Genomic DNA, 71,310 nt, shown 5'->3' with positions numbered 1-71,310 from the left:
ATTTCTGTGCTCTGAAGAAGCCGTGTTATATGGCAGTATAGGGTTTGCACAAATGGGACGCAAGTGGCGCTGTGGGTTAAACCACAGAGCCTAGACTTGCCGATCAGAAGGTTGGCGGTTCGAATCCCCGCGACGGGGTGAGCTCCCGTTGCTCGGTCCCTGCTCCTGCCCACCTAGCAGTTCAAAAGCACGTCACAGTGCAAGTAGACAAATAGGTTAGCGGAGTCTGTAACCTGACGCGTCTGTAACCTGAAATGTCTGTGACCCGAGGTACCGCTGTATTTGCAAAGTCTACCTCTCTGCCGATACATGCTGCTTTTATCTACTCACAGAACATCTGCTTGCAGAGTGAGGAGTTACAGTTGCACACATTGTACATCGACACCCTTTTCTCTCTCAGATGCTCTCTGGTGAGTGTCAGGTGCTCAGCCTACACTCGAGTAGGACCCTGGCAGAGACACATGCCTGACTGGCATGTTCTCTCCCTCCTGGTCGATCATTCAGGAGCTTCAAAAGCTTTATTCAGCCCGAACATCACAATGACCGATGCCAACAGACATCGGCAGACTTAGGGTTTGCCCAGTTGCGTAACAGACCTCAGCAACTCAGCATTTTGGCTAATCTACTTTATTTAGATATAAACACTTATGGAGCACTACAACATAGCTCCCTCTCTCTTTAGCATCTGACAGCAAAGAGAAAAAAAACAAAGGACAATAGTTCCACTTCACGGAACACAGTAACACAAACATCCTGTCTCCGTCACTTCCAACTCTGTGGAGTCAAAATATATACCGTCATGTGATAGACAGCAATCCCATGACTGCAATCACGGAACAGGAATTCTAACAGTGAGCCGGAGGGTACCCAGAAGTGCCAACAACTATAGCTTGCATCCAGCCGGCGTGGGGGCAAAATAGGGGCCTGGTTCAGATGTGACCTTTATCCTAGCCCATAGCGCCGAGTGCAACAAGGACTTGTTATGTGTCCTCTAAATTTGCCCCCCTTCGCAGGTGGCACATTTTGGGGGGACAGAGTTGATTTTGGAGGGGGTGAGCGTTTAGGAGGCTATCTGTATTGCACACACAAACATTTTATTGGACCGGCTTTTGTCTGCCAGGCCATGGCCAGAACTGTGCATTAGCCCCCACCTAGGTATCCTTGCATCCATAAAACGTCTGTGGGTTTGGGCTCACCTTGGTGGATGATCACAAGGTGGGTCGAGCTTGCCACAGTGCTTTCAGATTTTAAAATAAAATAAAATTGTGCAGATAAATCCCATGAAGTTCCTTTTTCAGGAGAGAGACTTCATACCAGAGAAGGAATCACAGATCTTAGAGGTGCCCCCACACGAGCAGGGAAAGCTGTTTGACAAGTTTGCTTTTAACCCAACCAGTGCATGCTGGGTTATTTTATGCCTGTGCCATTTTAGTGCATTGAAATTCTACGGAGCTGTTCCTAGCTCTTCAAAGGCAGCTTTTGGAAAACCTTGAGGGGAAGAAGAGATGGCTGAGCAGCATTTCTTTCTTTCTTTCTTTCTTTCTTTCTTTCTTTCTTTCTTTCTTTCTTTCTTTCTTTCTTTCCTTCCTTCCTTCCTTCCTTCCTTCCTTCCTTCCTTCTTTCTTTCTTTCTTTCTTTCTTTAGTTGAGAGATTATTTAGTTCAATTGAAACTCTTTGGGTGCCGAAGAATTACCGTATTTTTCGCTCTATAAGACACACTTTTTCCCTCCTAAAAAGTAAGGGGAAATGTGTGTGCGTCTTATGGAGCGAGTGCAAGCTGCACAGCTATCCCAGAAGCCAGAACAGCGAGAGTGAGCGCTGCGCAGCGCTCCCTCTCACTGTTCTAGCTTCTGGCTTAGTCGCGCTCTGTCCCTTCCCCCACCTCCCGCAAAAGCCCCCAAGAGCCGCGCTCCCTTTAAAGAGCGCACGGCTCTTACTGCCTTTGCATGAGGTGGGGGAAGGGACAGAGCGTGCGGCTCCCGCCTCTTCGCTCAAGAGACCTTTGCGTTGCTTTTGCTGAAGCCAGAAGAGTAAGAGGGATCGGTGCGCACCGATTTTCTGGCTTCAGGGATAGCCTTGCAAAGCCTCTTGAGCGCAGCCGGAGCGCTCCTGCCTCTTCACTCAAGAGGCTTTGCATTGCTTTCTTGTTTCTTGTTTTCCTCCTCTAAAAACTAGGTGTGTCTTATGGTCGGGTGCATCTTATAGAGCGAAAAATACGGTATGTGTGCCAACTTCCGGGGGTCAAATTGTCACTGGCCATTTTCTCTTGAGCAAAACTAGATGCAGCAGTTTGCTATCGTTTCATTCTCCTCCTCCCAGAATAAATCAGAGAACTTATGCATATCATAGCAAATACAGTGGTACCTTGGGTTACATACGCTTCAGGTTACAGACTCCACTAATCCAGAAATAGTACCTCAGGTTAAGAACTTTGCTTCAGGTTGAGAACAGAAATCGGGCTCTGGCGGCGTGGCAGCAGCCGGAGGCCCCATTAGCTAAAGTGGTGCTTCAGGTTAAGAACAGTTTCAGGTTAAGAACGGACCTCCGGAACTAATTAAGTACTTAACCCGAGGTACCACTGTAAAGTATTTGCAAATGTGTATACGTAACCTGTTTATTGTCTACATCTGTATCTTGTGCTGTTTTTTGGCGCAGTGGTTAGAGTGCTGGACAAATGCCCACGCAGCCAAGGAGCTGACCTCAGACCAATCACTGTCTCTCAACCTACCCTACCCTACAGGGCTGTTGTTGGGATCTAATGGAGGGAGGGAGAACGGCGTACACAATCTGGAGCTCCTTGAAGAAAACTTGTGCTGTCAGTGCAGTGAATCGACAAGCAAGCAAGCATTTGAGCCTAGCCAAATAATGGACATTTCTGCGGGAATTTTAGTCTTGAGTCTCTTTCCAAGTGTTAACTTCCAAGATAAGTAACAATATTGGATGCATTAAGGACATCTCACAATGGGGCAGCAATAGACAAAGAGGAAACACCCCATTTCTGTGCCACTAAAAAATGGCATCTATTAAATGTTGGTCTTTTGCCAGCTGGTGCATCCACAAGACTTTTAGTAGCCACAGAGGAGCCATCGTCCTTCCACCTTGCAGCGGCTGCATTTATGTGACCAGGCCCAGTTCAGTGTTTACTGCCTCTCTGTATGCACGGCTGCTTGGACTCTGAGAGTACCTGGGCTGGGGATTGCCAGCAAATATTGGCTTTTTTGGGGGTGCGCCATATTTCAAAAAGTAAAAACCAGGACACCCCGAAAGTTGTTGAGCTTTAATTCTGGCTTAGGTCCATGCTGTCGGTATTATGTTGTTTTATGTATGCCAATCTATGTATATTGTGTGTTTGTGTGTTTATATTGTATTATGTTGTATTATGTACAGAATTCCAACCTAGCAGTTCGAAAGCACGTCAGAATACAAGTAGATAAATAGGTACCACTCCAGCAGGAAGGTAAACTGCATTTCTGTGCACTGCTCTGGTTCGCCGGAAGCAGCTTAGTCATGCTGGCCACATGACCCGGAAGCTGTACGCCAGCTCACTCGACCAGTAAAGCGAGATGAGCGCCGCAAACCCAGAGTCGTCCGCGACTGGACCTAACGGTCAGGGGTCCCTTTACCTTTACCTTTAGGTTCATGCGTCTGTATTGTATTGTTTTGATGCTGCAGTATTTACATTGTAATGTATGAATCTGATTTCAACTGATTGTAGATTATAGATTATATTATTTTACTATCATTGTGCACCTTTGGTGAAAAGTGTTTTATAAATTCTATAAAATAATAAAAAACACACATGCTGGCTTCCAGTTCATTTCCAGACCCAACCAAGTTCTGTTTGTGACTTTTAGGGCTCTCCACAGCTTAGGAGTGGGATCCTTGCTGTTTTTGAAAAGCAAATCCATTTCCTTCTCTTGAGCGTCTACCAATGCATATGTAACTTTAAACCGCATGGGAGCACTTGCTTGTAGCCTATCTGTCTAAGTTAATTCCACCTCTAAAAGTTGAGCCATTTTTGTTTCTCTCTCTCTCCCAACAGGTTGAGAAAAGATGTCTGCTGCTTACTCTCTCTTATTCCCACTCATCCCTGTACTTAGTTCCTTCATGAATAAAGCCTTTGAACTCCAGAAACTGTAAGAGATCGTTTCAATCTAATTCACCCAAGCGACAAGCTTTCCTAACACTTGTCAAGATACCTGTCTTCATATTCTTTAAGTTAGGGAGCCTTCTGTGGGTTCCCTGTTGTTACCTGTTGAGGCTACCAGAGAAAGAGCTCTTGTTAATATCCTAGTTGTGGAATTAGTCTCTCCAGAGAGATTTGCCTAGTGCCTATTTTATTGTCTTTTGGGTTTCAGGCGAACACTTTTTAATTTTCCCAATCTTACTGTGTTTACACCGCTTGTGTGAATTTATGATCTAGAAATTATTATGGGCTTTCTTTCGTACTTACATTTAAGTTATTTCTTGTAACCTGTCTATGGATATGATTGAAGGGGGGCATAAAGATACTTAGAGAAGCTTTTTAAAAATAGCAAGATTCTGTGAGATCAAGTATTATTATCCCAGGGGAAGGGCATGTGCCCACAGGCTTCTGACTGTCTCCTGGGAGTCAAGGCTAAGAGGGTTGCAAATGTTTCCACGCTACATGCTACAGAGATTATCGTGAACCTTCCTTCCCTTTATAGAGCATCTCCATGGCAACTACATGGAGATTTATTAGTCCTCTATTGACATGCTCACTGGGTCACTTTCTGCTTCAGCTCACTTTCTATCTCTAGTCCTCCACTGCATTCATAGAATCATAGAATAATATAATGGTGCAGCTGGAAGGGACCCCAGAGGTCATCTAGTCCAACGCCTGCAATGCAGGAACCTCAACTAAAGCAGCCATGACATATGACCATCCATCCAACTGCTGCTTGAAAACCTCCAAGGAAGGAGAGTCTACCACAGGCTTCCTCAACCTCGGCCCTCCAGATCTTCTGAGACTACAATTCCCATCATCTCTCATGGTCCTGCTAGCTAGGGATCATGGGAGTTGTAGGCCAAAAACATGGAGGGTCGTTCCGTTGCCAAACAGCTTTTACTATCAGAAAGTTCCCCCCGAACTTTATTCAGAATCTCATTTCTCACAACTTGAATTCATTGGTTTGGAATCTACCCTCCAGAGAAGGAGAAAATAAACTTTCTCCAGCTTCCATGTGGCAGCCCTTTTGATATGTGAAGATGGCTATCCGATCTCCTCTCAGTCTCCTCTTTTCCAGGCTAAACATACCCAGCTCCTTCAAGCGTTCCTCATAAGGCTTAGTTTCCAGACCCTTGATCATCTTGGTTGCCCTCCTCTGCACACATTCTGACTCGTCAACATCCTTCTTAAACTGTGGCGCCCAGAACTGGACACAGGATTCCAGATGTGGTCTGACCATGGCAGAATAGAATGGTACTGTTACTTCCATTGACCTGGACACTATACTTCTGTTAATTCAGCCTAGAATAGCATTAGCTTTTTTTGCTGCTGCATCACACTGTTGACTCATGTTAGGCTTGTGATCTACTAAGACCCCTAAAGCTCATAATCTCTCTCTCTCTCTCTCTCTCTCTCTCTCTCTCTCTCTCACACACACACACACACACAAACACACACACACACACACACACACACACACACACACACACACACACACTTCTGGCAAGCCAGGTCTCCCCTGTCTTATATTGATGCAGCTAGTTATTCCTGCTTAAGTATAGAACCTTACATTTTGTCTCTACTGAAATAATAATAATAATAATAATAATAATAATAATAATAATAATAATAATAATTTATTTATTATTTATACCCCGCCCATCTGGCTGAGTTTCCCCAGGCACTCTGGGCGGCTCCCAATCAAGTGTTAAAAACAGTACAGCATTAAATATTAAAAACTTCCCTGAACAGGTATGCCTTCAGATGTCTTTTAAAGATAGGATAGCTGCTTATTTCCTTCACATCTGAAGGGAGGGTGTTCCACAGGGTGGGTGCCACTACCAAGAAGGCCCTCTGTCTGGTTCCCTGTAACCTCACTTCTTGCAATGAGGGAACTGCCAGAAGGCCCTCGGCGCTGGATCTCAGTGTCCGGGCTGAATGATGGGGGTGGAGACGCTCCTTCAGGTATACAGGACCGAGGCCGTTTAGGGCTTTAAAAGTCAGCACCAACACTTTGAACTGTGCTCGGAAACGTACTGGGAGCCAATGCAGATCTCTCAGGACCGGTGTTATGTGGTCCCGGCGGCCACTCCCAGTCACCAGTCTAGCTGCCACATTCTGGATTAATTGCAGTTTCCGGGTCACCTTCAAAGGTAGCTCCACATAGAGCGTATTGCAGTAGTCCAAGCAAGAGTTAACTAGAGCATGCACCACTCTAGTGAGACAGTCCATGGGCAGGTAGGGTCTCAGCCTGCGTACCAGGTGGAGCTGGTAGACAGCTGCCCTGGATACTGAATTGACCTGTGCCTCCATGGACAGCTGTGAGTCCAAAATGACTCCCAGGCTGCGCACCTAGTCCTTCAGGGGCACAGTTACCCCATTCAGGACCAGGGAATACATTCATCTAGTTTTGAATTTCAATAGGGACAAATGTATGGTTACCACAATCAATAAGGCAGGGCTTGTCCTCGCGCCCAGCAATGTTTGGACCTCGTAACATACAGACGCACTCACACCTTGCTGTGTTTTCCCATGGCCTTATGGGTAAACTGGTATTTTTCTACAGCTATGTTCAAATATGGGGCAACATTTGAAGTGATATAGCTGGCAGCTAAGGAGCCCTGATATTAATATTTTTTTTTGTTAGGGTCTTCCCAGCGGCGTAGCGTGAGTTGTCAGCACCCGGGGCAAGGCAAGTAATTTGCGCCCCCTAACCCGGGGCAAGGCAAGTAATTTGCGCCCCCCCCTAACCCCAACCTGCCGCGTCAGGTGATCTGAGGCGAGTTGCCGCTGGCGCTGCCGCCCAAACGACGCCGCTTGCCCGGAGGAGGAGGGGGGCAGAGAGGCGAGGAAAATGCAACATGGCCCAGCATCTGCCCCGCTCCTCCTCCGGGCAAGCAACGTCGTTTGGGCGGCAGCGCCAGCGGCAACTCGCCTCAGATCACCTGATGCGGCGGAGGCGGGGCTGTGAGGAGGGGCTGCCTGGCGCGTCCTCCGCGGCACTGACACGCAAGGACCGCGACGAGCGCTGAGAGCTGCTGCCTGCCGGACGCCTTCAGCCCGGACGCACGCACAGCTCGTCGGTTCCGCGAGACATGCGGCTCTGCTACAGCCTGCGCCCGAGGCTCTTCGGCGACTCCGGAGGCAGCGAGCGCGCCCCCCCCAGATGTTGCGCCCGGTGCGGCCGGCCCCCCTTGCACCCCCCACGCTACGCCACTGGGTCTTCCACCCTAAACATGCTCATCTTGAAAGTTTAACGAGCCAAAAGTTTTCCTTTACACAATTATGTGCTTTTTTAGAATGCTTGGAAGGTTTCTGACTAAGTTAGATATTGTTAACGGGTTCCCTTAAATTTTGCCATAAATTGTGATTAGAAATTGTTTTCTATTTAGCAAATGGTTGTTTGGTTCGATTTTATGCTGTATCATCATCAGCTTTCAAAATGTTATTATAATTAAATTTCTTGAATTTGTGAATCCTTCTGTTTATGGAATGACTTCTACAATCATGATTAAATCTAATACTAGTACTTTTTTCTGTTGAGGTATCAAGTCATGCAAATATAAAGTAGATGAATAAATGAACAAATAAGTTCATTTGGATATGCAGGAAATATTTAAAATAAATTTAAGGAAAAATGCCTTATGTGCTTTTACCTTGCCATACCATAAATATGCATGCCACCCAAATATGTTATCATACCCTTCAAGGTCCAAAACATCTGTGTTCATTTTAGTGCATTGAAATTCTCAAGAAATAGCCATTCCTTCAGCCAGCAAAAGGCTGCTGACTCATAATAAAGTTTAAAATCTGGCAGGGCAAACCCCCCTGGCAGGGCAAACCATATTGTCAGGAAAGCATTGTTTAATGTCTGGATAACGTACAAAGACTTTACGGAGAGTAAAACTCCAAGGTGGCTATTACCTATGGAAGCGAAAGCTTTGAAAAAACTCAACATGGAGGCTAAATGGCCAAAATATTGGGAAATTTTAGAACAGGAAGGTGACAAATTGAAATTGCAGAGTTATGACAAACTTAAAGAGAAGGTGCGAGACTGGTTACACTACTTTCAAATAAGAGAAGTTTATAACTTGGATAAAAAGATTGGTTTTCAGGTGGAAAAAATCAAAGTTAGAAACAGAATTGTTAGAACCCAATGCTAAGACACTTTCAAGAATGTACAATTTGCTGTTGAAATGGAATACTGAGGAAGAAACGGTAAAATCTGCAATGATAAAATGGGCACAAGATATAGGCCATAACATCATGTTTGCTGACTGGGAGAAGTTATGGACCACCAGGATTAAATTTACGGCATGTAATGCCCTAAGAGAGAATATTATGAAAATGATGTACATGACCCCAGTCAAGCTCTCAAAAATATATCATTTGCCCGATAACAAATGTTGGAAATGTAAAGAAATTGAAGGTACATTCTTTCACCTTTGGTGGACGTGCCCAAGGATTAAGGCTTTCTGGGAAATGATATATAATGAACTGAAAAAGGTATTTAAATATACTTTCCCGAAGAAACCAGAGGCCTTCCTCCTAGGCATTGTTGGCCAATCGGTGTCAAAGAAGGATAGAATTTTCTTTATGTACGCTACAGCAGCAGCAAGAATTCTCATCGCAAAGCATTGGAAGACACAAGACCTACCCACCTTGGAAGAATGGCAGATGCAACTAATAGACTATATGGAGATGGCGGAAATGACTGGCAGAATCTGAGACCAGGGAGAAGAGTTGGTGGAAGAAGATTGGAGGAAATTTAAAATTTATTTGCAGAAACATTGTAAAATTTTTGAATGTTGATGACATTGAAATGAATTGAAGGGGCTCTAGCAACAAGGCAAAAAGTATGAGGGGATTAATAATAGATAAACTAATAGAATATGAATTTGCTGAACCAAATTTAAAAGGGATACAAAAATGGGAGACGTGAGGAAGTCAGGAAAATAAGTTAACTAAAGTGGAGAGATTAAGAAAGAGGGAAATTTTGTTTTTCTTTTATATGTATTTTTTCTTTTTTTTCTTTTTTGTGTTTAATGTTTGTATTTTTGTATTTTGTATTTTTGTACTCTTGTATTTTGTATCTGTTTTGCTTTTGTTTTTTGTTTTTTCTAAACTTTTCTACTGATAAAATCTAATAAAATATTATATAAAAAATAAAATAAAATAAAATAAATTTAAGGAAGCACAGAAAGAGGGGGACGGAAGTCCAGTTCTGAAATGTTAAAATGAATGTAAAATTATTGAAATGTATAAACCTAAAAATTATAAATTATATATATATAGTCATGCAAATATGCAAATAGCAGCTTTAATGGTGTTTATGGTAACTCAGGCTCTTAATAGTTTTAGCTACCTCCTTCCAAAACCACAGAATCCTACCACATGCAAACAGCATCTGCTTATAATACAACACGTCTTCAACCCAAATGCCTCCCAGAATTATTTGTTTTACTTATTTTTAAAGGACTCAAATACCAGTTTAAATGATTTCTGATCAATGCTGCTGAACGGAAAAATTCATTCACAAATATTGTTCTGTACTGTATACAGGTTTTCATTCATCTCTGTCTCACCATCATTTTGTGTTCAAGAAGTGAACTTTCATTTTTCTTCCTTCCTCCATCCACCAAGCCCTAAATAGCACCCTTTGAGTGTCTTGTAACTGTGCTAACACTTTTTTCAAAACATAGCTCCACATGCAGCACATTTAAAGTTGAACCAATTTAACAACCATGGCTTTCTCCAAAGAATTCCAAAGGGAGCTGGGAGATTTTAGGAGATCCCCTGTTCCCTTCACTGAGCTAAAGTTCCCAGTATGGCTTAGCATCTAATCCCTCTTCCTGGGGAACTCTGGGAATTGTAGTTCTGCCAGAGGAATTCGTGCCTCCTAACAACTCCCAGGATCCTTAGCAAACTACAGCTCCCAGGATTCTCGGGAGCCACGACTGTTTAAAGTGGTATAAATGTGCTTTATGCTGTGGATGTGGTCCAAGTTGAATTCTGGTGTAGTAAATTGTTTTATAAATGGAATCCAATAAATAAATAAGGAGGAATTTCATGCAGTCCTGTGACAATTGTTCCATCAGTGCATGCAGTAACGTGTGACCTTGAAAATGACTTGGTAACTCACTTTCCAAAGGACTCCCTGGCACATTAAAATACATGAATAAAAAGAAAAGATGAATGCAAGTACCGGTAAATCAGACTCCACACATCAGATATATATTTATAAATAGATAGATAGATAGATAGATAGATGATAGATATAATTGTATAGTTGTACTTGCATACTGAACTGTATTCCTGTATTGAAGCGACAGCATATTATCTATCTCAGGCAGTGTTTTTAACATAAATGTCACCAATTCAAGGTGGACCTTATAGCATTATATTTCATACAGAAATGCTGGCAGATCAAATTTCTCATTCAAGTCACTAGGTGTAACTCTAAAATCTCACATACTTCCCCTTAAGAAAGTCAAGTAATCGGGGGCCACCAGGTGGCGCATTGGAAGATGGCCGACAATAACATCTCTCTGACCCATACGAGGTAATTAAGAGGCTGCTATGGGAAGTATGCAGTCTTCCTACCCCCCCAAGGAGGTGGGGGGCTGCCTTGCCAGCGGTGTCCACAATGCACCCCCGGCAGGAGCCCTCGATGGGTCAGCTCTTCCTGACGCCGATTCCAATCTGCGCGTGCTGGTTAGCTTCAGCTCGGAATTATAATTGGAAACATATGATTGGAATGAAGCTGAAGCAACATCAAGCAACGCTCGAGAGATAAGACTGCTGATTAATGGATCTCTGTGACCGGGAGTGACGGATGGATAAGTAAATCTTCTGATGAACCACCATTATGAGACTGTATGTTTGGAATGAAGGGGGGGGGGTGGAGGAAAAAACATTTTTTTCCTTTGTACTATGTGATATTAATAACCCTTCACCCCAGAAAGAAACAAGATTGTTGCGTTTTACTAATCACAAGCAGGAATTCAAGAACTGTGTGGGATAGATTTTAGCTAAAGAAAGGATTGGTAAACAATGAGAACGGAGGAAAATTTTATGACGCAGTTAAAAAATGGCGTCTCGCCAAGACAGGCTTGCCGGAGAAAGAAGGACAGGGGGAGGAGAATCAGGACCATTGGAATGAGAAGGATTGTTGGAATGTAATCTTGACCTGACAGAGCCTCCTGATATACTTGGCAAGTCTGAGAAAAGTAAAGGACAGAGCGAAGATTTATTTTTTTATGGAAGCGTGGAACAGCGGCTGTCCCTGAGCGATATGATCTTTGGAGAGTACAAAACCCACACAGAGGATACCTGTTTCCAATCTGCTTGTGAAAATTATCAGAGATCGCAAAGAAAGGAATATACGATAACAACAAGAAGATGAAGAAAGTAATAAAAGACTATCTGGATTGAATTGGATAGAACTGTTTAATTAAGGCAGCAATATAAGTGATGTTTGGACTCGTTCGAAGCTTGATGTATGGGTACCCCCAACAAAATTTAAAATTCGGCTGTATAATTTGGAACTAATGTGATTTGGATAATGTGATGTGATTGGCCTGTTAATAAAAATTATTTTAAAAAAAGAAAAGAAAGTCAAGTAATCAGTATATACTGTATTTTCCCGTGTAGAACACGCCCCCTATTTTGGGGAACTCCAAATTAAGAAAATGGGGGGAAATGCCCAAAATTGTTGAGCTTTTTTGGAGGGGAGAAGGTCGATCACCAGAGTTGTTGAGCTTTTTTTAGGGGGTATGCCAAAAATCGCCCACCCGCCTGAACTACGCTCCCACTCGCATGTGTTAAAAATGCCACCAATCCACTGTCCACCTGCCTCATTGCTGCACCAATGGCCAATCAAGCTCAGCCCTTGCTGCAGCCACCAATAACACACCCAATAGCAAAGGACAGTCTCTGGCTCCCGAAAGCAACATATAACATGTCCCCCAGATGCACTAAGGGTAAAGGGACCCCTGGCCATTAGGTCCAGTCGTGGACAACTCTGGGGTTGCAGCGCTAATCTTGCTTTATTGGCTGAAGGAGCCAGCGTACAGCTTCCGGGTCATGTGGCCAGCATGACTAAGCCGCTTCTGGAGAACCAGAGCAGCGCATGGAAACGCCGTTTACCTTCCCACTGGAGCGGTACCTATTTATCTACTTGCACTTTGAGGTGCTTTCGAACTGCTAGGTTGGCAGCAGCTGGGACCGAGCAACGGGAGCTCATCCCATCGCGGGGATTTGAACTGCCAACCTTCTGATTGGCAAGCCCTAGGCTCTGTGGTTTAGACCACAGTACCACCCGCGTGTATAAAACGAGCCCCAAAATTTAACATGCTATTTTAATTTTTAAAAACCTCATCTTACACACAGAAAAATACGGTATTTGATATTGTTTTGAATTGTGCAGGCAGCACCACCAAAGCATGCATTTGTGCCTGTGTTTATAAGTAACTTTACCATAGATTAAGCTGTCTGCCAGGATTAGCTAGGTCACAACTGCTCACCTTGCAAGGAAGGGCTACCAAACTCCTTGTTGTCTCTTTTTCCACCATGTGACCAGCAAGGATGTCTACGCTGGATGCTCCAAGCTTAGACTGTGTGGCTTTAACAAGCCACCTCCATGTTTCTATACAAATATTTAGAAACACCAGTTTTGAAAACTAAGTTGTACTGCTTGTCTTTTCTTGTTGCTGTATGGAGAAGCACATGAATCTGACCTTTGAATCATTTGTAAGTAAACCATCTTTAACTTACCAAACATGTGGTATCTTTCTATGCTAAAGGAAGCTTTGTAAAAAAAACAAGAACTTAGAAGGGGATATATTAAAGTTCTTACATCCCATATTTCCACGCTTTTGTTTTGTGATTTAAAATGTTTGCTGGGGCTCCCTCACCAACAAGGTACTGTACTTGCTTCAAACCTGAATCTAGGCATTCAGGAAATTCTGCTTTTATTTTTTATAACTATGACCATTCTGAATATGCCTGTGTACTTGGTGCAAGTGGCAGTAAAAAGTTTTTTTTAAAAAAGTGGCAGTATCTCCAGCTAGCTGAGGCTGGGAGAGCAAATCAACTATTCATTGTGGAGCATCCTGAATCATTCTAGTTTCCTGTCAATTTCCCCAAGTAATAAAGAAGTAATTAAATTTGTCAGGCTATCCGGCATGAAAGCCCACCCAGTGTCAACAGTGCCTTGAGTATCCGAAGCTCCTGAGAGCAAGCACAGGTCCCCTAATTAAATATGTTTACTGGTTTCATGCACTCTCATTTACTACAAGGGCCATAATGAATTTCGGAATTAATTGTCTGCCCATATAAAGTGGGGATCCTTCTGAATTCCACCTCGGTCCCCAAGGCCTCGGAGTAATTTAATATTCTAGTGAGAAAGATAATTGATAGTAATTGGAAAATCAATTTTTCATTGTTTAATTCTCCTTTCCACAGGGTATGTGGGAAACAAGTCACCTCCTGGGCTGGGTATTCCTGTGACCATCAAAGCATCGCTTTGCCTGTCACGGTAAAAGCTCAATTGCCAGGTTGCCGCTGTGGGTTGGCTGTCTTTTCTGGAGGGTTTGAAAACATGTGGTAAGAAGCACTTGCCATATCCTTCCTGTGCGATGTGAATCCTTTTCAAATGTCGCAGAAAAAGATGCTGTTAAACCACGGTGGACACATAGGGCTCTTTGTGGTTTCCCCCCTGTACTGTGATGGCCTGGGACTTGGGCTCGGACTCAGAACCAGAGGAGACTCGGTCTGCACTGGATCCTTTGCCTCAGGCATCATCTGAACCAAGCCTGTATTGGCAAAACCTATTTGGTGTTTCGCAACTTACTGACTAGTTGCAGGACCTTAGCCAGACCTAGCAGAGTAAACGCAGAATCCACGGAAGCAATTGGCAACTTGGCTGCAGACAGGATAGACGAAGCAGGAACCAGGAACTTGGAGTTAGGTGTTTATTATATACAGTGGACTATTTACAGGAACAGAACACGGATCTTTTGCTAGCTCTCTCTGACACAACTCTCAACACCCACACTGACACAGAACTCTGAACTCAAACACTGAAGTACCAGTTAGTAGGCTATATCACTCCTTTGAGAGAGCTTGACCAATCAGGGAGCGGTCTCCATGTCTCTGTTATCACCAGGCAGACTTACTCCTTCAGATTGCCTTCTGGCTGTCTGCCAAACCTTAATTGACTCTGTGTGAGTAGCTGCACGTACACAGTTTCCCAACAGTCTGGGGCTTGATCCTGAAGAGTCCCAGTCTGCACAGGTTCCCCGGCAACAAACACCAGCTGGGCTGAGTCAGGGGCCTGAGCCTGCCCTGGCTCCAGACACGGGAATGACCTCGTTGCCTTCAGCTGGGCCATCACTTACAGCTGCTCCACTACCAGTTGGGTCAGGGGAGGCTGAGGCAGCCCCTGGGTCTAGTAACCCACCAATGTCTCCTGACTGCAGAGACTAAGGTCTGAGAGAAGGAGAGACCTGAGTATTCGCAGGAGGAGTGCTTGCCTTCAGGCAAAACAGGGAGGTGAGTCACCGGGGGATCAGCACTGGCCCTTACCCTGACAAAGATAAAAGGCTGTCGGACCCTGCCCCAGGTTGCGGGAGCAATGTTGCTGTATGCTAGATGCTGCCCCTGTCCTTGCCTGGTTTCACGGCAAGATATAATTGAAAAGCAAATATATATATGGCAGTCAGGAGGTGATGGAATTCCCGGGCAGGTATGCTGAGTATAACCAACACAGGACTTAGCCGATTCTTCCAAACCTTGATGGTCTGAAGGCTTCTTCGCTTACAAAAACAGTGACGCCATCAGGAAAAGTCTGATCCATTCCTGGAAGTTGCTCGTAAGACTGCAGGGAGAGAACCGTTTGCGTGTTCAGACCCAGAAACCTCCCCCCTAAATAAATTCACACTTGACTCAAAATTTTGGTTTGGTTTTTGGCAGAATTTAGGCCATAACTTTATTGATTACAGAAAGTGACTGGTTGCATAGGCTCTGGTTCGACTAGCTCCCTGCCATACAGGTAGCGCTGACCCAGGGCACTAGCATAGGTCAGCCAAGGGTGAACACCTGGATAAGCGGAAAGCTGGGAACAGGCTAACCCCGCCACCCAAATGTCCCCCTGGACTCAGGCATGGGCATAACCCCCTCTCAGGGGTTGACCAAACCATCAAGTCCCTGGATTCCTTTAATGGAATACCCTTCTCATAGGGATGGCGAGAATGTTCTCCCATCCCTATCACCTGAACCAGAGCCTATCCGCAACCTTACAAGTTGTGACAATTTACTATGCGGCAGGCGAAACCCAAATGCCAACAGCCAATCAGCCAAGTGGGGAAAGTTCCTGCCTTGTCCCTGTCCCAACTACAGATGACACACAACAGCATAGCAAGGTCAAGCGCAAAGCCCTAAAAGGAGGGAGAGGTGGGCAGGTGTTCCGAATGCACGTGCTGAAAGAAGCAGCTCTGGGTCACGTGCATGGGCATAAATAGGTCCCTCGAACCGTTTGGACTGCGTCCCATTGGCCAGATTGCACCCTGATACGAGGGACCTACCAATCTGGTGTTGTGGCCAACCAATCGTACCCACCCACAACACAGGGTGTTGGTTGTCCAGGTCTCACCACAATACGTGCCCTCTTTAAAGGAGGACCTGATTTACCAACAGAGAACCCTTCTCCAGCTGGACCATTGTCTTAAAGTAGGTCTCTTGTCTGGGATTGCTTGGGGCATGGGCACTATTACAGACCTTTCTTGGACTAGTTTTCTAAAGACATGTAGTGAACATCCTCTTCTTATCACAGAGATAGATCATGCGCACTGATGGTTTTAGTGATGGGTGCCTGCAGCTGAGTTGAGAACCTCTTGTTTTTTGTTTTTGTTTTAATATAATATTTTATTAGGTTTTATCAATAGAAAAGTTTAGAGAACACAAAAGACAAATGCATAACAAATAAAAAAAATACAAAAGCACAAAAATACAAAATACAAAATTACAAACATTAAACACAAAAAGAAGAAACACATATAAAAGCAAAACAAAATTTCTCTCTTTCTTGAGAACCTCTTGAAAATTACTGTGCAACCCTATGTTAGTAAATACCAGTTCTCAAGATGTGTCCTAAGCATTCAGAATAGAGTAACCCCAAAGGAGCCCTGGGTTTTTCTATTCTGACTTGGTGGAAACAACAACTGGGCAAGTGAGGAGGGAGGCAGAGTTGAGCAAAACACTAATACTCAAATATGCAAAAACAATAATACAAACACATTTGTGCTATTTATGTTCACTTACAACCTATCAAAGAATGTGGCAATCTTTTACTCACTTACCTGGGAGCAAGCCCTATTGAACTCAATGAGACTTCCTTCTGAGGAGATATGTATAGGGCTGGGCTGTTAATTTCCTTAGAAATATGTTCAGCTGCATCAATAATCAATAAAGGTTGAAATAATAATAGAAACAGGTCACTATCTTTAGATGTGCTTATCCACTTATCCAAATGGATCGGTGCTACAGATATAGTGTGTGTTTTATTGTTTTGTTCGATTTTGATAATTTAAATGCATTTTGATAATGTTGCCATTTTTATTTTTTAAAAGTGAGCATGGACTCGAAGTGCAAACCTATACTCAGAAGTAAGTCCTAGTTAAGTAGGTAGAGGGGTCAAGCCAGAAACAAAAATTTCCACAAGATGACATCAATGAATCAGGCCTTCGTCTCACGGCCAGTGTGCTGCTTTCGTGTTCATTTTGATGGGCCTATATTTTTTGCCTATTGAATCCGAATAAGTGAAGTCACCTGAACTTTAATGGAAAAACTTTGTTTCCTGGCACACATTTCCTAAAGATGCACAACAGCTAGAAGGTATAATTACCTACAAGGCTGCACATTAATCTAAATACAGCCTCCTATCCCATTCCTTACCTTTCCCATTATTTATATTGATTTAGTACTCTCCTCACCACCTTCAATGTTTCGCTTGGTCTTGGTGTAAATCTGCTCTAAATTTAGGAACTGGTGCAGTAAATAAATACTAGAATAACAACTGTGAGGTTTTGTAATAGATCCTCTGCTTCACTAGTTCCTCCTCCTCCTCCTCCTTTCACGATCACTAGTAGCCGAGTAAGATTGTCTTCCATAAACACAGTTTTAACAATGAGTCCATAAGTGACTGTGGAGGCTAATTCTGGATCCACATGTCCTTCCACAGTGGGGACGTTGGTTTCTGGGCAGGAGCTGATAACGGTATCGATTTGGCAAGAGCGCTTTCCTCTTAGCATGTTTCTCCCTTTCGTCCTGAGTTTGAGCATCTTCAAAGCCCATGACACCTTTGGTAAAGGCTGTTCCCCAATCGGAGCACTCGCAGGCCAGTGTTTCCCAATTGGTGGTGTTTATACTGTTAGGATATTTTCGTTCCACCTTAAAAGGGAGCAGGCTTTGAGAGTCACAGAGTCTGCGTATTTCCTGTTCACAGGATGTTTATGTTTGCTGTTGCTTTCGTTACTCTCTCGGTGCCTGAAACACTGAAGCAGGCAGTCATGTTTTTCTCTGTTCTGACTAACGCAGAATAAACTTATAAACAATGCTCTCTTGCGTGCATCTTTCGCTGTGCATTATCTGCTGATAAGAGCGTGCATCAGCCCTGGAACGTGGCAAGCTATTTCTGGAGCTCGTGTCGCTAATTGCCGATACTGCGTGTCTACGGGAGATCGATGGACGTCTGGAGGTGACGTGGGGCCATGATGGACTGTGTCTCCCTGGCAGTATCCCAACATATACTGCATTTTTTTAGATTTGCCTTGAGACAGTCTTTAAACCTTTTCTGTTGACCACTAGTTCCACCTCCTGGCTGACACCAACCACCACCCAAACCATATTGCGTGGACAGGCGGAGTCCCCTAAACCCTGGGCAGCCCCCGTGTGGACTAATAAGACAACGTGCTATGGGATTAAATTTGGCCACAACTTTATTATGTTTCAGATGTGGGTAGACCTTGGCTCAGGCACTGGGCGTTTATCTCTCCCAGTCCCCCGCCGGGGATTTGGGGAACATCAGGGCTATCCAGAATGTGGGGGGTGGGGGTGGGCTGGCTCTGGAAAACATCTGTTCAAGCAAAGAGAGCCCGCCCCCGTTACACCGCCATCGCAGGGGAGAGCAATGTCAACCTCTTGGTGTACGGCCAAAGCCTCCCTTCAAAACAACCCCTTTAATGGGGAACCCTGGTATCGCCGCCACAAAGAGGAGGGGTGGGTGGGTCACCGCTACATGCCCACCCCTATTTAGGGAAGATAGACTAAAAGATTCTGCCCAAGGTCTGATACCGCCAAAGTTGTGACGGCAAACCTGCCAATGCAGGAGAATTCCTTTCCGGCCCTTCAACAGCGACCTTGACATAGCAGCGCCTGCATACCTGTGGAGAAAAGGTTAACATGCAAAAGAAGTCTTAGCTGAGGGTGGGTAGGGTGGGAGAAGCTCTGGAGCCAACTGACGATTCCCAGGTAAGATCCTCCCCCTATTGTGTGGGCAGGTGGTCCCTCCCCCTACCTGGCCTGATCACCTTGGCAACGCCTCCCCAGGCGGGATTGGGCAACTGGCTGAGGTAGGCGGAGACCTCCAGGTATCCCACCTGGGGATGGCGAAGCCAAGCCTGTGCTAATGGTGCCGCAGAGGGTCCAGGAGGCTGTGCGCAACCATGCAAAGGGCGTCCCCCATTTAATGTGGGGAGCGGTCATTCTGTAAGCCCTGTTGAGTAGCAGAATTGAACAGGAGGAGTTCACAGCCACGGTCACTCTGCAATGCAGCACACAGCACACCCCGAAGTCAGGTCGGTCAGTGTTATGCACGCTAGAAGCAAGGAGAGGCATGTGGAGGTCAGGTTCAAGATTGATTGGCGCAGCTACTTTGGGCACCGGGAGTTTCACATCTTCCGAGCCCAGCAATGTCTTCTGAGTCCGGCGCTCATGGCTAGGCTTGTCATCATCTGTCAGACAGTCACAGGCCACCCTGACAGCTTCATCTGCATTCTCCACAAGGCAAATTCTTGTAAAATGGAGATTAAGACACTCTTTTCCCACTTAACCTGCTGCCCACACACTGACGAGGCTCTGCTTTGCGTCCCACTAATCACCAGAAGCGAGGCTGGCTGGGACACAGAACAAGCCCTTTTCGGTTATTCTGACCCTTGCTCTCTCCAGAGACCCATTAGCCCCCACTTTACAGGCATTTTTAACTGCACTGTGCTGTCATGTACTCAGTTGTGAAGTTTTGCCTTTCCTTGGGTCTAATCTGTTTCCATGCTTCTTATTTTCTGCGGCTAGCTTGATTTTACACTGGTCGGATTTTGAAATTATTATTTTTTCATATTTATTAGTGTTTGTTATTTTATGTTCTTTGTTTCAATAACATCTATACAGTGGTACCTCAGGTTAAGTACTTAATTTGTTCCGGAGGTCCGTACTTAACCTGAAACTGTTCTTAACCCGAAGCACCACTTTAGCTAATGGGGCCTCCTGCTACTGCTGCCGTGCCACTGCTGCACGATTTCTGTTCTCATCCTGAAGCAAAGTTCTTAACTTGAAGCACAATTTCTGGGTTAGCGCAGTCTGTAACCTGAAGCATATGTAACCTGAGGTACCACTGTAATAACATTATTATTTCCATTTTCCATGCTCAAATCCTAAGCTAAATGAATGGGAGAGTGTTTCCCATCCCGCGCCCCAAAGGGTCAGGAGTCATCCTGAACAGTGTGGCAGACTGGTCAAAATTGAGCCAAGGCCCACTTGATCAGGGGTGAATCCCCTCCCTCCAGCAGCCCCCCCCAAACTCTTCCAGAGGGCCCTCAACTCCCTGTAGAGGATTTTCAGGCAGGCTCAGGAACTAGGGAGGGAAACTTTCCTCCCATGAACATCTTTCAGTTCTTTTACCTTAGTATGCAAGGGCGGTGCTGTGGTCTAAGCCACTGAGCCTCTTGGGCTTGCCGATCAGAAGGTCGGTGGTTCAAATCTCGTGACGGAGTGAGCTCCTGTTGCTCTGTCCCAGCTCCTGCCAACCTAGCAGTTTGAAAGCACATCAAAGTGCAAGTAGATAAATAGGTACCGCTGTGGTAGGAAGGTAAAAGGCGTTTCTGTGCGCTCTGGCTTTCATCACAGTGTCCCGTTGCGACAGAAGCCGTTTAGTCCTGCTGGCCACATGACCCAGAAAGCTGTCTGTGGACAAACGCCGGCTCCCTCAGCCTGAAAGCGAGATGAGCGCCGCAACCCCATAGTCACCTTTGACAGGACTTAACCGTCCAGGGGTCCTTTAACTCTTAGTCCTAAGCAGGATGCCTAGTTAGGGAAGCTGCCCAAGAAGAAAGCAATTCATTACCAGGCGGAACAGGTAACAACAAGGCAAGACTTGGAACAACCCTGCCAGCTGATTCTTGCCCCAGAGGTACATGTGGAGGCCCAGATCTGAACCTAATGGGGACCACCTTCATCCCAGTGTGGGCTTCTTGATTTGTGTTTATGAAAGGCTCTTCACTGAAAATCAATCTACTTAATTTCTTTCTTCTTTCTTTCTTTTTCCCTTGCAACTCTCTCTGACCACTGAGATACCTTCTTGCCAATTTAGCTTAAAATGGTACCTTTACCTTTTCAGGTTTAAATCTAAATACGAACTGGTACCAGCCAGCAAAAGATTATGCTTGAAGCCCATGAGCCCCCCCCCCCCGAGTATGAAATCTTCCCCAACAGGCTCAGAAGCAGGAGGTCTGAGCAGCAAGGTGGACCAGAGCAGGCTGGTTAACCATAGCTTATCAAAACCAACACAGTACGGAGATCCGTTTCCCATTATGCCAGCTCTGCAAAATACCGTATTTTCCATTCTATAGGACACACTTTTCCCCCTCCAAAAATTAAGGGGAAATGTGTGTGCGTCCTATGGAGCAAATACAGGCTCCTTGGCTTCAGCGATAGCAACGCGAAGCCTCCGAAGCGCAGAGGGAGCGCTCCCTCCGCGCTCCGGAGGCTTCACATTGCTTTCCCTGAAGCCTGGAGAGCGAGAGGGGTCGGTGCACACTGACCCCTCTCGCTCTCCAGGCTTCAGGGATAGCTGTCTGAAGCCTCCGGAGCGCAGCAGGACCTCGCGCTGCGCTCCAAAGGCTTTGGGTTCCTTTCGCTGAAGCTGGGAGAGCAAGACTCTCCTGGCTTCAGCAGAGAGGGAGAGCTGCGCAGCGCCCCTTCAGCCAAGCGGGAGGAGAAATGGAAGGGGCTCCGTTTCTCCTGCCGCTTCGCTGAAGGGGCGCTGAGCAGAGAGGGGGAGAATTTTTTTTCTTGTTCTCCCCCTCTAAAACAAGGTGCGTCCTATGGTCGGGTGCGTCCTATAGAGCGAAAAATACGGTATTTATTTTGTGCAAATTAAATTCAGAAGAACTTCAGGTCCTCCTCTTTTGCAATAGTCTGTTCTCCATCCGACCTCCACGCTCCCTGTAAGATTTGTAGAGTCATTTGTTCCTCCCTGTTTTCTTAGGTTAGCAAAAGGTGCCCTCCTGGGCAAACATGCAAGAGGGGCGTATTTCAGTCGTGGGGCTCACTTTAGGCAATGCACGCTTGGAAAGTCACTTGGCTCCATCTTTGTTTTTTGTTTTATTAATTATTATTATTCTTTATAATCACACTTTCCTCCAGGGACGTTGAATAACTTACAAAAAAACCATTCAGTCGAAAATCTAACTATAACATACATCAAAATCCTCCTTCTATTAGTTATGCATAACAGTATATTCTTTTGTCCCTACTCATTTATCCTAATTTCCCCCCCTTCCTCCCTCCCCTTTAACCCAAAATTGTTCTCTCTTCAATTTTTTAACCATGTGCACCGATTACTCATTCTAATTTGGATGCTTGGGTTGGCTCCCCCCCCCCCCCCGTGCTATCCAATTCCTATAACTTGTCCATTTATTCAAAATCTTTTGACATTTGTTTTCCCATGTATCTTCCGTCATTACCTGTTCAGATATATCAGATTGCATATATTAAAAAACATTAGGGACCCCTGACCATTAGGTCCAGTCGTGACCGACTCTGGGGTTGCGGCGCTCATCTCGCTTTATTGGCCGAGGGAGCCGGCGTACAGCTTCCGGGTCATGTGGCCAGCATGATTAAGCTGCTTCTGGCGAACCAGAGCAGCACACGGAAACGCCGTTTACCTTCCCACCACAGCAGTACCTATTTATCTACTTGCACTTTGACGTGCTTTCGAACTGCTAGGTTGGCAGGAGCTGGGACCGAGCAACGGGAGCTCACCCCGTTGTGGGGATTCGAACCACCGACCTTCTGATCGGCAATTCCTAGGCTCTGTGGTTTAACCCACTGCGCCACCTGCGTCCCTCCATTCAAAAACATAGTCGTTCCATTTTTCCATTGTCCAATTATCCTTTTCTTTCCATCCTGATGCAATAACAAGCATACCAGCTAAGGTCATAATTTTTTACCAATCTTGCTCTTTTCTTTCTATTTTACTATTCCCCAGTATTCCTGAGATAAGCCTTTCTCTATTGACTTGTATCTTAACCTGAAATTCATCAGAAATAACTTTTATAATCTTTTGCCAATATTCCTTTACACAAATACACCACATATGTGCATATACCCCTAACTCTTCACCGCAATGCCAGCACTCAGGACACCATCTTTGTTGTCATTCTGTCGGCAAGCTCTTCAAAACCTGTTTCCTTTTGACTGGCATATTTTGTAATCGTAACTCCAGCTGGCTTTTCAGGGTTTTTTTGGTTTTTTAGAGTTGATTTTACACATTAACGTTCTATGAATTTTGTTTGCTACTCTGTGTTGGGGAGGAATGATTCATAAATGCCTGAAGTGAGTAAGGGAATAAATGACAGGAGTCGCGCAGAGAAGCTCAGCAAAACGAATGAATGAAAAGGAATTTAAATAATGCGTATCAACTTTTTAAAATACTGTAGAATGACAGAAAGCAAAGCAAAATGAATATAAGGCAGCTTAACTAAATCTTCATTTAGCATTATGTTATTTGCTTAAGCCAGATGCAGAATGTCGGAGACATCCCATTTAGAGACAGAAAGGATGAGCTACTTCCCTTTCCCATTTTAAACAAAGACTATTCAGCCTCAGTGAGGGCCAGTTGGGATAACATTTCTATTCTAACCAGTTTCAACCTTAGAAAAGGAAGAACTGTGGACACACTGCCAAAGAAAGAGAAATCTCACAGCCAACATCTTTACTGCTATAGCTTCCAACGGTGAGAGCCAAAATGGTGTTTTTACCTCTTATAGATTTTTGTATTTATCCCGTAATCTATACAATTTTTTCCTAATTATATGATTTGCAAATCCTTGGTGTACTTTCACCTTTTCATACCATAAATAAGCATGCCAGCTGAAAATATTACCCTGACCTTCTAAGTCTAGAATATGTGAATTCTCTAATGCCATCCATTCCTTCAACCAACAAAGACAAAATGCTTCGTAGTATAGTCTCATATCAGGGAGGGAAAAACCTTCTCTCTCTTTTGCATCTATCAGTATTTTATATTTTATTCTTGGTTTTCCCCCCCTTGCCAAATATATTTAGAAATGTCTTTTTGCCATGTGTTGAAACAATCTGTCTTGCCAATCACCGGAATCAATTGAAACAGAAATAACATTCTAGGCAATACATTCATGTTTATAGTTGACACTTTGCCTAATAGTTAAAGATTTGTTCTGTTCCAAATTCGCAAATTTCTTTTAATACCTTCCTGGGTTTTTAAATAATTATCTTTATACAAATTTATATTGTTTGTTTTCACCCATACACCTAAATACTGAAACCTTTCTTTCGATCTTTAATCCAGATACATCTTGTGATTTGCTCTTACTCTCGTCATTCATGTTTTTAACCGAGAGTTTGGTTTTATCTTTATGAATCTTAAGACCTGCTACCTCACCAGAAAAAAATCTCTCTTGTAATACTGTCAGGATTGACTATTGGTTCTTCTACAGACCAGGTAAAGGTAAAGGTAAAGGGACTCCTGACCATTAGGTCCAGTCGTGGCCGACTCTGGGGTTGCGGCGCTCATCTTGCTTTATTGGCCGAGGGAGCCAGCGTACAGCTTCCGGGTCATGTGGCCAGCATGACTAAGCCGCTTCTGGCAAACCAGAGCAGTGCACAGAAACACCGTTTACCTTCCCGCCAGAGCAGTACCTATTTATCTACTTGCACTTTGATGTGCTTTCAAACTGCTAGGTTGGCAAGAGCAGGGACCCAGCAATGGGAGCTCACCCAGTCAGGGGGATTCAAACCGCTGACCTTCTGATCAGCAAGTCCTAGGCTCTGTGGTTTAACCCACAGCGCGTCCCTGTACAGACCAACCCAAAGGCTTTTCTTAATTTGTTGAGGGGAGATTTGAGCCCTTTCCAAAGTGTTTGCAACTTGGCAAATTTGCCAAGTAAGGTGGGGGGGGGGAGTTCAGTGGAAGGCAACTGTGTGAAGAAGGAGGCCTGTTTTATTTGTGGAGCACAGAACACTCATCCCCACTGGCCTCCCTCAGGTGATAACTTAACCCCTTTTCAGATGCTCACCATCTGGTGAATTCTTTTCTAGCACATGGTCCCCTCGGATGTATCTTGTGCGATTCGCTTTACTTGCTCCTTATTTTAGAAAAAGACTTGCCTTTGCTCCTTTCAGACTCAAAAGTGAGCTGACTTTACTTAGCACTGGGAATCTTAACACTGGGCTAGCTGGGAACGGCTGTTATAAGAATTTTAAGGTCTCAAATATAGAATATTCATAAATGCACACATATCTAAATATATAAACCATGTGTCTGAAATTGTACAGGAGAGCAATCCTGAAGCCATTTTAACTCTCCCAATGACCTCAAATATTCCTCTGCCTTCTAATTGTATTTTTGCTTGCATATTTGTGTATCTGTGGGTTAAACCACAGAGCCTAGGATTTGCAGATCAGAAGGTCGGCGGTTCGAATCCCTATGACGGGGTGAGCTCCTGTTGCTCGGTCCCTGCTCCTGCCAACCTAGCAGTTCAAAAGCACGTCAAAGTGCAAGTAGATAACTAGGTACCGCTCTGGCAGGAAGGTAAATGGCGTTTCCGTGCGCTGCTGCAACAAAAAAATAAAGATCTGCCTTGCTTTCCACCGGATCCTGCCTCCATCCATTCTTCTCTGACCGATCATGGACTTAGGAGACCCATGGGGAGTTGGGCAGCAAAAGCCAAATCCCAATTTTTACACCACGGCCAAGAGGCACTCTAAGACAGGTGGTTCAGAGCGGTGACATTCCCTTGAGCTGGGTTTTTGATTTTGGTTCCCACTATGCTTGCTGCAGCTTTTAATTCCACTCATATACAAAGGTCCGTATAGTTAAAGCCATGGTTTTCCCAGTAGTGATGTATGGAAGTGAGAGCTGGACCACAAAGAAGGCTGATCGCCAAAGAATTGATGCTTTTGAATTATGGTGCTCGAGGAGACTCTTGAGAGTCCCATGGACTGCAAGAAGATCAAACATATCCATTCTGAAGGAAATCAGCCCTGAGTGCTCACTGGAAGGACAGATCATGAAGCTGAGGCTCCAATACTTTGGCCACTTCATGAGAAGAGAAGACTCCCCGGAAAAGACCCTGATGTTGGGAAAGATGGAGGGCACAAGGAGAAGGGGACGACAGAGGAAGAGATGGTTGGACACTGTTCTCGAAGTTACCAACATGAGTTTGGCCAAACTGCAGGAGGCAGTGGAAGACAGGAGTGCCTGGCGTGCTCTGGTCCAGGGGGTCACAAAGAGTCGGACACGACTAAACGACTAAACAACAACAACAATGTATGTGTGGGCACGAACTCTTGGAAGCAGGATTCTGCCTGTTGGCCCCTGCCCCAGCCTCTATTCATGTGCATGCACCTAGGCTACATTCAGAGCCCCAGATGAACCTGCGCTAAGGTTAGGGTAGGGCTAGGAGTCATGGTCTCACGTATCCTTGGATCTGTTGCACGAACAGAGATTCCTTGTGGCCTTAACGGAGTAGCTGCTCTCAGCCTCTCTTCTCCAGCTGCAAAGTGAGAGCGAATTTCAAGCAGGGACACTGTCCGGGTAAATAAGCAAAGGACTGCAAAGCAGTTTGGAACTCAAAGGGCTAAATGGCTATCAAACAGAGGATGTGCCTACTCTTGCGGGTGTGTCAGCCTCGCAATCTACTAGCCCATTCTGGGGATGCTCAAAAGCGCCAGGACTCTCATTTTCCTCTCTGCACTTCCTCTCCTCGGCTTCTGCCGGCTGTTGCCATGGCGATGGCTATAACGTTGCAGATGTGCTACAGCCATTTATAAATGACTAATTGTTCTAGGTTTTAAATGGCAGGCTAAATGCCCAAGAAGCCCAAAATAGACTATTATATCCAACAAATAAAAAGCAGCTGGATTTTTTTATTTTTTAAAAAAATCTCATTTCACACTTTTCAGTATTTATTGTTGAAGGGGCGGACTGGCTCTGCATCTACTGGGGCATTGGTGCTGTTGATCTTTGCTGTTTCCCAGCAAAGGCTGCTGCTAGCACCTGCTCCCCTGCCCTGCCACTTGGATGGGCTGCTCAGGTCACTGGGAGCCTCATTGACCAGCAAAGAAAGGGGCAACGGGAAGGAAAGGGAAGAGAAAGGACATGGGGAGGTTTGCAAGATCTTAGACGTTCCTTTGTGAGGAACTGGGTTTAAATAATTGCTTTCTCTAGCAACAAATACAGTGGTACCCCAGGTTACATACGCTTCAGCTTACAGACTCCGCTAACCCAGAAATAGTGCTTCAGGTTAAGAACTTTGCTTCAGGATGAGAACAGAAATCGTGTTCCGGCGGCGCGGCGGCAGTAGGAGGCCCCATTAGCTTAAGTGGTGCTTCAGGTTAAGAACAGTTTCAGGTTAAGAACGGACCTCCAGAACGAATTAAGTACTTAACCCGAGGTACCACTGTACATGTTTCCATGTCATTGTATATCTCAGTCCAACGAAGTTGAGGTCATGTTGTGCGGATGCCTGATTATAGTCTTCCAAAGCAACTACTCCATTCCAAACTTAAAAATGGAAAGCGTAATGGCAGTGGTCAACAAATGAGGTTCAAAGACTCTCTCAAGCCAAATCTTAAAAAATGTAGCATAAACACTGACAACTGGGAAACACTGGCCTGAGAGCGCCCCAATTGGAGAACAACCTTTATCAAAGGTGTCATGGGCTTTGAAGACGCTCGAACTCAGGACGAAAGGGAGAAATGTGCTAAGAGGAAGGCACGCTTGGCAAATCCTCACCGTGATCAACTCCTACCCCAGACACCTATGTCCCCACTGTGGAAGGATGTGTGGATCCAGAATTGGCCTCCAGAGTCACTCATGGACTCACTGTAAAACCATGTTCATGGAAGACAATCTTACTCGGCTACGAGTGATCGCCAAAGGTATTTCAGTGGTCAGAGAGAGTTGCAAGGGGAAAAAAGAAAGAAGGAAAGAAATTAAGCAGATTGATTTTCAGTGAAGAGCCTTTCATAAACACAAATCAAGAAGCCCACACTGGGATGAAGGTGGTCCCCATTAGGTTCAGATCTGGGCCTCCACATGTACCTCTGGGGCAAGAATCAGCTGGCAGGGTTGTTCCAAGTCTTGTCTTGCTGTTACCTGTCCTGCCTGGTAATGAATTGCTTTCTTCTTGGGCAACTTCCCTAACTGGGCATCCTGCTTAAAACTAAGAGTTAAAGGACCCCTGGATGGTTAAGTCCAGTCAAAGGTGACCATGGGGTTGCGCCACTCATCTTGCTTTCAGGCTGAGGGAGCCAGCGTTTGTCCAGTTTTCTGGGTCATGTGGCCAGCATGGCTAAACCACATCTGGTGCAACGAGACACCGTGGCGGGAAACTAGAGTGCATGGAAACGCTGTTTACCTTCCCGCCACAGTGGTACCTATTTATCTACTTGCATTGGCATGCTTTTGAACTGTTAGGTTTGCAGGAGCTGGGATGAGGAGCTCACCCCGTTGTGGGGATTCGAACCGCCAACCTTCTGATCAGCAAGCCCAAGAGGCTCAGTGGCTTAGACCACAGCGCCACCACATCCCATTAGGGATGGTTAGGACTATAACACCTATTGGCCCCAGTCAGCACAGGCAGTCTAAAACATCAAATGGTCAGCAGTTTGGGCAAGGCTGAGTTCCATGATAGAGAAGGCAGCAGGAGTTCTGTGTCTGTTCTTGTCAAATTTCTTGAAAACAAAACACTGAATATAAATATAGGATATTCTTCCTCCCTGCAAAGCTGCTTGTTATTTCTATGCTGGCTCCTAACTGCAAGCTCCAGTGCTGACTTCTCATCTTCTTATCTGATTTGACATCTTTCCGCAGGGCCTACAAGATGGAGCTGTTCCGCCTGGCCTTTGGGTTGGACTCAGTCTACCCCCCCCCCCATTTATTTTTTGATGGAACCCCTCATATGGTATTTTGTATATAAATCTGACGTTTTCTCCCCTTATGGCTTTGATCTATAGGCTACCACTAAAACGAGGCTGCATTTTAAACTGTATTCTAACTTATATTTTAATCAACTGTTTGGGTTTTTTTTTTGTTTTCACTGTATTTATATTCGGTGTTAGCCGCCCTGAGCCCAGTTTTACCCAGAGTATAAATTATTTTATTATCATTATTATTATTTAATAAACATTCACAAATTTATTAGTAGAACATAGGATAGATAAGGCATAACATGTATAACATGCAGAGAATAATATGTGCAAACAAATCAGGGAGGGGAGCTGAGGGAAGTCTCTGGAGGGTGGGAGAGGGAGGAATGGGAGGGAATAAAAGGGGGGATGTAATTGGTTATATTGATTGATAATTTGTTAAAATTGTTCAATTAATTTTTTTTTAAAAAAAAATATTATTATTATAGGTAAAGATAAAGGGACCCCCGACCATTAGGTCCAGTCGTGGCCGACTCTGGGGTTGCGGCGCTCATTTCACTTTATTGGCCGAGGGAGCCAGCGTACAGCTTCTGGGTCATGTGGCCAGCATGACTAAGCTGCTTCTGGCAAACCAGAGCAGCGCACGGAAACGCTGTTTACCTTCCCGCCAGAGCGGTACCTATTTATCTACTTGCACTTTGACGTGCTTTCGAACTGCTAGGTTGGCAGGAGCTGGGACCGAGCAACGGGAGCTCACCCCGTCGCGGGGATTTGAACTGCCGGCCTTCTGATCGGCAAGTCCTAGGCTCTGTGGTTTAACCCACAGCGCCACCCGCGTCCCTATTATTATTATAGTTTGACCTTATTGTTTGGTTCAGCAGCTGGTAGTGGCTTTTTTGGGGAGGGGGATGTAGGAAGAGCTACAATTCACCCACTGAAAGCTCAAAGGAAGGAAACCAAAGACTGTAACATGCAGGCTAAGGCAGACTCACCACGTTCCAATTGCCAAGCTGAGGGTGGCGAGGTTCCCTGCCCATTGCTTGCCAGGGAACTGTCAAACGTAAACGGGTGCATTACTCTTTAAAGTAAAAACCAGGATGTCATTGGAACATAAAGTTCTCCCTCTGCCCCAAATACCAGCAGTTGTACACTACTTAGATGGCGGCATTATTTTGGAGGCATACTTCTGGGACCTGGTTTGTTTAAATGTTTAAAATGCCAAACGGCAGGCAGATGACTTGACTTTGCCTGTAACAGCAACCACAATAATTTTATTATTTATTTGGCATCCATCTGACTGGGCTGCCCCAGCGACTCTGGGTAGCTCCCGACAGAATATTAAAATCACACTAAAACATCAACCGTTAAAAACTTCCCTGCACAGGGCTGCCTCTAGGTGTCTTCGGAAAGTCAGATTGTTGTTTTATCTGTTTGACATTTGATGGGAGGGCGTTCCACAGGGCGCAACCCCTGTGTTGAAAGAAAAAACTGACAGTAACAAAAGCACCCAGGGTCTCCCACTTTTTTGCCTTGGAAAGCAGCTTTTAAAGGGATGGCATAAATTGGATAAATGTGTGTCTGGGAGCAGGAGGGAGAATATCTCTGCCTGGATGGGGACGAAGGCACAGGGAGAGGCAGATTTAACTTTTTCATCTCTGTGCTATTTTCCCACTGAAAATCATCCTGTCATCATAATTTGCCTCCAAGGTGCTATTTGCTGGATACAGCATCTTTGGATGCTAATAGTAGCGTGATTTTTTTTTTTGGGGGGGGGGAGGAATACAGCTCAGGAAGGAAAGGATTAACGCCCCCTTCTCCTCACACCAGTTCCAATCTACACAGAACACCCCCTGAACTGCTTTTTGCGAGTGAACAATTGTTAGGCGTGCAGCTTGACCCTTTACTGCACCTTTTAGACAGAAAGTCTGAGATTTTTTTCTTTCTTTCTTTAGCACAAGGGTGGAGGGCATCAGATTCCAAAACATGTATTATTCTACCCACCATTTTGAACTTAGCAACTTATTTTTATAAAATCTATCTGCACTTACTGCTGGTTTTGTAAGCTACCTTGGGGGTTTTTATTCTAAAAGGTAGGCTATAAAAATATCTTACAGAAATTACCAGGGGGGGGCACATCTTTAAAGTTGTTAAATGTTACAAATACTATGCATAAATGTATCCTTTTGACTTAACAGCTCAGGGAAGTTACCTAGCTTTAAAAATAATATAAAATCAATTCCTTTGCTAGTTTCCTTCATTCCACCGCCAATTTGCTTCATTGGCCAAGGACTTGGAAACCACTCGGTCCCTGCCATGGAGGTCACGTACTCACAGGAAGGTGGAGGTCATGTACTCACAGGAAGGTACTCATAGGTGCCAATCGCTGGGCAAAGGCACTCCTCCAGACTTGCCCAGGTGGCAGACTATGCAAACCAAAGTTCTATTGTCCCTTTGTAGTAGGTGCTTAGAATGTACTTCCCAGTACATATCCTGTATCCGCCTTTTGCCCCAACACATCCCTCCCATGTTAATCATGTATAACCCTCCCCTTTTCTGATGTAGCAATGATGTAGTGATGATGCTTAATGAACTGTATGCTAGGATAAGACAGAAGCTTTTAAAAGTCCTTTTCACCCCATCCTCGGGGTTCAAAATTCTTCTTTGAACCTGTTGCGCAATATACAGTGGTGCCTTGCAAGACGAAAAGAATCCGTTCTGTGATTCTCTTCGTCTAGCGGTTTTTTCGTCTTGTGAAGCAAGCCCATTGACGGACTAGCGGCTTATCTGCTGATCGGATCAGCTGATAAGCGGCTTAGAAAAAGGGGGGGAGGGGAAAAAACCAGCAGGAACTCGCAAGACATTGTCATCTTGCGAAGCAAGCCCATAGGAAATTTGTTTTGCGAAGCACCTCCAAAACGGAAAACTCTTTCGTCTAGCGAGTTTTCCATCTTGCGAGGCATTCGTCTTGCGGGGCACCACTGTACTTTGGTCTACAGCTATTTGCTCTGGCTGGTGGCTGGACTCCTTCCTTTATTCCGCAGGGACCCGCGGGCTCTGCCCGACGAGCTGGGTGCCTGAGCAGCCTTGCACCTAGATTTTTCCGTAACATTAAAACTATAAAATAATTATGTCAGCTTCAACCAAGGGAGGCAGTCGGTGGAGCTCTTCCATTTCACTGGTGCCAGGAGATGGGGAATTCCCATACAGGTGAAAGTTCAGAAGTCCTTAGCCGGGCAAGACAGCACCACTCAAACTAAGTAAGCTTTTTGCAGGGTATTTATATCGCATTACATCACATATATCTTCTTCTTCCAGAAATGGAGGTGGCGGTCTCATTGCAGACACTAGAGATTCAGTGATCACTCAGCAGCAGCTGGATTTCACCACATGGGGCCCTGAATGCTGATGACAAAAGATTGTCCCATAAATTTTGCTGAGTCCAGATGTAGACATTGTTCCCCCTCATTCTTATTGTGAGCTGCAAGGATAATATAGAGCCATATGCTTGATTCTTGGTACAAAGCGAAGTGGCAAGCATGATTTGTGCACTCTTATGGATGATTCTGGAGTGCTTAAGATGTTTACCCTCATCCCATGAGGCTGGTGCTTTCTGGTGTGGCATTCATGATTCCACATTAACAGTCAGGATATTGAAGCAACACATTTTGCAAATAAAGGACAGTGGAACCTTGGCTCTCAAATGGCTTAATGGACAAACAAATCGGCTCCTGAATGCTGAAAACTCGGAAGTGTTCTGGTTTTAGAACGTTTTTCGGAAGCCGGACGTCTGATGTGGCTGTCAGCTATTGTTTCTGGGGCGCTGGCGCCAATCGGAAGCCACACCTTGATTTTCGAACGTTTCGGGAGTCAAAGGGACTTCTGTAACAGGTTAAGTTTGAGAACCAAGGTACCACTGTATCTGTTATCTTTGTTCACTTCTAAGGCACTTTAAGCTTCTTTTGTTTTTAAGGAGCTTTCATTTTAATGTTATATTTACAACTGCTCCAGTCTACAAACAGTAGCATAATATCTCATTACTGGTGTGTATGGGTGTGTGTGCAGAATGCTTCGGGACCACGTTTTGCAGAGCATTCACAATACTGGATACACTACTAAGAGAATGAATTCCATCTTCCCAGTAGAAAAAAAATATGTCTACATTTCCCCAACATTCAGTGCTACTGCAAGGAAAGTACAATCTTGAGGACACCCACAGAACCAATGCAAAAAACCAGTCTACAGTGGTGCCTCGCAAGACGAAATTAATTCGTTCCGTGAGTTTTTTCGTCTAGCGAATTTTCCGTCTTGCGAAGCACGGTGTCGGGAAAGTTTTGGAAAAGCTTCAAAAATCACCAAAGTCTTCAATAACCTCAAAAAAGGCTACCACACCGCGTTCTATGAGTTGCTCCTCGAAGTCAAGTCGCAACTGTATTAACGGTGTTGAGAAAAAGGAAACAAACTTGCAAGACGTTTCCGTCTTGTGAAGCAAGCCCATAGGGAAATTCGTCTTGCGAAGCAGCTCAAAAAACGCAAAACCCTTTCGTCTTGCGAGGCATTCGTCTTGCGGGGCACCACTGTATTTATATGATGTTAAACATGATCACACTCTGCTGGCTGACATGCCACTTCCACAGTTGGGATAAAGGTCTTCTTCCTGAACTTGAAAGCAACGGATGGCATCCAACCAAGTCATACTCAGAATAGATCCACTGAAACCAATGGATCACAGCCATGCTCATTGTTGTGAGTACTTGCCATCTTCATGGGCGGCACCTTCCAAAGGGCTTCAGTGATGCCCTTCAGTTTCTTAGGTGCCACTGTGGTCTAGAGGACAGAGCTGAAAGAAAGCCCAGCTTTTGTCTACTGCAGGGATGAAAAAGATGGAATTTTGTGACACCCTTTAAACAGATTTCACAAAGGGTACTTTACATTAGTATCTTAAAAAGCAGAGACATCACCTTGCCAATAAAGGTCCATATAGTTAAAGCTATGGTTTTCCCAGTAGTGATGTATGGAAGTGAGAGCTAGACCATAAAGGCGGCTGATCACTGAGGAATTAATGCTTTTGAATTATGGTGCTGGAGGAGACTCTTGAGAGTCCCATGGACTGCAAGATGATCAAACCTATCCATTCTGAAGGAAATCAGCCCTGAGTGCTCACTGGAAGGACAGTTCATGAAGCTGAGGCTCCAATACTTTGGCCACCTCATGAGAAGAGAAGACTCCCTGGAAAAGACCCTGATGTTGGGAAAGATGGAGGGCACAAGAAGGGGACGACAGAGGATGAGATGGTTGGACAGTGTTCTTGAAGCTACCAGCATGAGTTTGACCAAACTGCAAGAGGCAGTGGAAGACAGGAGTGCCTGGCATGCTCTAGTCCATGGGGTCACGGACACGACTAAACGACAACAAAACTACATTAGTTTAAGCAAAGCTGCTTATGGTACCCCCCCTTTTTTACAACTAACACCTCTTGTCTGTATATTTAACATGGCAATTTAGTGCCCTCTGCCTGGTTGAGGACTGCTTTATCTCCACTGAAACCGAGCACTGAATGACAGATACACACACGAGAAAGTAAAGGGATTGGGGAGAGAGTCTTGTAACTCCTGCCTGCAGACCGCTGCTAACATTAATTCAGTCATTATATCAATTAAGTAGTTAATTAAATGTAATATTAATTTTCTGCTTAAGATTAAGTTGATGGATTATACTGAAATGGCAAAAATGACCGGAAGAATCAGAAATCGGGAAGACCAAAATTTAAATAAAAATTGGGGAAAATTTATAATAAAAACCATTGTAAGCAGTTAAAATTGTTAGTAGGATTGGAATAATTGTAGTTTAATGGTGAGTTTTGGATATAATGGAGCTGTAAAAGATTTGGATTATTATAAAAGATGTAGGAGGAAATGACTAACAAGAAGATCCACAAAGGGGATAAGGGAAGTCGAGGAGATTCTTTGGAATCTTGTATTTATGTTGGATATGTGATTGTAAAACTGTAATTTGAAAAACCACACCCACACATATATATTTTAAAATGTAGTATTAATTTTATTCTCACTAACACACACACTCATTCATACTCATTCTACAGCAAAACCCAAGATGCAAAAAATGACAGTAATCATAGACAACGTAGTTGCTCCTAGAAGATAGGAGCAGGCATGGACAACAGCCACATGGAAAGCCCAAGACTGTCCCTTCAAAGCTAATGAACAGCACCAACTTCTACATTCAGTCGGCATCTCTGGTTTGTGCTCTTTTCATGGGTGGGATGCAAAGCACCTGGCCAAGTCCTTGGGCAGCTTCATAAACCTTCTGCCTGCCTTCTTCCTGTCTCCACTTCAGCTCTGCCTTCAGCCTTGCTTCTTTTTTTCTCAGATCCCTGATCACAACTGTTGCTGTTGCACCTTCTGCGATGGATTTCTGGGGTTTTGCTGACCTGACCGTTTTGCTGGTCTTTAAACACTTGCCTTTAAATACAAGTCTGTATGGTCCATGCATCGCGCCGATTCTATTGCCACTACTGTGGCATTTCAGATCAGACAGCTTCAGCTCCACGATGTCTTGTGTTTTTTTGACAGCCGTGCAAAACTCACTCTCTCCTAGCTGCTCCTGCTCTCTTGCTCGGACCTGCGAAGAGGAAAGGACAACTCAGCTGATAATATGTGATCTAAAAGAGCAATGAGAGAACAGAGTTTTATTTTGTCAGTCTTAAGTTAATTAACAGAGCTCAAAGAAACCCTTGTTGTCTTTATAAACAGGACCCCAGGCATCTTATTACGATTTCTATTAACAGGCCAAAAACATAAATACAGAGTTCTGAAATCAATCTGTCTAGATTTCTAACAGGCCCCCAAATCAACCCTTACCATTCCACAGCAGCTCAGTTTCCTGTAGGCTATAAGCTCACCCAGCCCATCATATAGAGTCAACAGATCTTTCCTGTATCTGTCCAGTTCTTCAATTGTTCTCTTAATGCCATAACAATACAGATCAGCACTTGGCAAAACAGTGTCCTTGTTAAACGTGTTGTGGGGTTTTGCATCTTCTGTTTCAGGACTGAAAAGGGTCTCCTGGAAGGTGGAGAGAGGGGAATTCCAAAGTTGTATTAATTTTTCTTAATGAGGAACTTATTGCCACATTTGTCTAGAGACTGGTGCAACAGATAAACAAGCCAGGTTAGCTTTATATCCAACCTCTGTTTGTGAAATGGTATGCAGTTCTTGAGCAACATATTCTATTCTCAGAGAATACAGAAAAGTTGCTTATTCCTAGCAAAAGGATTTGTTTAGGCACTTGCAAATGGAAACTGGTACCCTCATAAGAGCAAAAAACTGTGTCGGGAGAGACTTTGCAAGAAAAGCAGATGCAAGACTTCTTAAATCTTTGTCACAACTAAAACCACACCACCTTCTGATCCTTTTGTTAATGGCTGTGTTGGAAGGAAACACGGACACATCACTTTAAAAAGAATTGCCCAAAATTAAAATTCCTAACCTTGCTAAATTTAAAAAGAGGGAGAAAAACCTTAGAATACTACACCATTTTTGCATTAAGGGATTATATTGCTGATTAACATATTGCAAAAACAGCTGCTTGCTATAGAACTTGTCTAGCTGAATTTACTGCAAATATTTAAAAGATTCGAGCAGAGCTGGAAGAGCTCCAGGTCTGGAATCTAGAATATCTGGAAACGTTGCACAATTTCACCAGTGATCAAGTTGGTGTGCAAAAGTGTTATCGGCTCCTATGCAAGTCAGTGCAAATGCATTTGTGGGTTTTGAACTACTTTACAGAAAGATTCCTAACCTCTTTGCTACATGGGAACAGAATCCAAATACTCATTCTGTCAACAAATTGTCTTTAAGGAATATTTTCCGCAGCTGTAAATGTGCTGAATGCTTACATTATATATGTATTTGCTCTTGAAGCCTTCATCAGATGCAAAGAGGGTTTTATTGATTCTTAAAATCATTCAACACTGTCCAGGGAAATCTGCAATTCCACAATGCTACCTGACTGCAATTCTAGTGGCTCACAAAATTTAGTGCCCTGCAGTTTGTAATGAAGGCATTTTGTTTACAGCAACGTTTATACTGTCATATTTTAAAAAGTACAAAAGGAGAAGAACAGACATTTCTTTCATTTACAATTACTGCAGATGTATGGCATGGCACTTTGCTCCTGTCAGCCGAAGTCCTGCATTGCAACTGAGATAAAATTAAGCAGCACAGGGAGTTCTTAGGAAGCTCTCTTTCACTGATACTCGTAAGTCCACAAAAATATGGAATACATGTGGTTTGAAGCAAGATCTCCTAATTTGAGAGTTACATTTATCATAGCAGGGAAGGAGAGCAGGCATGGTGCCGAATGAGCCAGAGAATGTTTTGGAGTGGAGCAAGACTTACAAGAACCAAGTTTACATTACTGCTTTGTCATTCTCATCAGCAAAGAGGGCAGCCCAGGCACTGTCATAGGCCTCAACATAAGCTCCCACCACAAATACTGTCTTAGACCTAGAGCAAGCATTGTACATTGCCTAGCTTTTAATGAGGTTTTTATTCATAATGATAATCTTCTCCACCTTTAAGCAGGAACTCTTGCTGGCTATGACCAGCTGGAACAAAAGGCCAGGAAAATATACCTGTGTAACATTTCCCCCACCCCCAGAAAAACAATACACAAAATACGTAACTTGTCCCTCAAGTATTTAATCATACCATCCAATGCCAGTAAACTGGTTCCAGGAGCTTCCACTTGAGAAAGGCTTCCAGTCGAGAGCTATCCGATTCAACCAACTGCAACAACTGAATGAAAAGGGGGGGGGGGGTTCACTATTACTATGAGACTGAAAGTAATACAGCCACTCAACACAGATCAGATAGGATTCTGTAACAGATCAATCCAAACTCTGCACACCAACCACCAAGGTTTTGAAGCCAGATTTTAAAAAATTGCTTCCCATCAATATCAATGTTTTGCATTTATGTAAAGGGACCCCTGACCATTAGGTCCAGTCGTGGCCGACTCTGGGATTGTGGCACTTAACTCACTTTACTGGCCGAGGGAGCCGGCGTACAGCTTCTGGATCATGTGGCCAGCATGACTAAGCCGCTTCTGGCGAACCAGGGCAGCGCACAGAAACGCCGTTTACCTTCCCGCCGGAGCGGTACCTATTTATCTACTTGCACTTTGATGTGCTTTTGAACTGCTATGTTGGCAGGAGCAGGGACCGAGCAACGGGAGCTCACCCCCTTGCGGGGATTCGAACTGCCGACCTTCTGATCGGCAAGTCCTAGGCTCTGTGGTTTAACCCACAGTACCACCTGCGTCCCTTGCATTTATGTAGCACTTTACAATTCTTCACGTATATTGGGGGGTAGATCACATCCGCCTAATGCAGAGGTGGAGGAAGGTAAGAAGAGCCAATGTGCCAATGGCCAATCCAGCCCAACGTCCTGTTCTCACAGTCAACAACCAGAGGGTCCCAGTGTGGTCCCTCAAGCCCCCACTGATGTCAGCAGCTGCAGCAGAAAGGGAAAGAAAAAGACATAGCAGTGGAGCAGGCAGGGGAATGCAAATCACACCATCCCCAGGTGTTTGAGGAGTGGGGAGAACTCACCCCCACCTCGGCTGGTCTCCATGGCAGCTGCATCCCTGTGTCAGTCAGCAAGTGCATTTGTGTATTTTCAGCGATACCCATGGCTGGGATGCAGCCCCAGAGTGTTGGCACCTGGGCCAGAAAGGTTAGCCAGCCCTGATCCACAGAACACACAGGAATTATCATTCTCTAATGATGAAAACTGCCTTGCATAAAAAAAAATCACACTAGACATTTTGAATGTCTCCAAAAGCATTTCATTCCTTCCAAAGGGAACATATTTCACCGGAGTGTCCTTTTCAGTGTCCTCCAAAATTTCCTTTGCTGTTGGAAAAACAGAAAGAAGTCTTTGGGGGGGGAAAGAAACCCACCAGTTTTTTCTCCCCGGGACTTCACATATCTAGCTGAACAATACAGATACAGTGGTACCTCAGATTATGTTACCTTTGGGTAACGTAATTTCAAGTTATGAACGTGGCAAACCCGGAAGTGTATACTTCCGGGTTTTGCCATGTACACATGTGCAGAAGTGCTCTATCACGCTGCGTGCAGAAGCGGCATCTCCGGATATGGACTTTTCGGGTAAGTATGGACCCCCGGGACAATTTAAGTTCGTATCCGGAGGGTCCATATATAATATATACAACTAACAATGAAACGCCTTATCTCACTATCAAATGATCAGCTGCAACAAGGGGGAAAGTTGGAGGAGCAGCTCTTGGGGAGTCTTCTCAAAGCAACACACGCCATCCTCATTTTGTGGCTGCACCCAGCCCCTCCACTGCCCTCCTAGTCATCAGTTTCATTTCAATTTTCATTGGCAATCTCAGCTCTTATTCCGAAGCACTCTGGGCCTCATTGTATCCAAGATAAAACCAAAGTCAGTGACAGTCCTAGCTTTGTTGAAAGTAAAGTTGCATTCCAAGGCAAATAAGAATAAAGCTGGAAGGGGCTTCTAAGGCCACCCAGTCCTGCAAATGCAGGAAATCTACTTCTACAGCATCCCTAGGAGGCGGCCATCCTGCCCTCTGCTTAAAAATGGCTAATAAAACTGAGCCTAGCCATTTCCAAGACAGTCTATTCCGCTGTCAACTCATACGCAAAGGAAGTTCATCCTGCTGTTTAAATGAAATCCTGTTTTGTAATTGGAAGCCGCTGCTTTTGGGCCCTACTGTCTGGAGCCACACATGACAAAACTGCTAAACTCCTTCACCCTTTCTTCCTAGCACTCGGTCTTCATGCCACGCCCCATCTGCCACCCTCCACTGGGTATTTGCCAATATTCTTAAACTGTGGTTCTCAGAAATGGACACAGTACTCCAAGTAAGGTCTGACCAAGCCCAACAGAACAATTTAGCTTCTTGTGATCCGGACACTGCACTTCTGTGGACGCAGCAGAGAACTGCATTAGCCTTTTTTTGCTGCATCTTAGAGCTGGTTAGTTTGCGTTCTATTGTTGTTGAGCCAGTTGTGCATCTGATTCTTTCTGCCTAAAAGTTTATATATCTCCGAGAGAATTAATTTTGTTTGGCCCTGTTCTCCACCCTCTCAAGACCATATTGGATTCAGTTCCTGTCTTCTAATTCACTAGCTAACCCACCCAGCTAGACGCCATCTGCAAAAAATAAGATGGTTTATTCCTTTGTCCAAATCATTTACAAAGAAGTTGAGCCGTGTAGTTCCCACAAGCCACTCCTGGCCAGGCTGATGAGGAACTGTTGCTTGGCACTTTTTTGGGTATGATCGATCAACCAGCTACAAATCCAGCTAATAATAGTATTGTCTAGCCCACATATTAACAGCTTGCCAAAAAGAATATTATGAGGAACCTTGTCAAAGGCTTTACTGAAATCAAAATATACTATGTTGGAGTCATCAAAGCAAAATGGCAAGGATGCCTTCTGGCAGCCATCTGTCGACAAAAGCAAACTGCTGATGCAGGTTTCTGGAGCTAGAAAGGAGTCTCTGTAGGGCTGTACATCTGAGGTTTCCCAGCTGCCCCCGAATTCCTGTTCCTCACTCCCCCTCCATATTATAGTGGCAACAAAGTTCGTTTCAAATCTTATCTCAGCCACAAATGTACTTGTGTTCTGAGTTTAGCCCATATTTCTCTGCCTCAACCACCCAAAGGCATGGTTTAAAAATACATACCTTAAAAGGTGGTTGTAAGAATGACTGTCGTAGTTTATGTGTGAACACTGTAAAGCACTATATAAATGCAAAATAAAAATTCCAAAGACTACAAATATAATATTTAGCATGCAGCCTCAATGTATTACATTAGTTCAGTGCATTACAATTGGGGAGAAAGGATTTTAGTTAACGTTCAACAAACTTTTCAAAATAGACCAGAACGCAAATAAAATTATGCTGAACTATGAATTGCCAAAACCTGAAATAGGGTACAGTGGTACCTCGGGTTAAGTACTTAATTCGTTCCGGAGGTCCGTTCTTAACCTGCAACTGTTCTTAAGCTGAATCACCACTTTATCTAATGGGGCCTCCTGCTGCTGCCGCGCCGCCGGAGCACGATTTCGGTTCTCATCCTGAAGCAAAGTTCTTAACCCGAGGTAATATTTGTGGGTTAGCGGAGTCCGTAACCTGAAGCGTATGGAACCTGAAGCGTATGGAACCCGAGGTACCACTGTATTTACTAATTGATCTGCACTATAAAAGAGGCATACTTTACTATTATAATGAGGTATACTGCCTTACTCAGATTTAGTAATTTTACACAGAAGAAGAAATATTGGGCACTTCTTCATGAGGTGTCCCTCACACTAGGGCCAGGCAATGTCAGGTTTTCAACATCGCAATATGTTGTTGTTTAGTCGTGTCCGACTCTTCGTGACCTCATGGACCAGAGCACGCCAGGCACTCCTGTCTTCCACTGCCTCCCGCAGTTTGGTCAAACTCATGCTGGTAGCTTCGAGAACACTGTCCAACCATCTCGTCCTCTGTCGTCCCCTTCTCCTTGTGCCCTCCATCTTTCCCAACATCAGGGTCTTTTCCAGGGAGTCTTCTCTTCTCATGAGGTGGCCAAAGTATTGGAGTCTCAGGATCTGTACTTCCAGTGAGCACTCAGGGCTGATTTCCTTAAGAATGGATAGGTTTGATCATCTTGCAGTCCATGGGACTCTCAAGAGTCTCCTCCAGCACCATCATTCAAAAGCATCAATTCTTCGGCGATCAGCCTTCTTTATGGTCCAGCTCTCACTTCCATACATCACTACTGGGAAAACCATGGCTTTAACTATACGGACCTTTGTTGGCATGGTGATGTCTCTGCTTTTTAAGATGCTGTCTAGGTTCACCCTAGGTTCACATCGCAATATATCGCCAGGCAAACATTGTGATCTGGTGATGAACCGTGATGTTCAAAACACTGCTTCCCACCACAGCACTGCTAGGTGTGGAGGTGAAATCGCTGAGGCAGTTTCACCCCAGTGCCTCACCACACCAGGGAGGAAGCAGCTTCACACTTTCCAGAAGCATCAGGACTGTTCAGCTGGGAGGTGCAATCCAATCTCTTTCCTCCCGGTGGATCGCTCTGGAGGAAAAAGACCAGCTGCCCATCCCGCTGGCTCCCACTGTGGCAAACATCGCAGCCAGCCAGGAAGATGGGAGAGGCTCCCTCTGCCTGGCTGGCTGTGTGTTTGCCTCCTTGCGAACAAGAAGGCCAGCCAGGGTGCGAGAAGGATCTCGCCCTCCCCCCCCCCAGCTGAGCAATCCCCATGCCCCTCCTGCTCTCATGCAAGCCAGAGGGACCTGGGGCATCGGTGGGAGGAACAAGCTGTACCGGTGCCTCGCCGATTGTTTTCCCCTCTGCCGGTATGAGAGGCGGACCATGATGGTGGTTTCACTCAGCAGTATATCGCTGGCGAAACTGCTGTCACTCCTGAGTCCCACTGCCTCCAGCGCCCGGCTGCAGTTTGTTTCTCCCTCATTTGACTCTCCACAGATGTCAGCTATGGACTTGCCTGGTTTTGCTAGTTTGCCTCACAGATCATTCAGAATCTGAATATTTTTTGCTTTAATGCATTCGTTAGAATGCTGCTGAATCTATTAAGAACAAATTCTGCAGCAAGACTAAAAGAAACCTGCACCATGTCCAGGGATTGGGACCAGGATGAGAAAATTGAACAAACTAATGATTAAGAAAACTCAACAGGACTAGAGAAGACCACACATCCTTCCTAATTTGTTTGAACGATCACTCAAGTTTGTCAGTAGTGTATATTGCTTTTCCAGTTCTCCTAAGAAAGGAATGAATATAAATGACAACCAGAAATTCTTTGAATACTTGCATCAGTTACCTTCCATTAACACCCACATTTTAAGTCTGTGCTTGATACAGTATATCAAGTGATTAATCCATGACATCCTTCTTTAATAAGTTAACTATTTTACAATCTTGTTGTTCCACCTGCTACAAGGTCAACATTGGGAGATCATGCAGGGACAAAGGAAAGACAGAGATGCTGAAGGTACTGGGAAGGGGCAAATTTATAGGTTAAAGCTACGCAAACAGTTCTGCTTCTTTCCAACTAGAATAATCAAGAGTAGAAAGAAAATTTTGCACAGAAACACCTTTTCATGTCCATCAAAGTGTTCTCAGAGTGGAGCGTATTATAATTATTTCAATTTAGTACCTGCCCTTAACCATCAATTCCCAGGACAGGTTAAATCTCTGGAAAGGGTGTCCACAGATTTCCATTTTGGGGGGGGGGGTACCATATACAGTAACCATCAGAAAAAAGTATGCTTGCTACACAGTCCAGTAATTTATAAAGGCCTTGATAAGCCAGAGTATCATTTTTCAAGAAGCAATAACTCCACGTGCTTGGCCAATAAAACGTGGCAAGCAATGACTCTTTTCTGAAGCTTCCCTTTAAAACGGTGACAGCAACTATAGCACTGCAGCTCTATTAATTCTCTTTCTGGTGTGGAAAATTTTCAACTGAGGGCACATACAGGTGACAGATTACGGCCAAGGGAAAATTTTAGCTCAAGGCAATAATGCCGCCAAGTAGAAATGACCAGCTTGAACATTATTAAACATTACTGGAACGCTGCCAGGGCTTCCCAGTGGGGCACTAATTGCCTAGCTAAAAAAATAATACCTGAAGAAATATGTTGCAGGGGACCTCAGATGCATTCACATCCACGAGCAGAGCTTCAGGTACTCTGGATCTCAAATATCACACTTGTTCTAACGTGAAGGGCAGATTAATGTATTCCTTGGTATCTCAGCAGTGCTATCTATCATCCATCCATCCATCCATCTACCTATCATCTGTATTTGCCAGTACAGTGGTGCCCCGCAAGACGAATGCCTCGCAAGACGAAAAACTCGCTAGACGAAAGGGTTTTCCGTTTTTTGAGTCGCTTCGCAAGACGAATTTCCCTATGGGCTTGCTTCGCAAGACGAAACGTCTTGCGAGTTCTTGCGAGTTTGTTTCCTTTTTCTTAAAGCCGCTAAGCCGTTAATAGCCGCTAAGCCACTAAGCCGCTAATAGCCGTGCTTCGCAAGACGAAAAAACCGCAAGACGAAGAGACTCGCGGAACGGATTAATTTCGTCTTGCGAGGCACCACTGTAGAGAAATTACAGCATTGTCTCTTGTAGCCAGGATGATGCCATATTCTGCCAGTGGTGGAGATATGGTATATTTCAGCCTGCTTATGCAGGTGTCTCAGTGGCTACCAAACTTGGGGCAGCAGCAGATGAGGCCCTGCCAAAATAATTAGGAGGGGCGATGGGAAAGGCAAGGACAACAATTTTTCTACAGGCCAGTCCATTTTGGTGGACTGGCCCTTTCCCCTCCCAGAGGCAATTGGAACCAATGTGAGGAAGAACAGCAGGACCCTCTGCCCTGGCATGAAGGTGTGTCACTTGGACTCCCCTGAACCTTTACTGCTGCAGCAGGTGCAATGAGATTACCGGCAGATTCAAGCAAGGCCACACCCTAAACCACAGTCACTTCAAGGAAGCTCAGGGTGACGGGCTATTTCTTGAAAGAACATCCTTTACCTTTTGAGTCTTTTTTTGTTTCAATCTCTGTGCGAAAGGTAGAGATGGTTTTACTACTAGTATCTCTACTACTAGTAATTATGGGGGCCTTTTTTTTTTAGTTTGAAGAGGATCGTAAAAATGCTTTAAATAAATGGAATTTCATTTGTAGGGAACAACCTTTTTTTGCAGACAAGTAAAAATGTTGTTGCTTCAGTTGGCCTTTGAGAATTAACAATGGCTCAGCCTTGTTTGTTTTGATTGCTGCATTGTTGCTTTCAGCTCATATTATATACAGTATTTGTTGTTGTTTTGTTATCTTAATTGTAAACCACTACAGGAGCTTATTACAAATATTTCTACAGCACAATAATTGTGTTACATTACAAAATATTACTCTACAGTACCATCAGAATAGGATCATTTGCACATGGTGATCTCAGGAGAATGAATGCGTGCCCACATGGCAAAAGTGTCACTAAAATGTTCATCATTTGCTCAGCAAGCCAGACAGTTTTCCCATTTGTCTCATTACCTACTGAATGGCAATCCCAGGAAACTGCCATCTACCCTGTCAAGAGGTCAAGCATGAAGCACATTCATCTTCCCTGAGGACACTCCTGGCTCAGGCTTGCATTTTTGTCGATTGTGGCTGCCTTGCAAACCTGAAGCAGGTAAGAAAAGGACCAGTGACAGGTCTTGGTTCTAAAGAACAACAAACAGAATAGGAGAGGCAGCAGTGACCTGCCAGGGAGCACCATGAAGGGAAGCAAAGGGGGCGGGCTGCCTTCAGTGATCACACAAACTACATGGCAGAGAAGGAGAACTTGCATTTCTGGGCAAACTGCTTGCACATCTATGATCTATCCCTACATAGTAGCTGATTACCTGGAACCCTCTCAGATTGGCAACCCAGATTACTTGTTATTTCAAGATGTGACCATCATTCTGATATATTATACAAATCTGTTTGAACAGTTTATGTTAATACTAAAAGTGTTGCAAGTCATTCTGAGCCTTTGGAATATGGATGGATGATAGTTTTAAATTAAATACAAAAATAGTGACTGGAAATATCCACAGATAAAACTATGCTGAAGAGAAACTTTGAAAGGCAATTTCTTTACGTTTAAAAGCAGGTGCTGAAGTCTGACAGCTGGTGAAATAGCTGTATTTTAATTGGAAACGTCCTGTCATTTCTCTCCCCCCCCCAAAAAAAATACACCTTAACTGTCAGAACCAGATTGCTCACTTTATGCTAGCTCTCAGTGAAAATGAATTATATGCTTCGCTAAAAGCAGACTAACACTTTTAGGATGGCTAGTGGCAGACACAAACACTGAATAGGTCTATCCTTTGAGGAGAAGCTAGAACACAAAGTAATTTGTATCATCATCATACAGCAAAGGGGCTATTTGCAGTAAGATATACTAATATGCCAACCTAGCAGTTCGAAAGCACGTCAAAGTGCAAATAGATAAATAGGTGCCGCTCCAGCGGGAAGGTAAACAGTGTTTCCGTGCGCTGCTCTGGTCCGCCAGAAGCGGCTTAGTCATGCTGGCCACATGACCCGGAAGCTGTCTGTGGACAAACACCAGCTCCCTCAGCCAATAAAGCGATATGAGCGCTGCAACCCTAGAGTTGGCCACGACTGGACCTAATGGTCAGGGGTCCCTTTACCTTTTATACTAATATGGGGATGCGGATGGCGCAGTGGTCTAAACCTAGGGCTTGCCGATCGGAAGATCGGCAGTTCGAATCCCTGCAACAGGATGAGCTCCTGTTGTTCAGTCTCAGCTCCTGCCCACCTAGCCGTTTGAAAGCATGTCAAGTGCAAGTAGATAAATAGGTACCGCTCCAGCGGGAAGGTAAATGGCATTTCCGTGCGCTGCTCTAGTTTGCCAGAAGCGGCTTAGTCATGCTGGCCACATGACCTGAAAAAACTGTTTGCAGACAAACACCGGCTCCCTCGGCTTATAGAGCGAGATGAGCGCACAACCCCCCAGTTTTCCGCGAATGGACGTAACGGTCAGGAGTACCTTTACCTTTTATACTAATATGCTGGTTTTTTCATTCAACTGTGGTATAATTATCCAAAGAAACTTTAACTGAAGTGTTGTACAGTTTTGAGAAAGGTCCGTCTCCCTATTATGCCAAGCTATGCTGACACCGAAGAGGAAAAGCAGTAGCAGCTGCCGCCAGGTACCTTCCATCATGTCTGGATCTCACCTGGCTTTCAGCCACTGACTGCCACCACTGAGGCTCCTAGAAGGCGAGGAAGCAGCAGCCCTCCCACTGTGTTGCATGGCCTGCAGAACCTTGTAACTAAGAACTGGTGCCTGACTTTGAATTTTTAACTATTCCATTCTCATCCCCTTTCCTGTTAGACTGTAAGCCAGAGGGCAGAGATTGCCTTTTCCTCTGGTCTTTGTAAGCTGAAAATTGAAGCAAAATCCTTTAAATAAACAAAGTAACTTATGCCAGAGCGGCATGGTTTGAATTTGCATAACCACTTAGGCTTTAGCTGGATGATTCTTAACAACATGTCTGTATGTGAATTATTTAAATGTTTTTTTTCCTCCTTAGCCCCAAACACTTGGATATTTCTCTACTGCCAAGCCAATGTAGAGCCACCCTCAGGTAGTAGATAGCACTCACTGGTGTTTTCGTTTTCCTTGTTTTGTGTCCAAAGAGCAGTAAAAATTAAGGTATGAAGTCCAAAATGTAACAAAATCCTGGCACCAAGGCCTGAGTAGACTGGACAATCAGCAAAAAAGGTCTTAAAAACTTGGGACAGGTATAGGGACAAAGATAAAGGAAAGTCAAAGCCAACAAATGCTTAATACCCCCAATTAGAAGCAAAATAGATGTAGATCCTCACTAGCTGATGATCGGAAGGATTCTATGGAAAAAGATACTGGAATCTATTAGCATGAAGGGGAGGAGCCCAAAGCTCTATTTCCTGTGCCTGAAGGAAGTCAGAGGTTGGAATCTGACATTTCTAAGTGTACATACTAGAGAGAATCAAATTTCCTATGAATCTAGGCATATGTGAGAGTGCCATGCTCTTTGGAATGCATGCAACCTACACAACACACACATTGGCTCTCCATTCTCCCCTGTCAATTGAGGTCCACAGTGTGTGTGTGTCTACGGGAAGATTTTCTCTGTGGTGTCTCCGTGCTTATGCAAAGACCTCCTCTTTGTTATGCTTGGCACTGCTCTCCTTTTGGAGAGAGATGACGGCATACCTCTTTGTCTAGGCTTTGGGGGAGGCCTAGGGTGCACTGGGGACTGAGCATGCTTCTGCCTCATTTTTGCTGCTTTTCAGCTTTCTTACTGGGATTTTACTGCGAACTGTTACTGTTAAAGCTTACTGTTAATGATATGGATGTGGGTTTTTTAGTTTATATTATCAACTTTTGGTTTTAACAGAGATGTATTCCCCACCCTGGGACCTTTGAGTGAAGGGTGGATTGCAAAGCGCTTGTAACAATTCTCTTGCAAAGGCCTCAAGGTGCTGGTACAGTCCAATGGCATCAGCCTGCATCTAGGCACCCAGCACATCAAGAGACCAGCCAGTCCGCTTGGGGAATCACGGAGCTAGGAAGTCTTCCGTTTCTGGTGGATTATGGCTTGAGGGCTGAAAATCCAGTCCTCCAATTCTGGCATACATATTGATTCACAGAATTCTCCATAGTTTCTAACATAGCACTATGCCACAAAAGGATTACCTGTTTGTAATTCTCTGGTTGCCTTACAACATCTGCTTCTGTGATGGAGAAATGGCCAATAATTGGATCAGTATGAGAACCAATTGTGTATGAATGTACCTGGAACAGAGAGATGTGGGCTTAGAAATTATACCTATCTGTATACATGCACGCACCACCTATCTCATAATCAATACATTAATACTATTGGTACACTTGAGACGAATAGATTACGAGCACGCATGTCAATTTCTAAAGAAAACTATGAATGAATTTTCATTCTGTTTTGATCTCCATAGTCTTCAAAATTAGAAAGAAAGAAAAATTCTCAGGATTTGAATAAGGCAGCTTGCTGTCATTTTTTTCTGCGAAGTCTAGTCTGCAGCAAAATAATGTTAGGTGGCTTATATCTACAACCCAAAACTTGTTTTACTTTAACCTTAATGCAGAAAGATGAAATATCTACAAGCCAAATCATTACCTTATTCAGGAGCTTACATTGTTCTTGCTGTTCAGTGTGGCATTTTCGCCACTGGAACTGCAGACGGCCATTTAACCACTGCAGGTATCGGACATCCCTTTGGCCTTTCACGTGAGATTTTGGAGGCAGGCTTTCTCCACCCTGCAGGCTTTTCAAAGGTGTATCACACTAAAATTGGAAGGAACAAAATCTTGAAAAAAAATGCTTTACCCCAATACGTTTATCTTTAGACTAGGAATGGCTAAGCTTTTGGGATCAAAGAGCCACAGTCTGCCACCGCAACTCTTCTGGGGGGTGCAAACCAGCAGTTGGTATGCCCCCCCTCCCGCTTTCACATGCATGCTTTCACACAGCCACGGAGATGATTAGCATCACCACGCACAGCTTCTGCTTCTTCCTGTCGAGGCTGGGTGGGCAAAGCCACCGCCTCCTCTAGCACCCGGTGCCAAGAGGAAGGAGCCCCAGCCCCAGGAGGCACAGGGCAAACCTGCCACTCCTCTAGCGCCTGCCTGCTTGTGCTAAGTCGGTTGAGGCAGCCCCACGAATGCAAGGCAGCTCTCATCATTGTGCACAGATGCAGAATTAATTCTTATGGATTTAATAGATTTATTGAAAGTAAGTTCATGCTTTCACACGACCGATGTTTTATATTTGCAAATACGTTTTTCTGCTATACTGACTTTCATTCTGATATTTTGTGTTAATCAAGTTGCTGTTTTCTGTGAGCCACTTTAGGTTTCCCTCAGGAAAGACAATCAGAATATAAGAAACCAATGAAATGAAAATGAATTATTATTCTTGATCATTGCAAGTGGCACCCTTTTTCTGCTCAAGAGTGGAGTAAAATGTTTTTAGTAAATAAAAAACCAAAAGATTCAGGAGATTCAGAGAACTTTCTAAACCTTAGAAGAAAAGGCAGAGAATAGTGATCGCAACAAAGCAAAGCAATTCTCACAGCAGCCATATTGCTAGGGAGCATTTTGAATCCATTTAAAGAAGCGGGAAATATGAATGTCCTCCCCATAAAGTCCACAACCAGGACAACTAAGTTATTGGACTCAGGCAGAGATGGGAGACAAGGAGCAGGGGGGGAAAGCCAGCTGAATCACCCACCAGCACAGTGATCACATGAACAAGGCTGGCACAAAAGCTAATAAATCTTTTGCAAACCTTTTAAAAATCATTCTGAGTTCTTGAGGGTGCAATGAGCCAGTAAAACTGAGGAAGGGCCTGTGTCCTTGTTCTCTTAGCTACTCCAAACCCCATTGTGTTGCAGAACACATTGCCTGTAGATTCTGTATGATGCTGCAAACTCTCAAAGAGCCCCATTGGAGTCATACTTGTGGCACAATTACACTATCTTGGGGAGCATCAAATATTTATATTTCAATCATTTTTAACATAACCGGCAAGCTGGGGAAATGTGTTCTGCAAGGAAAAGCAAGTGCAAGATCCCTCTGCATTGCTGCAAGTGTAAACCATTGCTCAATGGAACAATTTTCCTATTGGAAAGACTTTCTGCTATAACTGTGCTGCCACCTATTGGCAATTTAAACAGCACTTACAGAAGTGGGTTGTGGAACAAGGTGCAAAGTTCAATAAATCCATTTTGCAGGCAACCAAGAGATATATTAATGACTCAATTCCGAGGCTTCTACAGAAATATATTTAAAACCAGGCATTACTATACAACAAGCTCCAGCTTTGGTCTCTGGTGTCTAATTTTTACAGTTTTATGGTGTCCCCCCCATGTAAACTGCCTCATGAGGGCTTCCTCTAAAACAAGGGTGGGGAACCTCTGGCCCCCAAACCTCTGGATCTGGTCCATGGCCTCCCCTCTTCAGACCTGTTTCCCCATGGCAAACGGAAATATGCCTGGCCCCAGCTCCCACAAAGTCCAAGTAGACTTTGAAATTAAATATGTTTCTTCTGTAATGTTTTTAACTGCTTCTACTTTGGTTTTATTTTTAAGTGGCAGACTGTCCTGAATAAAGTTTCTAAAAAATAGTGGGATACTAATTATTAATAAAACTAGATTTTTGCATAAGTTAACTTATCCAGTATCAGTTCACAATGAATACAACTGTTTCCTTTAACATTACTCTGGCTGTCTGTTGGCAAATCTACCCTACCAATAATCCAAAATTCGATAAATTACAGAAGACAGACAGAGCACAAACACATACCGTATCTGTCAGCTCCTCCACTACAATGTGACCCCAAAGTCACAGAAGGGACTACTGGACTGACATTGCATGCAAAGAGAAGATTGACAACAGTTGCAGAAAATGCAACAATGGAAAGAACAACTGTGGTGCACAACTAATGTTTCCTGATGTCTTTCAGGAAAGTTTTGATACTTAATGCTTCTTGTTAAAAATGGATCAAGACCTCTTTCGTAATTCAGCTCACCTAAGCAGACTAAAATGTAATGTATCCAACAAGGTATATATCAGATTATTCCTGAACCCAGGAATTAAATATATTCCTCAAAATGCATTGGGAACCACATGTACTGTATGAGAGTCTTTTCTTAAACCAGCACTGCCATTTTCACGAAACAAGCAACAGCAACAAAACCGAAATACACATTCAAGTCCAGCCCTACCCTCCAATATCTTGTTCCTAAGTTAAAAAAAAGGATACCTGAAAATTATTACCAAAAAAATTACTCACCATGCAAACAGTTGCTTCATCCCAAAGTTTCACTCTATTTAGGGCCAATAACTGCTCCATTAAGCTGATTCTGCATAGAAGCCAAGAAAATACCAATAGTAGTTCTCTGCTTCCCTCTGAACCATCAGGAGGAAGCTGATAAAATTCTGGTCTTCTGTAGCCAAGGCTCAACGCTACACTCCTGACGAATCTGACTTGGGTACCTAGGAAGCAGGTGATGATGATTATTATTAATACTAGTACTCTGCACATTTAATAACTGGGTTGCCCCAGCCACTCTGGGCGCCTTCCAACATACATAAAAACATTGCGGATTAAAAAGCTTCCCTATACAGGGAAGGCAGATAAGGCAGCAGTTGTCACTTTCCACAATTTCAAAATCAACTGTGTCCTGGGGGAACAAAGCTCCAGAACAAATTCACACTGCAGGTGGGCTATGCAAATAACAGCAATGCAACCTTCCCCTCTATACAGCAAGTTCACTGGTTGCTTTCAAAGCATGGAATACTCTCCCCGAGGGAGTTTCTGTTGATCATGTGAATGCCCTTTTGGTGCCAGGCCAGAAGCCTTTTAATTTCCCAAGACACTGCAACAGCTGGGGAGATTGCAAACTTGGTTATAGCTATGAGATATTTTTACTCTCCTGTTTTACTAATTGTGGATCTTTCCTAATGTGGCTGTTCTACTTTTTTTTTAATGGAAATATCTATTAAACAAACAAAAAGCTCTGTATTATGCATACACTTATCACTAATTTTTGCCAAAAAATTATTATGTTCCCAGATTAATAGTAATTTACTACCTGTGTCAGCAGGCTCCATCCATCCTCCACCTTGGAATTGCTTCAGAAGAGAATACAGTAGTTTCCAGAATACTACAGTCTATTTAAGGAAGACAACAGCACTAAAAGATTTGCTGTATTGTTTACAATGCAATTAAATTGGGTGATAGGAATCCACTAATCCCCCTTCCGCAAAACACACACACACACACACACAAACCCAAACCCAAGCTTCCCTCTGATGGCTCAGAGGGGAGCAGAGAATACCACAGTGGGTGGTATTCAACTTCAGTTTTAAACCCACTGAAAGCAACGGTGTTAACTTATTCATTAATTTCCATGGGGCTGCTCTAAGTAAAAGTTAAGTTGAATACCACTCAGTGCTTTTAGTCAATTTTAGGTGGTTTCATTTTTCAGAAAGGAACGTGTCAAGAGAAATTGGGGTTACAAGTGGCAAAACCTAGAGGCCACAGTGGAACTTGAAGAGTGCAGGTTCTGCTCTGCTGTCCCCACAAACTGGGGGGTGGGGGGAGGCTGCCTTCCTTAACGATGCCAACCACTCATAAAACATTAAACCAACAGAATGCAATTCTCATGAGAGAGTAACCTTAGCTGATAAGAAACACATCCAGGTCACAGGATGGAGCACTCCAGGCAGGCCTGAGCTGCATATCTACCCCAATGTTAACCCCCCCCCCAAAAAACCCTAACCACCCTATGTAAGGATCACAACATTTGGGCCAAGACAAGTGTAAATGGCTCTAGAACACAGCTTCCCAAACTTTTTACGTTGGTGACACACTTTTTAGACATGCATCATTTTGTGACACAGTAATTCAGTTTTGCATCATTTTGTGACACAGTAATTCAGTTTTGCATCATTTTGTGACACAGTAATTCAGTTTTACAGACCGGTTAAACTAACGCTAACTCTTTTCCAGCCGTGGGAGGAGTGTGGGGAGCGTTCACATCAAACCTACACACTGCAGCCGGCACACTAAGGTGTCGCTACAGTTTGGAAAGCTCTGCTACAGAAACTGTGCAGTTTTGACAAATTCAGTGGGACTTCACTCCCTTATAAATGTGCTTAGGACTGAAGCTGAACCTTACAGCAATGAGTCTTAATAGCTCTGGAAGCCTCCCCCCCCCAAAAAAATATCTAGCTCAGCCACAAAGGAGCAGAGCTTTCCCCTTGTGCACTTGCAGAATGGGGATCCTAGGAGGAGGGAGGAGGGATATCTTTTATGCAAACACTTGGGTTGGGCCCTCCTCCTTTTCATGAACTGACATCTAAAGGGCTGCACAGTGCTGTTTTTGCTCAAGTTACCTACATTTTATATATCGTTTTTTAAAAATTAAAGTTTTAATTCTATTGATGCCCAACTGATTGACGATCTGCTGGGGGTCCGAGTTGAAGGCGCATATGAGGCTATTAACAACGAACTCGGGTCCACTTCGTCCATGAAATCACCTTTTGGGGGAGCGGACGGCCCCCTTCTACTGGGGGAATAGCAACCCGACTACAGGTGCCACATAAGGTAAAGGGACCGCTGACCATTAGGTCCAGTCGTGGCCGACTCTGGGGTTGCGGCTCTCATCTCGCTTTATTGGCCGAGGGAGCCGGCGTACAGCTTCTGGGTCATGTGCCCAGCATGACTAAGCCGCTTCTGGCGAACCAGAGCAGCGCACGGAAACGCCGTTTACCTTCCCGCCGGAGCGGTATCTATTTATCTACTTGCACTTTGAGGTGCTTTCGAACTGCTAGGTGGGCAGGAGCAGGGACCGGGCAACGGGAGCTCACCCCGTTGTGGGGATTCGAAATAACCCCCACCTATTTCTCCACGGAGCGCGGTGGCGCCCACCCTGCGGAACTCCCTGCCTCTTGAGAACAGGCCGGCGCCTTCCTGCTTCGGCACTTGCTGGGAAACGGAAGGACGACCCCGGGGGCTCGGAAACGCCACGGGGAACTTAAAACTTTTTGTGAGGCGATGCCTTTGTCTCGTTTTTTTTAAACCTTTCTCCTATTCCTCCCCCCCCCCCCCGCCAACCGCTTCGAGGTTCCTGCTGCTTTTCTGGGGTGTTTCGCGAAACAAAGGCGTGAGGCTGAGCGGTGCTGAGGGATCCCGCCAGGCCGCCCGCCCTCACAGACAGGCCGCTCGCGCGCCTTCCACCCACCGCATGGGGCCGGCCGAGCTTGGCGAGGCGGAAGGCCTCCGGGGGGACTCGAGGCCCTGGCAAGGCGGCGCCGAGAGCCCCCACGGCCGCCGGGAGATGCGACGCGGACGCCGCCCGCGCAGCCATCGCCCTCAGCGCCGCTTCCCTTTCGCGCCTCTCGCTCAAAGCGAGGCGCGGAGCCCACTGCGCATGGGCAGGGAGGCGCGGGCGCATGCGCGACTCCTTCCCCGGCGCCCTTTTACCCTCCTCCCTTCCTCTCCTCGCGCCTGTCACTCAAAGCGAGGCGCGGGCGTCACTGCGCATGACAGGAAGCGCGCCCGCGCGCGCCTACGGCGGGCGCATGCGCGGCAGGAGGCACTCCCGACACCTTCCCTCGCGCCCTTTTCCCCTACTCCTCGTCTTCGCGCCTCGGAGCTCACTGCGCATGGCAGGGAGCATGCGCATGCGCGGCGGAGGCCCCCCGACGCTAACCAGCGCTAGGGCCGCGGAAAGAGAGAGCGGGAGTTTACGGGGCGAGTGCGGAGAGTGGGCTGTGGCCTGCAGGGGGCGCTCTTCGGATGGAGGGCGCTCCACAAATTTAATAAATATGTATACTGTATACAGTACATATATGATGATTTATGGGGTGGTCTTTGGCTTAGGGAGTTGGGCAATGTCAAGAGTCTTAAAATTGTTAAAGGTATATTGTTAGAAGAAGTATACATGTAAAAATCAATAAAAATTATTTTTTAAAAAAATAAAAATAAAGGTTCCTGCACACTTTTGTTCAGGATCTGTCCCTCCTTGCAAGGAGGGGAGCGAACTCTGTTGCAACAGAAAAATAAGTTTCCTGCCTTGCTTTCCACTGGATCCTGCCTCCATCTATTCTTCTCTGACTGATCATGGACATAGGAGGCGCAGAGTCCAATGGGGAGCTGGGCAGCAAAAGCTAAATTTTTACATCAGAGGCACACGAAGAAGGGCCTCAGAGGATGATCTCAGGGTCCAGGTAGCTTCATATGGAAAGAGGCGGTCCTTGAGGTGTTGCGGTGCTGAGCCATATATAGGTCAAACCCAGCACTTTGAACTGGGCCGGGAAACTAATTGGTAGCTGGTGCAGTTGGACCAGGACTGGTGTAATATGCTCAAAACCGTCTTGCAACCGTGAGCAACGTGGCTGCTGAATTCTGCATCAGATGAAGTTTCCAGTCTTCAAAGACAGTTGCGGATATAATACCACACATGAGAGGCAAGCATAGGGGAGTGTTATTGGGTTGCTGTTTTTATTTTGATTACACACACCCACACCCACATATAGTGGTTTTTATATTGATCTTTTCTGTGAACCGCCCTGAGACCTCTAGGTATAGGGCAATATAGAAACATAGCTGTCACCATTTCCCTTTTTAAAAGGGAAATTCCCTTATTCCGAATAGGACTCCTCGCAAGAAAAGGGAAAAGTTCACAGCTTCATTTAGAAATTCAATAATAATAATAATAATAATAATAATAATAATAATAGTAATAAATATAACAACAACAACAACACTTGAATCAAAGTTCAGTGTAGTTGGATAGCCCTCTTACATGGTTTGCTGCTCATTTCCCCTTTGCTCAAAGGAAAACTGCAAGTCCGCCTCAAAGCTGGGCTGAATGTGGAGTGAGTGAATCATAGCTAAACCCTAATTCAGATGGCACTACCCTAAGTGCCAACTCACACCACAATGGAAAATATGTAAAATAAAATATGGTACGGGTGCCACTGTCAACAGTCCAGTGTTGCCTGCTGTGTAATAAAAGGCACAGCCTCAATTCTATGCCTTCTTGTTGAGTAGGGCCTTTTTGTGTTTCACTGGGCTTACTCTGAAGTATGTGTAGACTATTCTCTCTCTCTCTCTCTCTCTCTCTCACACACACACACACACACCGCCAAGCCTGGGCATGAGGAGGTTTTGGCTGGAGCAACCTAGATTTTGCAAAGTTACTGCCCCCCCCCCCAATGCACAATTCTGCACACTTCGGCTGTGCCTGGTGAATGTCAGATCCCTAGGTATCAGGGTCTTGTCTGAAAAACACTGGAGTTCCATGTTCAGGGCCCTCAACACAATGGAGGGGAGGAATGCAAGCTCAAAAAGGAGGCAGAGGCAGGTGGTTTCTGCTTAGCTTGTGTTAAGTTGTGGGTGAACATATCAGACGACACAGCGATTCTTCAAACAGCTCTCATTTATTCACCGGCCAGAACAGAACTGAACTGAACTGAAGGGTTCAGCCAGCCTACTTATATAGAGCACCACTAGAACGCAACAGTAAAAATTTTCTGTAACTATCCAATCACTGAACATCACTTTCAATCCCTTATTTGCATATGTGGTCCTGAGTGAAAACTATCTACAGTATCCCCCTGCTGGCCCAGGGTGAGAACTTCAGTACATAACAACTTGAAAGGTTTTTCCACCGTATTTTTCGCTCTATAAGACACACCCGACCATAAGACGCACCTAGTTTTAGAGGAGAACAAGAAAAAAAAAAATTCTCTCCCACTCTGCTCAGCGCCTCTCCAGCAAAGCGGGAGGAGAAATGGAAGGGGCTCCATTTCTGCTGCCGCTTTGCTGAAGGGGCGCTGCACAGAGAGGGAAAGCTGCGCAGCGCCTCTCTAACGAAGCGAAGCCAGGAGAGCAAGAGGGATCGGTGCACACCGATCCCTCTTGCTCTCCTGGCTTTAGCGAAAGCTGCGCAGCCTGCATTCGCTCCATAAGACGCACACACATTTCCCCTTCCTTTTTAGGAGGGGAAAAGTGTGTCTTATCGAGCAAAAAATACGGTAGTTGTTTCCCTACTGCAGAACTAACAGGCTGCAAACTCCAAGGTGCTCTCTGTAACCAGGCTCCACATCCTCGCCCAAACCACCTGTCACTACCTGGCTCCATCCCTGTTATAGCAGCTGCACCTTTTATCTCCCAGTCACCCCCTTTTAGCTCTTATGCTGTGGCCCCTGCTAAGACCCTAACCCTAAAATGAATGGCAAGGAGGACAGGTCTAGAGGAACCACCAACTTGGGCCAGTTTAGGAGACAAAAATGCCGCAGGCCAGCTTTGGAGAGGAAAGAGCTCCTCACCGGGACACTGGGAGTGGTCCCCTGCCCTCTGTCCCCCGTCTCAAGCCAGCAGCGGGCAAAAATGAACTGGCAGTGGGTGAGCCATCTTTTCCAAGTTGCATCCTGCATTTTGGCTTGGCAGGGCAGACATGGACAGAGTCTGCTGTCCACCAATACATGTCTGAAGAACAGCAACGATGTCTATTGCTCTCTAAGAATCGGCATAAAATTTCAAGTTGGATTATGCAGTGTGAGAGCAGCTATGGGGAAACTCAGGGACGCGGGTGGCGCTGTGGGTTAAACCACAGAGCCTAGGACTTGCCGATCAGAAGGTCGGCGGTTCAAATCCCCGCGACGGGGTGAGCTCCCGTTGTTCGGTCCCTGCTCCTGCCAACTTAGCAGTTCGAAAGCACGTCAACGGGCAAGTAAATAAATAGGTACCGCTCTGGCAGGAAGGTAAATGGCGTTTTTGTGCGCTGCTCCGGTTTGCCAGAAGCGGCTTAGTCATGCTGGCCACATGACCCGGAAGCTGTACGCCAGCTCCCTCGGCCAGTAAAGCGAGATGAGCGCCGTAACCCCAGAGTCGGTAACGACTGGACCTAATGGTCAGGGGTCCCTTTACCTTTACCTATGTGGAAACTCAGGTAGGCAGATGCCACGGAGATTCAAGAGGGCAGTACCTATGTCAGAGGCAATGTACGTCCGAGAACCAGTTGGCGGGAGAGCGCTGATCCAGTCACAGGCTCCGTGTGGGCTTTTCAGAGGCCTCGGGTTGGCCGCTCTGAGAACAGAATTGCTGGACTAGATCTGCTCGTCTTATGTTCTTAAGCATACAATTCCACGGGGCATGGTCACCCTGGCAGGTCTTCCACACCCCTCTGCCAAGCACCACAAACTCGTGTGCCTTCTCCTCGAGAGCTCCGGAGGGTGGCAGCACAAAAACAGGGCCTTCTCTGCAGTGGCCCCCCGTCTGTGGAATGTTCTCCCCAGGGAAGTTCGCCAGGCGCCTTCATTATACACCTTTAGGTGCCAGGCAAAAGAGTTCCTTTTTAACCAGGCCTTTGGTTGACCTGATCCTATGCCCTTTTAAAATGTGGATTTGTTTTTTCGGGGGGTGTTATTGGGTTATTGTTTTTATTTTGAATTTATATATATGTGATCTTTTCTGTGAACTGCCCTGAGAACTCTGGGTATAGGGTGGTATATTAATTCAATAAATAACAATAATTAAAAAAATAACCAGTTTTTACCACGTGCTGCCTGTGCAGGGCTAGAGCTCTTGGCCACAGGAAAGTGTCTGGTGTGGAGAGGAATAAGGCTTACAAACAGATCATACCAAGAATGAAGGGAAAGAGAGCAGTTATGGTTAGTGTTGGCTTTTATTTGATTGTTTTAATAATTAAAATATAATTGCATTATTGAAAGATTTAAAGGCTTCCCAGGAAGCCATAGAGGAGGTGTCATCTAGTTATCGCATACCCAGCCAAGATGCACAAAAGCAGAGTAAACGGTGGTCCCTGCCAATCCGAGAAGCGCCAAAGAGCCGAGGACTCCTCGGTTTCGTTTCTTGGGATCTGTAAGGAAAAGGTGAGGTTCACACGACTCCCTCTCGGTATGAGAAGCAAGGTGAGCAGCTGATATCCCAGCTTCACTTGTTCCAAGAAGCCTGTCTTTTCAGCTACCCAGCCAGGGCGCCAAAACTTTCAAAGCGTGCAGGATGGAGAAAGGGCAGTTGGCATGCACAGTATACAGTCATACCTCAGGTTACAGCCGCTTCAGATTGGGTTTTTTCGGGTTGCGGACCGCCGAAACCCGGAAGTACCAGAACGGGTTACTTCCGGGTTTCGGCAGTCGCACATGTGCAGAAGTGCTAAATCACGCTTTGCGCATGCGCAGAAGCGCCAAATCGCAACCCGTATGTGCGCAGACACGGGTTGCGAACGCTGTAGGCTGCGAACGTGCATCTCGCACGGATCACGTTTGCAACCCAAGCGTCCACTGTACTGCAATCTACCTAGGATAAACTTCTCAGTGGTTGTTTTGTACCTCTAAATCAGGCACAGGCCAACTTGGCCCTCCAGATGTTTTGGGACGCGGGTGGCGCTGTGGGTAAAACCTCAGCGCCTAGGACTTGCCGATCGCACGGTCGGCAGTTCGAATCCCCGCGGCGGGGTGAGCTCCCGTCATTCAGTCCCAGCTCCTGCCCACCTAGCAGTTCGAAAGCACCCTTAAGTGCAAGTAGATAAATAGGGACCGCTTTATAGCGGGAAGGTAACGGCGTTTCCTTGCGCTGTGCTGGTGCAGGCTCGCCAGAGCAGCTTCATCACGCTGGCCACGTGACTCGGAAGTGTCTCTGGACAGCGCTGGCCCCCGGCCTCTTAAGTGAGATGGGCGCACAACCCTAGAGTCGGACACGACTGGCCCGTACGGGCAGGGGTACCTTTACCTTTACCTTACAACTCCCATCATCCCTAGCCAACAGGACCAGTGGTCAGGGATGATGGGAATTGTAGTCTCAAAAAAACATCTAGAGGGCGAAGTTTGCCTATGCCTGCTCTAAAACATGAGGTTTTAATTTTTTACCGTCCCCTTCAAGATACCCTATCAAAGACACAGGCTTCAGTACAAAAAGTTAAAGAGGCTTTGGCGGCGAAATGTCAGCAGGACACACGTTCATGAACTACTATTTCTGCTTTCCTAGACTGCTCCTTCTCACACCTTCTAGAGAGGACCTCCATGCACATTGCCCAAGCTTGCACCCCAGAGAGGTCACTTTGGTACTGCTAATGTAGGAAAAACAATGCGGGAGGCAGCAGTTACGAGTTACCAGTCTCTGCAGCCACAGCAGGCGCTGTGATTCTCCAGCCGTTTGACTTCACCCTGGAAGGTGCACTCCACTGTCTCTCAAGACAGACGGATGACAACCACCACAACAATGTATTTGTAAAATAATGTTGCACGCTGCCTTGATGTTATGCATGAGATGGTGGTCTATAAGCATTTTGCAAATAAATAAATTTGAAAACAAAAACCAGCAACCTTGCTGATTCTAAGCGGGGAGAAGTCCGGTAGTTTTGAGATTTCGGGGTGTTTTTGGAGGGGGGGGCATGTGTGCAACCTTGAGACCCCCTGCGTATATCATCTAGTGTTCCATACGTGAAATATTTATTTTATGGATTTCCCAAAATTTATATTCTGCTTGTTTGTAAAACAACCACCACCACCACCCCAAAGCGGTTTGCAAAAAAAAGCAAAAAAAAGAGCAATGAAATTATCAGCGTGCTTCTCTACACTTGAGTCAACACTTCAGTACAGTGGTACCTCGGGTTAAGTACTTAATTCGTTCTGGAGGTCCGTACTTAACCTGAAACTATTCTTAACCTGAAGCACGACTTTAGCTAATGGGGCCTCCAGCTGCTGCCGCGCCACCGGAGCACAATTTCTGTTCTCATCCTGAAGCAAAGTTCTTAACCTGAAGCACTATTTCTGGGTTAGCAGAGTCTGTAACCTGAAGCGTATGTAACCCGAGGTACCACTGTATGTGCTCCAGAGAATGTATAGGGCTTTCTCTTTTTCTGGCAAAGGAGGATGGAGTTAAGGCATTGCATAAGCAGGGGTCAGCAAACTTTTTCAGCAGGGGGCCAGTCCACTGTCCCTCAGACCTTGTGGGAGGCCAGACTATATTTTGAAAAAAAATAAAAAATGAACGAATTCCTATGCTCCACAAATAACCCAGAGATGCATTTTAAATAAAAGGGCACATTCTACTCATGTAAAAACACACTGATTCCCGGACAGTCTGTGGGCTGGATTTAGAAGGCAACTGGGCCGGATCCGGCCCCCGGGCCTTAGTTTGCCTACCCATGGCATAATGGGATAAAATCCCACTATTTTCATTCTAAACATAGCTTCCTACGCTTATGGGGGGGGGGGGGAGAAGCATAAGATAGACCCTTCCTCTTGATTCCCAACTATTTGCTCTGGTTTCCAAGCTCTTGCACAGTGCATGGAAGAGTTTGGCAACAGATCCAATTGGGAATCCAAGGAAAACTGCCCAATCGGAGCAGCTCTGCAGGCGACAAATGGATTGCGTTTAACCAGCCCCATAAACCCACCTCCTGTGTAGTAGCCATAAGCGTAAAGCAGTCTTCCGATGATCCAAGATGCACCGAGTCCTGTAGTGACCCGCTGGGGGGGAAAAGCAGAAATAGTCACTGCAAACTGAGAGGACTGGTGCTGATATGAATGTGCAACAGGGAAGAGGAGATCAGCTTCCATTTTGTCCCCAGTTTGGTTTTAACGTCTGTATGACTTTTAGAAGACATCTGAAGGCAGCCCTGTTTAGGGAAGCTTCTAATGTTTGATACATTACTGTATTTTAATATTGTGTTGGAAGCCACCTAAAGTGGCTGGGGAAGCCCAACCAGGTGGACAGGGTATAAATAATATATTATATTATTATTATTATTATTATTATTATTATTATTATTATTATTATTATTATTAAACAGGGGGCAGTCACTAGAGGTTTTGGAGGGAGTGGTCATCAGTATGATGACACAGAGAGCTGTTCCGACAGTGGAACGGACTCCCCTCGGATGGCTATGTATTCTCCTTCCTTAGACGTTTTTTAAGCAGAGGTTGGGTGGCCATCTGTCATGGATGCTTTAGTTGAGATCCCTGCATTGCAGGGGGTTGGGCTGGATGACCCTTGGGGTCCCTTGCAACAATTCTATGGCAACGTTTGAATCAGGAGCAGCTGCCTGGACACAGTGGAGTGCAGAACAGGAACCAATAAGAGGCATCTCAGTCCTGAGAAGGCAGAGACCCAGTTGAGCGGTGGTTCCCGTGTCCAGGAAATTGGTCAACTGCCTGTTCTGGACTTGATTACACTCTCCTGTAAACAAGTTTTGGAGTCCTCCTGGGATTTGATATCCCGCTTTATCACTACCCTAAGGAGTCTCAAAGCGGCTAACAATCTCCTTTCCCTTCCTCCCCCACAACAAACACTCTGTGAGGTGAGTGAGGCTGAGAGACTTCAGAGAAGTGTGACTGGCCCAAGGTCACCCAGCAGTTGCATGTGGAGGAGCAGGGAATCGAACCCGGTTCACCAGATTATGAGTCCACTGCTCTTAACCACTACACCACACTGTATGGATGTTCCTGAGCTCTTCTCCAGAGAAACTATAGCATGGAATCAAGTACTTTGGGCTTCGCAGTCACACCCGGGCTTTGCTCCCACAACAAACCCCCAAGTCTCTCATCTTGGTACTTACCGGGAAGTAGATTCCGCTCACTCCAAGAAAGAATAAGAAGGAGGAATACACTTCTAACCTGCAAGAACAGAGACAGGTGTGTGCGTTGTGGCTTTGTATCTGTTCTTAAATGGCCTGGAATGAGCTCCCTCATTTGTGCCAGCTGGTGTCAGAGACCAGGACCATCATTCTCAACAAGAGACTGCAAGGAAGAAGGCAGCAGATTTCACAGCTGTCCCTGAATAATTTGCACGCTTGCAATGATGCCTTCCTGTTACGGGAAAAGTCGGGCCTCTGCAGCTCTGTCAGGGCACCATGGAGTGTATCCCTTATTGCACAGTGTATCCCTTATTATATCTTCCCCATTCCAACCTCTGGGATGTGCACACATAAATTAAGAGGAGGTTCAGAGCGGAATATCAAGGATTCGTATATAAAGGGGAGAAAACGAAGGCCGAGGCAGGTACACAGTTGATGTGCAACGGTCCAAAGACAGGGACTCCCTGTTAGGATATTTCCGTTCCACCTTAAAAGGGAGCAGGCTTTGTGAGTCAGAGAGTCTGCGCATGTCCTGTTCACAGGATGTTTATGTTTCTATTGCTTTCGTTTTCTCTCTGTGTCGGAGACACTGACGCAGGCAGTCATGTCTTTCTTTGCACTGATCAACGCTGAATAAAACTTGTAAATAGTGCTCTCCTGAGTGCATTATCTGCTGATAAGAGTGTGTATGAGCTCTGGAATGTGGCAAGATATTTTCTAGAAACTCATGTCGCTAATTGCTGATACTGCGTGCCTACGGGAGGTCGATGGATCGTCTGGCAGACAGCTTGGGGCCATGATGGACTTTATCTCCCTGGCAGTATCCCAACACTCCCAACATATATTGATGTAGGAATTGCATGCTCTCTCTCAGCAGGAAAGGTCAGCAAAATTTCATTCACTAGCTGGAAATTTCCCCGGGATTCTGTAACCCACCTTCCTGGCTGTTGCATGAGCTCTGTGCCCCAGCAATGCAGATTTCTGAACCACCTGCCTCCGACAAGCCTTTTGCTGACAAGCCACTGGCCGTAGCAAGACACTCGGCAGTCAAAAGGCAATCTCAAGGGCTGACACACGGAGGAGGGAAGAGGCTTGTTTTTTCCTGCTTCGGAGGGTAGGACTCGAACCCAGGGCTTCAGGTTACAAGAAAGGAGATTCCAACTAAACACCAGGAGGAACTTTCTGGTGGTAAGGACCATTCGACTCCCTTGGAAGGTGTTGAATTCTCCTTGCCTGGAGGTTTTTAAGCAGAGGCTGGATGGCCATGTCTCAGGGATGCTTTTGTTGAGATTCCTGCATTGCAGGGGGCTAGACAGGCATTTAGAATATGGATTTCCTCAAGTGTTTTTATCACGGCTGCTACAGGCAGCACGGCAGGGATTGCTGCACTGAGAATGGTGTCCCAAGACAGAAACAGCTGCACCACTCCAGGCATTAAACACTTAAGAAACCAAAATTAAACTCCTTGTGCCGAGGGCTACTCACGTGTTCTGGTGTGCCCTCTGGATACAGTTGAAGAGATGTCCATTTTCAGGGTCTGTGCTATACATGTTTGGGTACTTTTGAGGGAGGTTAGTGGGGGAAGGGGGAGAGAGAGAGAGAGAGAGAGAGAGAGAGAGAGAGAAAGAAAGAAAGAAAGAAAGAAAGAAAGAAAGAAAGAAAGTAAGTAAGTAAATGTCCACACCTCATCAACTGTGGAGTTGGAGGAGAAAAGTGTTATTGTTGTTGTTGTAATTTATATACCGCCCTATACCCTTCCCCTATGGGGAAGCCCAGCCAGATTGGCGGGGTATAAATAAATTATTATTATTATTATTATTATTATTATTATTATTATTATTATTACTACTACTACTACTACTACTACTGCCCAGGGGATCTCAGGGCGGTTCACAGAATAAAATCAAAATATAAAACCACAAAACACATAATAAAAATAAAAACAACAACCCAATAGCCCCCCCACAAAAAAGCAATCCACATTTTAAAAGGGCATAGGATGACAATCAGATCAGCCAAAGGCCTGGTTAAAAAGGAACATTTCTGCCTGGCACCTAAAGGTGTATTATGAAGGCATCAGGCGAACCTCCCTGGGGAGAGCATTCCACAGACGGGGAGCCACTGCAGAGAAGGCCCCGTTCTTGTGTCTCCACCCTTCGGGCCTTTCAAGGAGGCGGCACACAAAGGAGGGCCTCCGAAGATGATGTCGGGGTCTGGGTAGGTTCATATGGAAAGAGGCAATCCTTGAGGTATTGTGGTCCTGAGCCGTTTAAGTGTTCCATGTGCTACCTAGTGATCAATGTGTTACTCTATTCCCACACCCAATGGGCACACACAGAATTGAGCTATAGTAGCTACTGACTGATTGGGCTTCTGTTTTGCACTTTGCCGGAAACACACATTCATAGACATACCATGTTAGGTAGGTGAATTAAAACTTTGTGTCTGAGTGGGCTCCTTCTGTGTGAGACTTTCCTGTTTTCCCGCCATCTTTCCCTTGCCTTCTGCTACAAGCCTTCCCACCATGGCAGCAGAGGAAGAAACTCTCTTTTTCCCCAGACCCGGAAGCAGCCAAGCAAAATAATAATAATAATAATAATAATAATAATAATAATAATAATAATAATAATAATAATAATTATTATTATTATTATTATTATTATTATTATTATTATTATTATTATTTATACCCCGCCCATCTGGCTGGGCTTCCCCAGCCACTCTGGGCGGCTTCCAAAAGAATATTAAAATACTATAATACATCAAACATTAAAAGCTTCCCGAAACAGGGCTGCCTTCAGATGTCTTCTAAAAGCCTGGTAGTTGTTGTTCTCTTTGACATCTGATGGCAGGGCGTTCCACAGGGAGGGCGCCACTACCGAGAAGGCCCTCTGCCTGGTTCCCTGTAACTTGGCTTCTCGCAGTGAGGGAACTGCCAGAAGGCCCTCGGCGCTGGACCTCAGTGTCCGGGCTGAATGATGGGGGTGGAGATGCTCCTTCAGGTATACTGGGCCGAGGCCGTTTAGGGCTTTAAAGGTCAGCACCAACACTTTGAATTGTGCTCGGAAACGTACTGGGAGCCAATGTAGGGTTCAGCAAACATTAGCAGCTGAAACAAGCCAGGTCACTCGCCACAAGGGGGAATAAGAGCCCAAACACAACAGCAGCAACCCTCCCCTCCCTTTATGTTTGCCTGCAAAGTGCATTTCAAAGGCTCTTTGCAGGAGTTAACTAACCCAGAAGCGAAAGTGCCAAGGCAGAGGAGTCTTGCCAGTCTTGTGGCTGAAGTCCCCCACCCATCCCTGAGCCACGAGAAACCATTCACAAAGCCCGGCTCCAGTTGTTTTTAGAGGGGCTTATGACTCACCAATGCAGAGCAGAGCAGACACACCCTCTGGCCTCCTTCCTAACTGCGGCACCAAAGCCTTCCAGGAAGAGGAGAGGAAGTTTTTCCTGTGCACAAATTGGAGCGGAGGGTCTCTAACAAGACTCCTCTGTTTTGGAGACCTCTGCAAAACGGCTCCCAAAGCGCTGCTAGCAGCTGAGAACCACAAAAGCCACCCTGCAGCTCATTCCTCCGCGGCAGCTTTCAGATCAGAAACATTTGTGCAGCGCTGCCAGCTGTGGGCGTTTGCGAAAGCCAACTCCCAAATTCCTTGCCCAAGTCCTCACAGATTGAAAAACCAGAGAGAGTTGGAAGCTACGATGTGAAGATCAAATCTACTGTCAAGGACACCCCAAGCCACCTTCAAGGCCTGCCTACATAATGCGTGTAAACACCAGAACTGGAACAGATTCATGGTCTATCTAGGCCGTTTCCACCAACGGCCATCCAAGTGTTATTTGGACGTTTGCAAGCAGGACAGGAAGGGAAGAGCCATCTCAGCGGTACACTGCCTTTGACTATGGAGGTTCCACGGAGGTCGCATGTCACATGGCAGAAAGTAGCGATAGCTGCCTGCATTGTTCCATTTGCACATGGCTTACTCAAGAGCGCACCAAAGGAAAGAGGCGGGGGGGGAACCCACCCACTTTCCAGCCAGCAAAGGGGAAAAATCCCACGCCACTGGCCATGAGGTCTGAAAAAACATGGTTCTTTGAAAAAAAGAAGAACAGACCCCACAGGAAATAAGCAGAATGATCAGATTATATGGGATATGCTGTGTCCGTACTCTTGTCTTCCCAGAGTCGTGATGCAGCAACTCACCTGAACATTGTATTTCTTCCGGGCTTTCCCCACATTGATGGCAAGGTGTGTTACCAAGATGAAACTGGCAGCACCGGTGAGAATCACATAGCCGTATTCCTTTGAGAGAACCACCATCTTGGCACTGAGGAGAGGGGAAAAGGGGAAGGTTAGTTCAAGCCCAAGAATCAGAATCGCTACCCCCCCCCCGGCCCGGCCTTTTCTGTGGTGGTGCCTCTGCTACTGAGCTCCCTCCCTCCTGAGATTTATCGATGCTGCTGCTGGTCATTTTTCTGACCCCCATGAAAACCATGTTTATTTCTCTACTATTATAGCTAGAGCCATCAACATTACTGTTGAGGAGTCAGAAATGAGAGCCAGCGCTACTTTTCCAGAGTCCAATAATCTTATCTCTCCTCCATAAACAAGTCCCATGAGGGCAATGTCTGATTTGAGTGGCTGTTAATAAAATTAATGTTCCCCAAATTGCCCCTGACTCTAGATTAGTGTGTCAGTCTGCGCATATTCAGATCAGATAGACGATGCCTTTGCAACAAGTCCTTGCAGGATCGAGGAGTGAAGAGCTGTTGTTGCAGCACATACATGCGCCAGGGTGCAAGCAGTTTCAAACGACTGGCATGTTTTCCCCGGGCATTCTCTATCTCCAAATGCCTGCATCAAACATGCCAGATACTCCACTCTGTCTTAACCAACCACCCCAGATCTCCGGGTATCTGCCAAACTTGCCTATGAAGTTGGAATCTATACGCTCAAGGGAGGCTTTTCGCAAGCAACACCTGCCTCCCACAATAGCAAAAATCCTAGGCTGAAAACCCCAGCAATGCGCCCAGAGGAACCGCCTGAGCTTGAAGTACTGGAAAGGAGGAAGACAAAGATCAAAGGATGCCAGGAGGCAGCTATAAAGTGCTCTGGGCCACAGGCGGGCTTTTTGCAGGATTTTCCCTCTACCATGTCTCAGTGACAAAGGAAATTGCACTTTGTGCGGCAGCCAAGTCTGGGCAAAGTTGAGGGCCCAGGGACTTGAAGGCCTGGTTCGGAAGAAAAAGCAACAGCGAGCTGGTTCACCTTGTGTAAAATTGCCCCACCAAGAGCCATTAAGGTGCAAAGTCCAAACATATAGGGGCGGCTTATCTGCAACCTGATGTCCTTTCACCCCAGCAAGTTAAACTGTACAACTGCCGTGCCCACCTCCCTTGCAAGGCTCAGTCCTCCGGAGCAGGCGGCAGGCGGCGTGATTTGCCCCAGATATATCAGACCTATCCATTCTGAAGGAAATCAGCCCTGAGTGCTCACTAGAAGGACAGATCCTGAAGCTGAGGCTCCAATACTTTGGCCACCTCATGAGAAGAGAAGACTCCCTGGAAAAGACCCTGATGTTGGGAAAGATGGAGGGCACAAGGAGAAGGGGACGACAGAGGACGAGATGGTGGGACAGTGTTCCCGAAGCGGCCAGCATGAGTTTGACCAAATTGCGGGAGGCAGTGGAAGACAGAAGTGCCTGGCGTGCTCTGGTCCATGGGGTCACGAAGAGTCGGACACGACTAAACAGCAGCAACAACAACATATCAGGTCAAGCCCACACTTCATTCCAGAGGCGTCCGCTTGCCACAAAGGGGAGAAAGCCCCTCCACTGAGTCAACTGCTCATGTGAAAAGCCTAGAATGTGGTTTTGGAAAATGGGAACAGCACTAGGAAATCGCAAACCAGTTGCTTGGGGCAAAATTATGCGAGGGAACCGACTTGCCGCCAACGCACTACTCTAACAGCCCTTGCTCATTCCACAAGGCTGAAAGTCAAGACACCCCCTGCTGAAGGACGCCCCCCCCCCCGCAAGGGGTTGGCAGCATCCTGCCAGCCCTGGACAAAAGCCCCATCTTCTGGCATGTTGAGCTCAGTTAGTGAGAGTGTGGTGCTGAGAACGCCAAGGTTGCAGGTTCGATCCCCGCATGGGACAGCTGCATACTCCTGCAGGGGGGTTGGACTAGATGATGCCCAGGGTCCCCTTGCACCCCTACGATCTCTATGCTATTTGATCTCAAGCCCTGCCGTTTCCAGAGACGCGCTGTCAAGCCTAGCCACAATCTCAGCCCGACCTGCAGCGGCTTGCAGCCGGCAGGATTCGCACTCGAGGTCCGGGAGCCGCCAGCTTCGCCCCTGGGGCTGGGAGCCGCCCGCGAAGGGCAAAAGCGCCCCGGCGGACGGGGCGGGAGGAACTTGGCCCGCGACGCCCGAGCTCAGCCAGGGGCCACCGGACCCAAGAGCCGGGGAAAGGGCCGAGCAAGGCGCACGGCCGCGGGAAGCTCTGCCCGGCTCCGAAGACCCTCGTCCTCCCGTCCGCCCGCCCCGTCGACCCGGACTCACCACCGTCGTCGTCGCCGCCGCCCAGCAAGTGTACGCCGAGAAACGCAGCGCCGCCCCGGGCCGAGAGGGAAGGGTTGCCCGCGAAGCCCATCCCACGTCGGGGCGGATCCACCCGAGGGCGCGGCAGCTCCGAAACGCGGAGCGCGTAAGAGCGCCCTCTCCAATGGAGAGAGGAAAGTTTGACTACATCTCTGTCTCTCTCTGTGAACATTAGCATTGCCTGGTTAGGTCTAGTTAGGCCTAGTATAAATAAAATTTAATAAAGGTTTTTAAAAAAGCATTGCCTAGTTAGCCTTTTTAAAAAATATATATATTATGTTTTTCAGGTTTATGTTGTTGTTTAGTCGTTTAGTCGTGTCCGACTCTTCGTGACCCCCTGGACCAGAGCACGCCAGGCACTCCTGTCTTCCACTGCCTCCCGCAGTTTGGCCAAACTCATTTTAGTAGCTTCGGGAACAGCGGCGTAGCGTGGGTTGTCAGCACCCGGGGCAAGGCAAGTAATTTGCGCCCCCTAACCCGGGGCAAGGCAAGTAATTTGCGCCCCCTAACCCCTAACCTGCCGCCGCTGCCAGCTTCTTCTTGCTGCTGCCTGGGCTGGTCTAGTGTGGTTCTCTCCCGCGCTCAGTGCTGCGCTGGGCGACCGCTGCACTGTCCCTCCCCCAGATAGTCCCTCGCTCTCTCTCCGCACCGCACGCCTGGCACCCACCCCCTCCACAGTGGGCGGCGACCCAGCGGCTCGGATCGGATTCGCACAGCCAGCACTGCAGTGAGAGAGAGTCAGGTAGGGGCAGAGAGCTGCGAGTGCAAGTGTCCCCCCCCCCCCGATGTTGCGCCCGGTGCGGCTGGCCCCCCCTGCACCCCCCACGCTACGCCACTGTTCGAGAACACTGTCCCACCATCTCGTCCTCTGTCATCCCCTTCTCCTCGTGCCCTCCATATTTCCCAACATCAGGGTCTTTCCCAGGGAGTCTTCTCTTCTCATGAGGTGGCCAAAGTATTGGAGCCTCAGCTTCAGGATCTGTCCTTCCAGTGAGCACTCAGGGCTGATTTCCTTCAAAATGGATAGGTTTGATCTTCTTGCAATCCATGGGACTCTCAAGAGTCTCCTCCAGCACCATAATTCAAAAGCATCAATTCTTCGGCAATCAGCCTTGGTCCAGCTCTCACTTCCATACATCACTACTGGGAAAACCATAGCTTTTACTATACGGACCTTTGTTGGCAAGGTGATGTCTCTGCTTTTTATGATGCTTTCTAGGTTTGTCATTGCTTTTCTCCCAAGAAGTAGGCGTCTTTTAATTTTGTTGCTCCTGTCACCATCTGCAGTGATCATGGAGCCCAAGAAAGTAAAATCTCTCACTGCCTCCCATTTCTTCCCCTTCTATTTGCCAGGAGGTGATGGGACCAGTGGCCATGATCTTCGTTTCACTAACTTTTATAGCTGTCAACTTTCAGATTTGAAAATAAGTGATCAGCAGCCTCAAAAATAAGGGATCAGCAGTCTCACCTGTCCCGGGGACAGTCTACAGGATATCTAACAATCTGGGATAGCAGCGGGAAGCAGCGTGAAACTGCGCCGGAATGAGGGAATTTCCCGCAAAAAAGGGAAGGTTGACAGCTATGCTAACTATACAATGCTTTTGACATTTAAAACTCAACTTCCTTACCCCTCTTTCTGTGGTTGCTTAAATTTACAGTGGTACCTCTGGTTGCGAATGGGATCCGTTCCGGAGGCCCGTTTGCAACCTGAAAAGAACACAACCCGGGTCTGTGCATGCGCGGGTCACGATTCGCTGCTTCTGCACATGTGTGTGACGTCATTTTGTGCGTTTGCGCATGTGGCGAAACCCGGAAGTAACCTGTTCCATTACTTCTAGTTCGCTGCGGGACGCAACCTGAAAAGATGCAACCTGAAGCAAACGTAACATGAGGTATGACTGTATCTTCTTTTGCACATCCAAATTAACTTAATTTGCTCATTCATTATTTTAAATATATACTGTTATGAAACTGCAGGTTATTACAATAATCATGCCAATGTTCTTATCTGTTTCTATGTTTCTATGTTCTAATCTTTTTCTGCCGGTGAAGTTGTCGAGGACTGATTTCTTGTCCTGTGATAAAAAGCCTTATGTTTTGACCACCAAAACTCTCAGGGGAGCATTTGCAACCATTTGGCACCATTTTTGAGTGAATTGCCGAAAGTCAGATTTTTGATGAAATTGTGACCCCGGGGCTTCGGGATTTTTTCAAAAAAATATTTTTCTGCCGGT

General features: G+C 45.7%; 2 protein-coding genes across 3 annotated transcripts; both read right to left on the bottom strand.

Moving 5' to 3' along the window:
* Window positions 1–34,689: 34,689 nt before the first annotated feature.
* Window positions 34,690–54,282, bottom strand: TEDC1 (tubulin epsilon and delta complex 1). The gene is made up of 8 exons (XM_083506826.1): window positions 54,103–54,282; window positions 51,949–52,027; window positions 51,147–51,349; window positions 48,471–48,638; window positions 48,011–48,109; window positions 37,385–37,471; window positions 35,534–35,737; window positions 34,690–35,294 (listed from the first exon to the last, which is right to left on the bottom strand). Exons 1-8 carry the CDS (start codon window positions 54,226–54,228, stop codon window positions 34,896–34,898), a joined length of 1,365 nt encoding a protein of 454 aa, XP_083362952.1. The 5' UTR covers window positions 54,229–54,282; the 3' UTR covers window positions 34,690–34,895.
* A 4,253-nt stretch (window positions 54,283–58,535) lies between these two features.
* Window positions 58,536–69,141, bottom strand: MGST3 (microsomal glutathione S-transferase 3). 2 transcript variants are annotated; one of them, XM_083506891.1, is made up of 6 exons: window positions 69,038–69,141; window positions 66,677–66,800; window positions 63,955–64,028; window positions 62,452–62,509; window positions 61,291–61,363; window positions 58,536–58,749 (listed from the first exon to the last, which is right to left on the bottom strand). In XM_083506891.1, exons 2-6 carry the CDS (start codon window positions 66,791–66,793, stop codon window positions 58,640–58,642), a joined length of 432 nt encoding a protein of 143 aa, XP_083363017.1. In that variant the 5' UTR covers window positions 66,794–66,800; window positions 69,038–69,141; the 3' UTR covers window positions 58,536–58,639. The 2 variants fall into 2 exon arrangements, with proteins under 2 accessions (XP_083363017.1, XP_083363018.1); XM_083506892.1 differs by having other exon boundaries at window positions 69,041–69,049.
* Window positions 69,142–71,310: the final 2,169 nt, after the last annotated feature.

Source organism: Podarcis liolepis (assembly GCF_965112155.1).
Source record: "Podarcis liolepis genome assembly, chromosome: 6".
NCBI classification, from domain to species: domain Eukaryota; kingdom Metazoa; phylum Chordata; class Lepidosauria; order Squamata; family Lacertidae; genus Podarcis; species Podarcis liolepis.
Note: the sequence above shows the minus strand (reverse complement) of the source record. Positions and strands in the feature narration are given on the sequence as shown.

Excerpts from the sequence above, each read along its gene's own strand:
- TEDC1 (XM_083506826.1), bottom strand. The coding sequence starts at position 54,228 with ATGGCTGCGCGGGCGGCGTCCGCGTCGCATCTCCCGGCGGCCGTGGGG. Across the intron at positions 37,472-48,010 it reads AACCAGAGAATTACAAACAG|TTGTTGCAGTTGGTTGAATC; the intron begins GTAATCCTTTTG and ends CTTTTCATTCAG. Across the intron at positions 35,295-35,533 it reads AACTGAGCTGCTGTGGAATG|GTCCGAGCAAGAGAGCAGGA; the intron begins GTAAGGGTTGAT and ends TCCTCTTCGCAG.
- MGST3 (XM_083506891.1), bottom strand. The coding sequence starts at position 66,793 with ATGGTGGTTCTCTCAAAGGAATACGGCTATGTGATTCTCACCGGTGCT. Across the intron at positions 62,510-63,954 it reads CAGAGGGCACACCAGAACAC|GTTAGAAGTGTATTCCTCCT; the intron begins GTGAGTAGCCCT and ends CTGTTCTTGCAG. Across the intron at positions 58,750-61,290 it reads TTATGGCTACTACACAGGAG|ATCCCAAGAAACGAAACCGA; the intron begins GTGGGTTTATGG and ends TTTTCCTTACAG.